General features: G+C 38.4%; 1 pseudogene; it reads right to left on the minus strand.

The window, feature by feature from the left end:
• Positions 1-29584: 29584 nt before the first annotated feature.
• On the minus strand, positions 29585-39090 carry LOC127688901 (L-lactate dehydrogenase A chain-like; annotated as a pseudogene).
• Between the last annotated feature and the right edge of the window lie 32999 nt (positions 39091-72089).

The following is a 72089-nucleotide window of genomic DNA, read 5'->3' on the forward strand; positions in this document are numbered from 1 at the left end:
TCACGCTAGAGAAGGCATGTGCTAAAAGCATGCCCACATCTTAATAGATCAGTGGCAGAAGAGAGGAATGCAGATTTCTCAACTAGCTTTCTCTTTTGGTGTTATTGCTTTTGTTTATGTTTTGTTTTGTTTGTTTGTTTGTTTGTTTGTTTTGTGACGTTTGAGATGCCAGACTGTGTGGTGGTGTTGCCCAAATCCAGGGTAATCTTTTCTCTCAGTTAATATTTCCTATACATGCCTTCCTATTCATATCCAAATAGATGTCTCACAAAAACCTGGATGCCCATTAATACAATCAAGGTGACAACCCAGATAATCAATCCTAGACCCATCTTCTAAAGCTAATAGCCACATTCTTTCTCTACCAATGTCTATGTGCCCTCGGGCATCAACTTGTCTTGGCTTCTCTATGGCAGGATATTCTGACTATATCATCTAGTGAGTACAAAAGGACATAAAGATTAATGATCAAAGGAATAATGAGAAAAGTTACATAATCTGTCTCGTCTTTATTACCCTTATTAATATTTGAATTATTACAGTGCTTTCTGTAAAGAAATGTGACCAAAGATTAAAGTTACTCAGATGTACAGAATGGCTCAGCAATTAACAGTACTAGCTTTTATTTTTACAGAGGGCCTGAGCACAGTTCTGAGAACCTATGTCAAACAGTTCAGAACTACCTTTCACTCAAGACAGGTGTGAAACAGCCCCAAACACTTTTCACTTATTTGTATAATCCTGACTCAACAGGCCCTCAAACAAGTCATTACTCAAGATAAATAATTTTCAGCCATTAAAAACAAAGCAACCCTGTATCAGTATAGAACTACACAAAAATGAGTGGCCCTAGCAGCACAGGTATTTGGCTGTGCATACTCAGCCAGATATCTTAAAAATGTTATTTTTAGATTTATTCATTTTATTCATGAGTGTTTAACCTACCTGTAAGTTCAGAGCATAAAGGGAAGTGCCCTTGGAGGCCAGAAGAGGCCATCTAAATCTTTTGAGTTGGAGATACAAACAGTTGACAGCTGTCCTGTGTATGCTGGAAATTCCAGATCCTCTGGAAGAACAGCAGTGTTCCATCTCAGTAATTTAATGAATAGCAATGTCAGTAACAGTATATTAAATGTTTCTTTTTATATGCTAAGTAAAACCAGTATTGTGTTATTAATATCACATAGAGATAGTAAATGTTCCCACTATCATGATCTCATAGTTAGCTTTAGCTGTTAACATGACACAAGCCTACATACAGTCTGTTACCTGAAAAGAGTGTATTTCAATTGAAGAATTTGCTTCATTACACATTTCCTCAGTCAGTAATTGATTTGTGAAGGCCCAGGTTGGCAAGTCCACCCTAGGGAGTTGGCCTTGAGCTGTATAAGAAAACTTGCTGAGCAAACCCACTAAAAATAAACCAGATATAAATATCTAGTATATGTTATCTATAACCTTGAAAGTATCCTGAAAATGTCCATTCTTTTACTAAGTGGAAACTTTAACCCCAAAGATTGATTTCCTGATGTTAGTGTACTTTAGAAGACCTGGAGTTCCTCAGAAGAGTAGCTGATTCCAAGTGTAAGGTTGAGGGCATATAAAGATTTCAAGAATGCTTTTTTAAATGAAAGTATATTCTCAAAACTTTTCATCTAGTCTCAAGAAATGAAAAAAGAACCTGACTGAATCTCTCTATACAAAAAAGTGACAAATTGAAAATTATATAATAATTGTAGTTAATACAAAATATGGTATCTATATTATTCTTTGTTGGGTTTGTAAAGTCCATTCATGTACAAGGACTCTGGGAGAGAGAATCGGAAGATACAGATATATAATGATTTGTCCAGAAATATAATGGATTTGTCTTAATTTTCTATGCCCACTTAGACACTTTTAGTCTCATGGACATTGCTCTTGTGCTTTGTCTTATCTCCAACACATCAGTGATTCTCCATGTGTTCACAGCCTACAGCAAGTTCATTTTTTCTATGCCTGTGTTATTTGTCCTCTGTCCTGCAGATTCTATTGTCAATGGAGTAATTAGACACAGTGGAACTGGATTTGTCTCATGTGAACCATGAGCTCAGTAATAAGAGAGAGAAGATTATGGATAAATTCTCCCTTGCTTCCATGGAACAATGATTTCAAGCCCAAGTAGTGTGTACGGCTTTTCAAACAAAACAAGCAAATTAACAGGCTGCCTGCTCACTTCTGGTAGCATCTACCCTTTCCTCACCCACATCCTCATCCCTATTGTAGTAAGAACAGCAGCGGGGCTGCCTCTGTGTAAACACTGGGGACCATGCAGCTGCAAAAGCATCTCTCACAGGAGGACATAATTGAGGACTGCCTGAGAGACCAAGGATTGATAGTGCAAATAATGTGAGCGAATCAGGAACTGCTGTTTAGAACAGATGCACTTCTCATATGCTCCCACAGTCTGTGTTGTTAAATCTGTACCAAATTATCCCCATCTGTGAAGGCCAGGTGGGTTCAGATGGAGAGCAGTCCAGTGCACAGGCAACACCCTAACACTGCTGTTTCTACAGGAGGCAGGCCTTCGTAAGGACCATATATGCTTTTGCCTTAATGACATGGTTTATGTTTTTCCTTTGAATCTGGGTAAATATACCATATGTAAATTCGGAATTTAATTTTGCAGTAGGGGACAAAAAACAAAACAAAACAACAAAAAACCATAAAATCCCCAACATTAATTTCATAACATTAACAATGTTTTTTTTATTTTTACTTTTGATTTATTTTATTTCTGTGTATATTACTGTTTTGCTCTAAATAATTTTCATGGTGCTTCATATGGATGCCTTATGCTGGAGAGTTCAGAATGAGGAATCACATCTCTTGAACTAGAGTTGTACACATTTGTAAGTCACCATATGTGTGCTGAGAATCAAAACTGCATCCTCTTCAAAAACGGGTTTTCTAAATTGCCTAGCCACCTCTCCAGCTCTATAACTGTATCTCTTCCTAATGGTTACGTTACTGAAGAAAAGTGCATCATGTGAAAACAAGACATGTAAATATAAAAAGTGATAGAATTAGCAAATGTTCTTAATGTATCCATGTGCAGTTGACATCATCACAGTTATCAACTGAACTGTTCATGGAGGATGAGAAACAACAATGTAACACTATCACCTTTATCCTGAGGAAAATTTATCTATGCAATGAAATGGTTTTATTAAAACTTTAATCCAAATGCCACTTTATAAATGCAAAATTTTATAAATCAGATGCAATATTTATTCAGATATAGGTAAATAAAACTGGTAATTTTAATATTAGCAGGTGTAAGATGTTAGAAAATTGAGTGGTTTAATGTTTCAAAGCTATTCACATTGACCTTCAAGACCATTCACAAAGATCTATCTTTATATAGATAGAACCAGCTGTGAGTAATATGAGAATGAATAGTCTTCTGTATTTGCAGAGAGGGGAGGGAGGAAAGAAAGGAAGGAGGGAGAGGAAGACAGAGAGTGAGAGGGAGAGATAGAATGTGTTTTAATGGATGTCTACCATGGCACTTCAAAACGTTCTGTTCAGAACTTAAGTTTAAATGTGTGGAAGATGGCTCAGGGGATTAAAGCAGGCCTAATTTCTGATCCACAACCACTCATAGAAAAGCTGAGTTTTGATGCATCCAACTGTAACCCTGGCTCTAAGGAAGCAGATATATGTAGTATCATGGGGCTTGCGGTCCAACAAGTCTAGCTGAAATTATAGGTTCCAGGTTCAGTCAGTGACTATGTCTCAAAATCATTAAGTTGGCAAATGGTAAAGTAAGATATCAGATATTGATCGTTGCCCTCCAGAAAGGCATTGTACACCCCAATGTCACAATACACACATAGTAAGTAAAATTTGTGGATATGTCTAGATATAGATTATTTTAATATAATTTCAGTTGAACATCCATTGTAGTTGAATTCAAGAACTACCATGGGTGAAAATGTTCCCATGTGGACGAGAAGATGTTCCCTCCCTTGCCTAGTTCACCTGCATGTGATCTGTGTATCCTCCTATTTAAGGAGCCCATATTTTGAGATGACTAAAACCCTAAGCCTATCTCCATCTAAGCATTCACTACATTGCATTATAGGGCTGGAGGAGCATTAACTGCTAGGTGGTGGTAGAGGACCCTTTCAGTCTATATGTCTTTAGGTGATCCCCAACCAAAGAAGGGTGAATTATATATTTCATAAAAATCTAATCCTTAAGTATCTAAAAATCTTTAGAACAAATATCAATAATGTTGCCAAATCCTTGGAGTGCATTTCCCATGTAAAATCTTGGTTATTTGTTTATTCAAAATTTTAGAAACAAATTTTATAATAATAATGATGATGATAATGATAATAATAATAATGAAAGTGTATTTTCTATTGCTTCAAATCTAAAGAATATATGTTGCTATAGTTTTTAAATGTATAATGGATTACAAAATGTATGATATTTTAATTTTTTTTGATTTGGTTTTTTTGAGATAGGGTTTCTCTGGTAAGTACACTGTAGTTGTCTTTAGACACTCTAGAAGAGGAAATTTTAAATATAGAAACAAAATAATGGAAGTATAAGAAAAGAATAAGATAAAGCAGATATGCATGTAAAATAGCAGTTTGGTCAATAAAATAACTGATCAATATAATGAAGAAAAGGAGAAGACTTAGTTACATATATAAACATGTGAGTCTTATTGATAGGTAGATATGGATAGATTATCAAAGGTAAAATTTAATTTTCGGTAACATTCCTCAATATTATTGTTCTGAGGTAAGTTAACTCTGAGTGGGAGTTTTGCTTCTAGGCCTAGGTTGCTTAATATCAACATTGAGAACATTTTAAAAGTTCTAAGATTTTAATATCAAATAATATAAATTAATATATACATAAATCCATGTTTTCTGAAATATTAACAAAAAACCATGCAAAAGATAACAACGACCTATTGAGCAAATGTTGATTAAAGTTGTGAGGGAATATACTGGTAAAAACATGGCCAGCATGCGTCGGGGTCCAGCCTCGACACAGGATCCAAGTGCTCAGCTGGAAGCAGGGATATCTGCAAGGCGCATAATAAATAAACACAGACTACTTTTTGGGTACAAGCTGACAGGAAATTTTTCAAAGCTTAAAGTTTCTCTTCTCTCTCATTCTCTGCTCTCTTTCTCTCTTGCTCAAGGCTGCACACACTGCATTCTCCTGTGCACTCTGCTTTTTTCCGTGCGCTTTTCTTTTCTTGCACTCTCTCGCTCATACACAGCTCTGTATGTGTTCCCCTTTCACTCATAAACACACTCTTCACACACATCTCACACACATACCACATGCACTCTCTTTTCACTCACACACACACTCTTCACACAACCTCACATTGGTGATCCCCAATTCTCACAATCTCTTTTTATTTCATGACTCATATATTCATAGTTTAAATAATATCCTCCATGCTGTGTTCAGGCCTGGACACATCTCAGACTCAGCTTTTTTTTTTTTTTATGTCATGCCTAAATGATTAATGGCCACATGCAAGAGACACATTTCATTTAGAAGTGAAATAGGTAAAAGCACCTTGGGAAGCAGCGGCTGAGTGGCAGGCCTGGGGAAAACTGCATTTGGGTTTTAAGTCATAAAGAAGAGCTACAAACAAAGATTCCAAGGATTAGCAGCACATTTGAATGTTCATAGATTCTCTGCTCACTGGGCACAGGACAGAAAAAGATACCAGATTAATTCTACAAAAATCTTATTGATATATGACTCATATAACTTTAATTTCAGACAATAAATTGCCGACTTAAAGGTTTCTATATATTCACATTTTTGAGTATCCACTCATCCATCATCAAATACAATTTTTATTTTATTCAAGCATACTGTCACTATCTCAAAATTAAAATTATTAAGTATATTGTATATACATTAATCAATATATCATCACAGTGCTGTTAAACATAGTGTGATGAATTTAATGAACAGATATTATTCAAAAATTTTGTGATGAAAAGAATGTGAATTAATTAAGTGGTTTTGTCTCCTGGGTCATGCGTGTTGTACCTGTCCAAGAGCTCTCAGCATTCGTGAATGGAAGACACACACATCAGCTACTTTTGATTTGCCTTGGCTATCTCAAATGTTGGTAAGTTCTAAATTTCCCTCTAACCAGCAAACATTCCCCTCTAGTATTCCTGATTTAAGGTCTTTTAAATTTTATATTTCTTTTAATTATTTATCGGATATTTTCGTTATTTGCTTTTCTTTTTTTCTTTTTTTTTTCTTTTTACTTTTTTATATATTCTTTGTTTACATTCCAAATGCTTTCCACTTTCCTGGTTCCTCCCTCTGCATTGGTCTCATAAGCCCTCTTACCTTCACCTATTTCCTAATCACCCCCTGCCCACTTCCCTGTCCTGGTACTCCCCTACCATGACAAATCAACTCTTTTCAGAGCCAGGGCCCTCTCTTTCCCTCTTCTTGGGAATCATTTGATATGCTAACTGTGTCTTTAGAATTCAGAGCTTCTGGGCTAATTAATATCCACCATTTGCCTAAGAATTTCATGAATTCATTGTTTTTAATTGCTGAGTAGTATTCCATTGTGTAAATATACCATATTTTCTGTATCCATTCCTCCATTGAGGGACATCTCAGTTCTGGCTATTATAAATAAGGCTACTATGAACATAATGGAGCATGTATCCTTATTGCATCCTGGGGAATCCTCTGGGTATATGCCCAAGAGAGGTATAGCAGGGTCCTCCAGAAGTGTCATGCCCAAATTTCTGATAAACTGCCAGACTGATTTCCAAAGTGGTTGTACCATCTTGCAATCCCACCAGCAGTGGAGAAATGATCCTCTTTCCCCACATCCGCACTAACACCTGCTGTCTCTTGAGTTCTTAATCTTACCCACTCTGACTGGTGTGCAGTGAAATCTCAGGACTGTTTTGATTGGCATTTCCCTAGTGATTAATGATGTTGAACATTTCTTATGGTGCTTCTCAGCCATCTGAAGTTCTTTATGTGAAAAATTTTTGTTTAGTTCTGTACCCCACTTTTTAATAGGGTTATTTGGTTCTCTGGGGTCTACCTTCTTGAGTACTTTGTATATATTATATATTAGCCCTCTGTCGGATTTAGGGTTAATGAAGATCCTTTCCCAATCTGTTGGTTGATGTTTTATCCTTCTGACAGTGTCCTTTCCTTACAGAAAATTTGTAATCTTGTGAGGTCCCATTTGTCAATTCTTGATCTTAGATTATAAGCTATTGGTGTTCTGTTCAGGACCTTTTCCCTGTGCCTATGTCCTCAAGGGTCTTCCCCAGTTTCTTTTCTATTAGTTTCAGTGTGTCAGGTTTTATGTGGAGGTCCTTGATCCACTTGGAGTTGAACTTAGTACAAGGAGATGAGAATGTATCAATTTGGATTCTTCTGCATGCTGACCTCCAATTGAACCAGCAACATTTGTTGAAAAGGCTATCTTTTTTCCAGTGGGTATTTTCAGCTTACTGTGGAAGATCAAGTGACCATAGGTGTGTGGGTTCATTTCTGGGTCTTCAATCCTATTCCAGTGATCAGATTGCCTGTCAGTGTACCAATACCATGCAGTTTTTATCACTATTGCTTTGTAGTAATGTTTGGGGTCTGGCATACTGATTTCCCCAGAAGTTATTTACTGTTTAGAACAGTTTTGACTATCCTGGATTTTTTGTTATTCCAGATGAATTTGAGAATTGCTTTTTTTCTAACTCTGTGAAGAACTGAATTGTGATTTTGATGGGGATTGCATTGAATCTGTAGATTGCTTTTGGCAAGATAGTCATTTTAACTATATTAATCCTGCCAATCTACGAGCATGGAAGATTTTTTCCATTTTCTGAGGTCTTCTTCGATTTCCTTCTTCAGAGATCTGAAGTTCTTGTCATATAGGTCTTTCACTTGTTTGGTTAGAGGCACCCCAAGATACTTTATGCTGTTTGTGGCTATTGTGAAGTGTGTCATTTCCCTAATTTCTTTCTCAGTCTGCTTATCCTATGAGTGTAGAAAGGCTTGATTTGCTTGAGTTGATTTTATAACCAGCTACTTTGCTGAAGTTGTTTATCAGCTGTAGGAGTTCTCTGGTAGAGTTTTTTGGGTCACTTAAGTATACTATGATATCACCTGCAAATAGTGATAGTTTGACTTCTTCCTTTCCAATTTGTATTCCTTTGACCTCCTTATGTTGTCTAATTGCTCTAGCTAGGACTTCAAGAACTATATTGAAAAGATATTGAGAGAGGAGGCAGACTTGTGTAGTCCCTGATTTTAGTGGGATTGCTTCAAGTTTCTCTCCATTTAGTTTGATGTTGGCTACCGGTTTGCTGTATATTGCTTTTACTATGTTTAGATATGAGCCTTGAATTCCTGTTCTTTCCAAGACTTTTATCATGAAAGGATGCTAAATTTTGTCAAATGCTTTTTCAACATCTGATGAAATGATCACGTGGGTTTTTTCTTTGAGTTTGTTTATGTAGTGCATAGCATTAATGGATTTCCTTATATTGAATTATCCCTGCATCCCTGGGATGAAGTCTACTTGATCATGGTGGATGATCGTTTTGATGTGTTCTTGGATTCAGTGGGCAAGAATTGTATTGAGTATTTTTGCATTGATATTCATAAGGGAAATTGGTCTGAAGTTTTCTTTCTTTGTTGGATATTTGTGTGGTTTTGGAATCAGCGTAATTGTGGCTTCATAGAATGAGCTGGGTAGTTTTCCTTCTGTTTCTACTTTGTGGAATAGTTTGAAGAGTATTGGTGTTAAGTCTTCTTTGAAGGTCTGAATGAATTCTGCACTAAAACCATCTGGCCCTGTGCTTTTTTGGTTGGAAGGCTTTCTATGACCCCTTCTATTTCTTTAGGGATTATGGGTCTGTTTAGATGACCTATTTGATCCTGATTTAATTTTGGTATTTGGTATCTCTCTAAGAAATTGTCCATTTCCTCCAGATTCTCCAGTTTTGTTGAATACAGACTTTTGTAGTAGGATCTGATAATTTTATGAATTTCCTCAGTTTCTGTTGTTATATCTCCCTTTTCATTTCTAATTTTGTTAATTTGGATAATGTCTCTGTACCCTTTTGTTAATCTTGCTAAGGGTTTATCTATCTTGGTGATTTTTTCAAAGAACCAGCTCCTGGTTTTGTTGATTTTTTGTATGCTTCTGTTAGTTTCTGCTTGATTGATTTCAGCCCTGAGTTTGATGATTTCCTGTCCTTTTCTCCTCCTAGGTGAATTAGCTTCTTTTTGTTCCAGGGCCTTTCAGTTGTGCAGTTAAGCCTCTAGTGTATGGTCTCTCCAATTTCTTTTTGGAGGCACTCAAAGCTATGAGTTTTCCTCTTAGCACTGATTTCATTGTGTCCCATAGATTTGGGTATGTTGTGTCTTTATTTTCATTAAATTCTAAAAAGTCTTCGATTTCTTTCTTTATTTCTTCCTTGACCAAGGTATCATTGAGTAGAGTATTGTTCTGTTTCCATGTTTATGTGGGCTTTCTGTTGTTTTTGTTGCTATTAAAGACCACTTTTACTCCATAGTGATCTGATAGGAGGCATGGGATTATTTCAATCTTCTTATATTTGTTGAGGTCTGTATTGTGACCAATTATATGATTGATTTTGGAGAAGGTATCATGAGGTGCTGAGAAAAAGGTATATTCTTTTGCTTTGGGATGAAAAGTTCTATATATATATCTTAAATCCAATTGGTGCAAAGCTTCAATTACTTTCAGTGTGTCCCTATTTAGTTTCTGTTTTCCTGATTGGTCCATTGAGGAGAGTGGGGTGTTGGAGTCACGCACAATTTTTGTGTTAGTTGCAATGTGTGCTTTGAGTTTTAGTAAAGTTTCTTTTATGAATGAGGGTGCCCTTGCATTTGGATCATAGATAAATGTTCAGGATTGAGAGTTCTTCTTGTTGGATTTTTCCTTTGACCAATAAGAAGTGTCCTTCCATGTCTCTTTTGATGACTTTAGGTTGAAAGTTAATTTTATCTGATATTAGAATGGCAACTCTGGCTTGTTTCCTGAGATCATTTGCTTGTAGAATCGTTTTCCAGCCTTTTACTCTAATGTACTTTTTGTCTTTGACACTGAGGTATGTTTCCTGTATGCAGCAAAATGTAGGGTACTGTTTATGTATCCAGTCTGTTAGTCTATGTCTTTTTATTGGAGAATTGAGTCCATTGAGATATTAAGGAATAGTGATTATTGCTTCCTATCATTTTTGATGTTAATTTTGTACTTGTATTTATCTTCTTTTGGGTTTGATGAAAGAACGTTATTATCCTGCCTTTTCCAGGGTATAATTTCCCTCCTTGTTTTGGTGTTTTCCTCCTATTGTCCTTTGTAGGGCTGGGTTTGTGGAAAGATATTGTGCAAATTTAGATCCCTGCTGAGTTTTGCTCCAAGCAATGTTATACTTGGGTTGTCTCAGCGAACCAGGTGCTCCCTGACTACTCTGTCATGGAGCAAAGATGGCGGCAGAGAGTCATTCCCTCTGCTGATCCCTATGTAGGGCCCAGGCCCCACAACAAGCTTGCTGGCAGACAAACCGCCTATGTGCCCAGGTCCTGGGTGCAAGCAGACCCCTGGTCTTAAGACCCCAGAGATCTTAAACTCGGGATATGTCAGTACCTGGTGCTGCCTTTCTCACCAGGCAGCAAGATGGTGGTGGGGAGTCACTCCCTCTGCTGATTCCCACATAGGACACAGGCCCCACACTGGCTGGCTGGCAGACAAACTGCCTATGTGCTCAGGTCCTGGGCACAGGCAGACCCCAGGCGGTTTGCACCCCCAGCGATCTTAAATTCAGGATATGTCAGTACCTGATGCTGCCTTTCTGCCCTGTTAGGCAGTGAAGATTTTATTTACTTTTCAAATGTTGTCCTCTTCCTGGTTTCTCCCTCTGAAAATACCCTATCCCATCCCCCACCCCCCTGCTCACCAACCTACCACTCCCATTTCCCTGTCCTGGTATTTCTCTATACTGAGGCATCAAGCCTTCTCAGGACCAAGATGTCCCTTTGATGTCCATCAAGGTTGTCCTCTGTTCCATATACAGCTGGAGCCATGGGTCCCTTCATTTGTACTCTTTAGTTGGTAGTTTAGTCCCTGGGAGCTCTGGGAGCTACTGTTTGGTTCATATTGCTGTTCCTCCTATAAATCTGAAAACTTCTTCAGCTCCTTGGGTCCTTTCTCTAGCTGCTCCACTGGGGACCTTGTACTGAGTCCAATGGTTGGCTGAGAGTACCCACCTCTGTATTTGTCAGGTACTGGCAGAGACTCTCAGGAGACAGTTATATCAGGCTTCTGTTACCACATGCTTGTTGGCACCCACAATAGTGTCTGGGTTTGAGATTGAGCCCCAGGTGGGGCATTTTCTGGATGGCTTTTCCTTCAGTCTCTGTTCTACACTTTGTCTCTGTATCACCTCCCATAGATATTTTGTTCCCTCTTCTAAGAAGGACCAAAGCATCCACACTTTGGCCTTCCATCTTCTTGAGCTTCCTTTTGTCTGTGAATTATATCTTGGGTATTCCAAGCTTCTGGGCTAATATCCACTAATTAGTGAGTGCATACTGTGTGTGTTCTTTGTTATTGGGTTACCTCATTCAGGAGGATATTTTTTAGCTCCATCCATTTGTCTAGGAATTTCATGAACTCATTGTTTTTAATAGATGAGTAGTATTCCACTGTGTAAATGTACCACATTTTCTGTATCCATTCCTCTTTTGGGGGACATTTGGGTTCTTTCCAGCTTCTGGCTATTATAAATGATGCTGCTATAAACATAGTGGAGCATGTGTCCTTATTACATGTTTATGAGCTAGAAAGAGCAACTTGCAAATCATCTGGAATAACAAAAAGCCCAGGATAGGAAAAACTATACTCAACAATAAAAGAACTTCTGGCAGAATCACTATCCCTGACATCAAGTCATACTACAGAGCAATTGTGATAAAAACTGCATGGTATTGTTACAATGACAGGCAAGTAGATTAATGGAATAGAATTGAAGATCCAGAACTGAACCTACCCAGCTATAATCACTTTATCTTTGACAAAGGAGATACAACCATCCAGTGGAAATAAGACAGCATTTTCAATAAATGGGGTTTGCTCAACTAGTGGTTAGAATCTAGAAGAATGCAAATTCATTCATTCTTATCCCCTTGTACAAAGGTCAAGTCAAACTGGATCAAGGACTTCCACATAAAAATAGGTACACTAAAACTAATAAAAAAGAAAGCCAGGAAGAGCCTAGAGCACATGAGCACAGGAGAAAAGTTCCTGAACTGAATATCAATAACTTATGCTCTAAGATCAAGAATTGACAAATGGGACCTCATAAAATTCCAATGTTTCTGTAAGGCAAAGGGCACTGTCAATAGGATAAAACAGCAACCAACATACTGGGAAAAGATCTTTACCAATCCTACATCCAATAGAGGACTAATATCCTATATATATATATATATATATATATATATATATTTGAGAAGTTACACTCCAGAGAACCAAATAACCCTAATAAAAATGGAGTACACAGCTATACAAAGAACTCTCAACTGAGTAATACTGAATGGCTGAGAAGCACCTAAAGAAATGTTCAACATCCTCAGTCATCAGCAAAATGCAAATCAAACCAACCTTGACATTCCACCTCACACAAGTCAGAATAGCTAAGATCAAAAACTCAGGTGACAGCAGATGCTGGTAAGGATGTGGAGAAAGAACAACACTCTTTCACTACTAGTGGGATTGCAAGCTGGGAAAACCACTCTGGAAATCAGTTTGGTGGTACATCAGAAAATTGGACACAGTATTGTCAGCGTACCCAGCTATACCACTCCAGGGCATATACCCAGAAGATTCTCCAACAAATACCAAAATTTATATTCCATCTCTGCTACCCTAGACCCAATTGGGAAAGCATCACTTCAGGCCACTTTCCAGGATCCTTACTTTCCAGCAGGCCTTTAGTTTCTTCTTTCTGCTTCTCTGAAATATGTGAGTTTCCTCTTCTCTCTATCCTGTCCCTTGCTTCACAATCTAAAAGTTCTACCTCTGTCTTTCTGCTCAGCCATTGGCTGTACTGCAATTCTTTATTATCGATTGAAGCCAGCTGGGGGCAGGTACTCTCAGGTCTTTGGAAGCTGAATTAAAACAAAGCATTAGAACACAGCCTCAACAAAAGAAGAGTGGTATTGCTCCCTCCCTGCCTCTAATGCCTTCTCTGGAACATATAAGCATGACACTCAACTAAGTTGACTGTGGGCATTTCGTCACATAGCACATGAACTGGAACACCTCTCCATTCCCATGGAGCCTCTCAATAGCCTTAGTCTTCAGCCAATGGCCTTCTCTCCTGGATATTCTCAAGCCTTTTCCCCTAATTATATAGTCCCTGGTTCACCCCTAATAATTCATATGCATTCATATCCACCCTCATTAAAAAAATACAAAAAAGCTAAGATCATCTCAGAGTGCTTCTTCATTCAAGATCGTCATAGGGAAGGTCTTCTTCTCAAAGAACTGCAACATTAAGTGTTCCAAATAAGGTCTTTTCTTGTCTTCCACCCCTTTTGTTCCTGGCACTAGCTCACAACTGCACTAGAATCCTGCTTACCTCAGGCTCCACTTTCTCCCTCTGGCCTGTGTGCTAGAATCTGACACCACAAAGGAAAGTGTGGAACATGAACTCCTGTTCCTGACTTACTTTCTGGGTGGGTATACAGGCTGTGTTCAGGTACTATGAGAGGAGACCTTGGAACTAAAACATTCATCCCACATCCCACCCTCCCCTTCCTGTTTGGCAAGCAGCAAAACTATGTCACCCCAAAAGGAAATGCAGATTTGGGATTTCCTGTTCTGGGTGTATTGGTTGTGTTCATATAACGCCAGAGGAGAACATGACACCAAACCTGTGTGACTATGTATTCCTTATGTATTACACACACACACACACACACACACTAGGGATGATTGATTACCACTAGGGATGGTTTATTGATTTCCCCTACCCAAGACTGATTGAGCAGGGCCATATTGCAAATCAAGATCTGAACTGCGACCACAAATTAAGGTCCTACAGGATTTTTAAAGCATGAGATCTATAAATATCAATGCTAAATTATTCTTCCAACCAAGATTTCATAGGAGTATTTCTTTAGGAACATGTCTTGGTTGTATACTTACCCTGCTCCCATTGGTTGGGGTTTTTAACTGTTGCAGGGGACTTGCCTTATCTAACATCCATGTCTTAACTTGCCAACAAGGATCTTAATTACCCTTGTACATGTTTCTTTCTGCCAAGTAAGATGACTGTTCCCAGGGTGGTCTTGTAAACTTAAATTTACTCCACATTTACTCAAATGAAAGTCTCATTCCATATAGTTTCTTATATTGGTGGATGTGTCCTCTTTGTTGGGGTCCATCCCAAGGGCAACTTATAAAAACAAATACCATAAAAGCTTATAAACAGGTACAGGAAGCACTGTTAGGTGGTTGGTTCAGGTTCAAGCTTGTTATGGATAACAATACAAAACAGTTCTCCTGCCTTCTATAATGATTAGTTTCCAGGGGCACAGAATGTAATAGAATATGTAATCAACTTGGGCATGAGAAAGTTTCCTTATAATGTCAGGCTAGCCAGGCAATGGTTGACTAAGCCCTAACATTTTATGTAGACCTTATCACATATTAGTGCTAGACATCCTCATTCAGACTCACCGCAGCTTTCCTCACCTCATATCATTCTCTTCAAACATAAATACATAAGTGGACCAGTCTATTTGTTAGATCGGGGCTTCATAAGTCAGTCCCCTCCCAGTGATTAAATACACCTTTCAGGGTCCAGTTTCTTAGTAAGTGAATCTTGGGAACACCCTCGATGGCTAAAGCATGGCAAGTGCCATAAAGGAGGGGAACGTGGCCACTATGCACTATGGCTACAAACAGTAATGCCTTGATGAATGAGACATCGGAAGACAATGACAGAAGATTGTTCAGAGATTACCTTTTCTCATTGTGCTTTTACTGTGACTTTCTAATAGTAGCATGGAAAATAATCCTACAGAAATAACGAAGGTTGAGACTTATTTTAATAGACTTCCAGTTTTTGGATGCAAATGTTTTTTCTTTTTGTTTTGTTTTGTTTTGTTTTGTTTTTGTTTTTCAAGACAGGGTTTCTCTGTGTAGCCCTGGCTGTCCTGGAACTTCATCTGTAGACCAAGCTGGCCTCGAACTCAGAAATCCACCTGCCTCTGCCTCCCAAGTGCTGAGATGACAGGCGTGCGCCACCACGCCCCGCTGGATGTAAATGTATTATGAGAATCATCATAAACCAACATCTTGTTGAGACCCTGACAATGGAGAAAACATAGGAATGAACAAACATTCATCCTCCCTAGAGCCTTGCAAAGGGTGAAGAACTGAGATGTCAATCATGTTCCTGACCAATTGAAAAGAGACATATTTCAAACAGGTGACAAAACATTAGAGCCCTTTACTTATATTGGCTATTCCCTCCATTTCTGACAGAGTGCCAAATATTTTAACATATTTTATTTCTTTTAAAGCTTACCAAAACCTCAAGTAAACACTGCAAGAGAGTTCATCCATAACTTGTTTTGGACCATAACTTGTTTCAATGTGCATTAAATTTAATCATCAGAGTTCAGTAAATAAAACTCTACTAAAGTATTTTCTAGGTCAAAAAGTCAATTCACGTATTAATTCCCTGTCTAATGGGTGCTAGAAACAAGGTGGAGATTAAACACTAAATGAAAGGGATGTTTACAAGGTCATACTTCTATAATAGCAAATAGTAAATGCATTTATATGAACCTGTAAAAACTTAAATGACTTACATTTATGTGTCAGGTATCATGTTAGCATTCACACCACAACCAGCTCTAAGAAGCTTACTCTAGATATCTGTGAATTATTGACCCCAAGGAAAACTGACACTAGCAACTTGACCCAAGATCATAGTAATTTATAGACGATTGAGGCTTTGATCTTGGGATGTTGCCTCTAAAAGCTCTTCCATATGCCAAACAATGTCTCAATGGGTTGTTCCTATTCTCTTTTAGTAAGTCTCAGTCACATGCTTATCCTGTGTGAGCCTATGTGGATGGGTGATCTATCCAGAACCTGTGTTCATCATGAAGGAAAACTGAGGCAGAGGACAGTTTGTGCCTACTGGTTACTTATAGAAAGGGACAGGACAGAAATCAGGGGTTGGATACAAGAACATGTTCTCAAAGGCCTGGAAATCAAAACAAATGGAGGTTGGAAAAAGCAGAATGTAGACCAGGCACATAACAAATAGCAAAGAACAGAACACAAGAACCAGGTTTCGCATGGGCTATCCTATGATCAGTTACAAATAATTTTAAATACACATACTCCAAATGTAAGTTTTTGTGTTTTGAGATTAGTCAGATGAGTCAGGAATAATTTCTTCAGGACAGGGGGTGAGACTCTGGCGTATCCCTGCAGTGAGAACTGAAAGAATGGGTGAAGAGGTTGGTAGATGTCTGATTAAGACAGAAGACATGGTTTGACAGAAGACATGGACTCAGTTCCTAGCATCCACATGGGTGGTAGATCATGTCTGTAACTTCAGTTTCAAGGATATAAAAATCTGATGCCCCTTCTGAACTCTATAGGTACCAGGCACATATGTGGTTTAAATGCACAATGTGCAGGCAAAGCATTAAGAAAGAGAAATCCCATGCTTGTTCTCATATGTGGAACACATATTTAAATGTACCTTAAAAACAAAAACTATGGTTAGGCATCCAGAACTCTTAGTCTTTCCACCTGTCAATGGAAAAGAAGAAAGAGAGAAATAAAGATGACCTGGTAATCAGTTCCAGAAATGAAAAAAAAAATAGAAATAATTATGAGAGCAGTTTCTTATCTTGAGACATAAAATTTGTCCATTTAATTAACGTTTCTCTTTCTTTCTTACATTGTCAATTTTCAGTCATTCAAAGTATTAAAACTAGTAAACCCTCGGTTATATTACTTACTTCATGAGATAGTACATGAGTAGATGTGGAAGTTGACAGGTAGAGGGGTGGACAGGAGGTTAAGTAGATGGTTTAGAAAATGGATTGATGACTGAATGGATGTATCCTTATATGAATGTGTGAGTAGATGAGTGGATGGTGTATGAGTGAATGGGTAGATAGAACATTGGATAGGTGGGTAGGTGGATGTATTGATTGATGGGCAGGTGGGTGGTTTGAATGGATGATTCATTAGAAGGATGGATGGGAATATATAAATAAATGAGTGGCTGAGTGGGTAATAATAAGGATAGGTAGATGGGTGGGGGCATGGGAGAATGCACGTGCAGATGAATGGATGGGTGGAGGGATCAATGGTGAACCTTATTTTGGAAGCATGGTTGCTCCAAGTCAGTTACTTTATAATTTACTTTTGCTTTAACATCAAAGTTATATTAGTTGTGATGAACAAGGTATACATAAATGTGGAGTTGGCAAAGTGGGAGTTGTAGTTGGGCTGTTTGTGTCCATGTCCAAATATAGAATTTCATTCTCCATAAACTAATTGGTAGTACAATTATTTTTTAACCTTATAAAGTTTTTTATTAATTTTCATTTTTAATAGAAGATTTTATTTTTTAAAGTTCAATGTCATCCCCATTCCTGGTTTCACCTCTGCAAACCCCTTATCCAATCCCCCCTGTTTCTATGAGGGTGCTCGACCACCCACCTACTCACTCCTGCCTCACTGCCATAGCATTCGTCTACACTGGGGCATCAAGCTTTCACAGGACCAAGGGCCTCTCCTCCCACTGATGCCAAATGAGGCCCCATCAGCTCCTTCAGTCCTTCCCCTAACTTCTCTATTGAGGTCCCTGTGCTCAGTCCAATGGTTGACTATGAGCATTCTCATCTGTATTGGTTAGGATCTGGCAGAGCCTCTCAGAAGACAGATATATCAGCATCCTGTCAGCAAGCACTACTTGGCAGCCACAATAGTGTCTGGGTTTGGTGTCTGCATGTGGGATCGATCCCCAAGTGGGGCAGTGTTTGGGTGCTTTTTCCTTCAGTCTCTGCTCCACTCTTTATTCCTATATTTCCTTTATACAGGAGCAATTCTGGGTTAAATTTTTGTAGATGGGTGGGTGGCTCTACCCCTCATCTGGATATGGTCTCCACAGGTTATATCTCCCCATTTTGGGGTATTGCAGTTAATGTCATCCCCATAGTAGTCCTGAGAGGCTCTTGCTTTCCTGGTGCCTGGGACTTTCCTGGCATCTGGGACTTTCTGGTTGATATCCTGAGTTCCTCAACCCCCATTGCTATATAACTCTGTTCAATTTCCTGACCCTCTGTACATGTCCTCCATTTTCTCCCATACCTGATTCTGCCCTTCCTTTTGCCCTCCCTCTCGTCTCTTCCTCCTAAGTCCCTCCAACCCTCCTCTTCCTTTGATTATTTTGTTCCTCCTTCTAAGTAAGACTGAAGCATCCATTCTTTGGTCTTTCTTCTTGATCTTCAAGTGGTGCCTGAATTGTATCATGGATATTCCATGCTCTTTGCCAATATACACTTACCATTCAGTTCATACTATGTGTGGTCTTTCATGACAGAGTTACCTCACTCAGGGTGATATCTTCTAGACTCATTCATTTGCCTGTGAATTTCATGAAGCCATTGTTTTTAATAGCTGAGTAATATTCCATTGTTTAAATGCACCACAATTTCTTTATCCATTCCTCATTTAAGGGATATATGGGTTGTTTCCAGCTTCTACCTGTTATAAATATGGCTCCACATAGTGGAGCATGTGTCCTTGTAATGTGTTAGAGAATCTTTTGGGTATATGCCCAGGAGTAGTATAGCTGGGTCCTCAGGTAAAATTAGGTACAATTTTCTGAGGAAATGCCAGACTGATTTCCAGAGTGGTTATACCAGCTTGCAATCCCGCCTGCAAGGAGGACTATTCCTTTCTCCACATCCTTGCCAGCATCTGTTGTCACCCGGATTTTTGATCTTAGTCATTCATTCTGACTGGTGTGAGGTAGAATCTCAGGGTTGTTCTGATTTGCATTTTCCTGATGATTAAGGATGTTGAACATTTCTTTAGGTGCTTCTTGGCCATTTGATATTCCTCAGGTGAGAATTCATTATTTAGCTCTATACCCCATTTTTTTTTAGGAAGTAGAAATATTTTATTATAGAATTGAAGATTTACATGTAAAATATTTTTGATAAAACTGTAGAAAAATATAGAATAACATGTTAAAATTGAAGATTATCATGGAAAATTACAGATAAAATGGTACATATAAAAATTTTCCTAAGTAGATTGAAAGTGGAATTATAAACATTTTTCTGATAAAACTGAAAATCTACAAGGAAAATATTTCTTTTTTTTTTCATTTCTTTTTTTTTATTCGATATATTTTTATTTGCATTTCAAATGATTTCCCCTTTTCTAGACCCCCACTCCCTGAAAGTCCCATAAGCCCCTTTCCCTCCCCCTGCTTTCCCACCCAACCCTTCCCACTTCCCTGTTCTGGTTTTGCCCTATACTGCTTCACTGAGACTTTCCAGAACAAAGGGCCACTACTCCGTTCTTCTTGTACCTCATTTGATGTGTATATTATGTTTTGGGTATTCCAGTTTTCTAGGTTAATATCCACTAGGGATATTTGGTTCCCTGGAGTCTACCTTCTAGAGTTCTTTGTATATATTCGATATTAGCCCTCTATTAGTTGTAGAATTGGTAAAGATCTTTTCCAAATCTGTTGTTGGCCATTTTGTCCTATTGACAGTGTCCTTTGCCTTACAGATCCTTTGCAATTTTATGAGGTCTCATTTGTCAATTCTTGATCATAGAGCATAAGCCACTGGTGTTTTATTAAGAAAATTTTCCTCTGTCCTACACTTTCCCCCTTTTTTTCCTCTGTTCTAGACTTTTCCCCACTGCCCATATTTTCTAGACTTTTCCTCACTTTCTCTTCTATTAGATTCAATGTATCTGGTTTTATATGCAAGTCCTCGATCCAGTTGGACTTGAGCTTTGTACAAGGAGATAAGAATGGATCAATTTGCATTCTTCTACATGCTAAGCACCAGTTGAACCAGCACCATTTGTTGGAAGATCTGTCATATTTCCACTAGATGGTTTTAGCATCTCTGGCAAAGATCAAGTGACCATATGTATGTGGGTTCATTTCTTGGTCTTCAATTCTATTCCCTTGATCTACCTGCTTGTCACTGTACCAGTACCATGCATTTTTTTTAAATCACTATTGCTCTGTAGTACATCCTGAGGACAGAAGTGGTGATTCCCCTAGAAGTTCTTTTACTACTGAGAATATTTTTCGCTATCTTGGGTTTTTCTTTTGTTATTACAAATGAATCTGAGAATTGCTCTAACACTATGAATAATTTAATTAGAATTGATGGGGTTTGCATTGAATGTGCAGATTACTTTCAGCAAGATGGGCATTTTTACTATATTATTCCAGCCAATTCATGAGCATGGGAGGTCTTTCCATATTCTGAGTTTTTCTTCAGTTTCTTTTATTAGAGACTTGAAGTTCTTGTCATACAGATTTTTCACACAGATTGGTTTAGAGTCACACCAAGATAGCTTATATTGTTTTTGATGATTGTGAAGGGTGTCACTTCACTAATTTCTTTCTCAGCCTGTTTATCCTTCGAGTTTAGGAAGACTACTTATTCATTTGTGTTAAATGTATAGCCAGCCACATTGCTGAAGTTTTTTTATCAGCTGTATGAGTTCTCTGGTAGAAGTTTTGAGGTTAATTAAGTATACCATCATATTATCTGCAAATAGTAATATTTTGACTTCTTCCTTTCCAATTTGTATTCCTTTGACCTCCTTTTGTTGTATGATTGCTCTGACTAGGACTTCAAGTACTATATTGAATAAATAGGGAGAGAGTGGGCAGCCTTGTCTGGTTCCTGATTTGAACAGAATTGCTTCAATTTTCTCTACATTTAGTCTGATGTTGGCTACTGGTTTGCCACATATTGCTTTTATTATGTTTAGGTATGCGCTTTGAATTCCTGATCTTCCCAAAACTTTTATCATGAAGGGGTGTTGGATTTTATGAAATGCTTTTTCTGCATCTACTGAAATTATCTTTTTTTCTCTGAGTTTGTTCATGTAGGGGATTACATTGATGGATTTCTGTATATTGCACCATTCTTGTATCACTGGGATGAAGCCTACTTGATTGTGATGCATGATCATTTTGGTGTGGTTTTGGATTTGGTTGGCAAGAATTTTATTGAATATTTTTGCATCAATATTCATAAGGAAAATTGGTCTGAAGTTCTCTTTCTTTCTTGGGTCTTTGTGTTTTTTGTATTAGTGTATCTATAGTTTCATATAATGAATTGGGTGGATTGGGTAATGTTCCTTCTGTTTCTATTTTGTGGAATAGTTTGCAAAGTATTGTATTGGTATTAAGTCTTCTTTGAAGATCTGATAGAACTCTGCACTAAATCAATCTGGTCCTTTGGGGGTAGCGGGGTTGGGAGACTTATAATGCCTACTTCTATTTCTTTAAAGTTTATGGGACTTTTCAGATGGTTTACTGATTCTGATTTAATTTGGCCCTTGGTATTTGTCTAGAAAATGGTCCATTTCATTCAGATTTTCCAGTTGTGTTGAGTATAGGCTTTTGTAGTAGGCTCTGATGATTTTTTAAAATTTCCTCAGTTTCTGTCATTATATCTACTTTTTAATTTAGGATTTTGTTAATTTGAATATTGTCTTTGTGCTCTCTAGTAAGGCAGGCTGAGTGTTTATCTGTCTTGTTAATTTTCTCAAGAACCAGCTCTTGGTTTTATGGATTCTTTATACTGGTTAATTTCAGGCCTGAGTTTGATTATTTCCTGTTTTCTACTCTTCTTGGATGTGTTTGCTTCTTTTTGTTCTAGAACTTTCAGGTGTGCTGTTAATCTGTGTACTGGCTGGTTTCGTGTGTCAACTTGACACAGGTTGGAGTTATCACAGAGAAACGAGTTTCAGTTGGTGAAGTGCCTCCATGAGATCCAACTGTGAGGCATTTTCTCAATTAGTGATCAAGAGGGAGGGCCCCTTGTGGGTGGTACCACCTTTGGGCTGGTGTTCTTGTGTTCTATAAGAGAGCAGGCTGAGCAAGCCAGCAGAAGCAAGCCAGTAAGAAACATCCCTCCATGGCCTCTGCATCAGTTCCTGCTTCCTGACCTGTTTGAGTTCCAGTCCTGACTTCCTTTAGTGATGAACTGAAATGTGGAATTGTAAACTCAATAAACCCTTTCCTCCCCAACTTGCTTCCTGGTCATGATGTTTGTACAGGAGTAGAAACCTTGACTAAGACAATCTGCTAGTTTATGATCTCTCCTGGTTGATTTTGTTTTGTTTTGTTTTGTTTTGTTTTGTCTTGTCTTGTTTTGTTTTGTTTTGTTTTGTTTTGTTTTGTTTGGCACTCAGATCTAAGAGTTTTCCTCTTAGCACTGCTTTCATTGTGTCCCATAAATTTGGCTATGTTGTGCCTTCTATTTCATTAAACTCTAAAAAGTCTTCAATTTATTTATTTCTTCTTTGACCAGGTTATCACTGAAGAGAGCATTGTTCAGCTTTTATGTGTATGTGGACTTTCTGTTGTTCTTGTTATTGAGGACCAGCCTTAGTTTATGGTACTCTTACAAGATGCTTATGATCATTTCAATCTTCTTGCATCTATTGGGCCATTTTTGTGACCAGTTATATGGTCTATTTTAAAGAAGGTATAATGAGGTGCTGAGAAGAAGGTTTATTTTTTTTTTGTTTTAGGATGAGATATCCTATAGACATCTTTTAAATTCATTTGGTTAGTTTATCTCTTAGTTTCATTCTGTTTCTCTTTATTTTCTGTTTCCATGATCTCTCCATTGATGAGAGTGGGCTGTTGAAGTCTCTCACTATTATTGTGTGGGGTGTAATGTGTGCTTTGAACTTTACACAATGGAATATTACTCGGCTATAAAAACAATGAATTTATGAAAGTCTTAGGCAAATGGATGCAACTAGAGAATATCATCCTCAGTGAGGTAACCCAATCACAAAAGAACACACATGGTATGCACTCCCTGATAAGTGGTGGTTTTTCCAAAAGCTCAAAATAAACAAGTTACAATTTTCAGACCATAGGACACTCTAGAAGAGTGCTTTGGTTCCTCTGAGAATGGGAACAAAATACTCACAGGAGCAATAATGGAGACAAAGTGTGGAGCAGAGACTGAAGGAAAGTCCACCAAGAGACTGACCTACATGGGGATTTAACCTATAAACAGTCACCAAACCCTGACACAGTTACGGATGACAAGAAGTGCATACCAAAAGGAGCATGCCATGGTTGTCTCCAGAGGAGCCCTGCTGGAGCCTTACACATACAGAGGCAGATGCTAGCAGCCAACCATTGGTCTGGGTGTGGGGTCCCCAATAGAAGACTTGTAGGGAGGTCCAGCGGTACTGAAGGGGTTTACAGCCCCATGGGAAGAAAAAACAATGTTGGACATCCAGAAGCCCCAGGACTCCCAGGGACTAAACCATCAACCAAGGGTACAAATGGTTCCAGCCAAAAATGTGACAGAGGAATGCCTTGTTGGGCTTCAGTGGGAGGAGAGGCTCTGGGTGAGTCCCTCTTTGGCAAGGAATTTTAGCTGAAGTGGAGTTCTCACCTTTGCTCTCTGGTGTATCAGCACTTCTGGGAGTCCTGCTCTCTCCTGGCGTGATCTGTGTATGGAGAGCACAGGGTTAGCTCCAGGCACAGATCCAAATTACAATTCTTGTAGGCATAAGCAGATACTGTTCTTGCAGACACTGAATGACTTCAGGGAAATCTCTCCACATACTTCCTGTGGCCATGAAGCCAAAGCAGGTGCCAAGGCCTGAGTCAGGTTTCATGTACCATCCCTTACTTTCCAGATCCCTATACTCCTGTGAATATTTGGACTGCAGTAGCCTTAATTTTTGGCATACACCATGGGGATGGTGTTTTTTTCTTCCTTTAGCTAAGCACATGGCCTTCTTCTATGAGACAACTGTACCATGGAACCATGGATGTGAGATTCATAGATATTTGTCTGCCTACATGGATTCACATTTCACAATTATCTGCCAGTGTTCACTTTCCCAAATCTGCCCACATACACTTCTTTTCTAGTAATTCACCTGACTTTAGGCAACAGGATCTAACTGAGAATAGACAACTTTTCCTGTATTTAACATCATCAAAAACTATAAGATAAAATTGATGTCCATTGAAGAAATAAACTTCTGTGACTACAAATGTTAGTGGCTGACACAAGAGCCTCTTTTTAGCAAAGTGTTCTTTTGTAATCAGGGACACCTGACATATTTATATCTGCATCTGATTATACTTAGCTTATAATAATATATTCTTATGTATTATCATACACTAGTAATTATGCTCACTCAAGTACACAATTATTCTCTACACACTGTCTTGTCAGTTAAGTCAGCAAAATACCATGAATTTTGTAATATCTAATTGTATGTGATGCTTACACTGCTGTGAAAATCAGATTTTCCTACAATCCCAGATAGCCGATGACATTGCTGAAACCAGGTTTTTCTTTGCCATTAAAAAAATGTAACAGCAACCATTAAAAATTCTTTGAAATATTTATTTTGTAATTATATGTCTGTATGTCTGTCTCTTTGTGGGATTGTGCACAAGAGTGTGGTTATTTATTTAAGTCATGGGACTCATGGGACTAGAATTACAGACAGTTGCCCAACATGGGCTCTTGGAACTTAACTCAGGTCCTTTGCAAAATCACTCCCTACTCTAAACCACTGAGCCATCTCCTAGTCGTAAGAGTAAGCATTTATAAATATTTCATGCATGATCAACTTTTAAATTAAAACTTTTCTAATTTGAAATTTGGTTCAGTCTTTAAATTCTTCAGTTTTTGTTTGTATACCAGTCTTGTTATAATTCCCCCGACATGTTTATAGAATGGTTAATATCTGAAGACTCTACCTTGACTCTAGTAAGTCTTCCAATAAAAAATGTAGATTTATTTGCCCTTTGTCAGCCTATCACTCAGAGTATAAGTGTTATCACTGAGATAATTAGGACATAAGAGGAAAAATATGGAGTCTGGCACTGTTATTGGCTATCTTTTCCAGCCGAGATTCTTTTCCCATTCAAATATGTGTTTAAGTGTGAACAGATGGACAGCCAGCCTGTCCTGGGTGTGCTACTGTATTTGTTATCACATAAAGTCTGGTGAACTCATATATATTTTAATTTGATGCTTCAAAGCAGAGGCTGAACTCTGTATGCTTTAAAATAATTTGTTACATTGAGTTACAAAAATTTTAAAGTAAATATAAAAATTATAAAGGCAGGCACAAGTATGGTGATCTATTATAAAAGACAAAGTCATGTTAACATATTACATAGAAAATAATAATTTACAGGAAGTAAAAGATATGTTTTAGATAACTGATCTGGTACCATCCTATATAGTCGCCAATATATGTTGTGTATATATATTGAGCAAATTGAATATTTTGCATGTTAAGAATCAGACATAGCTTCTACTTGCTAATCACAACTCTCCTCATCTTTCCTTCCATAGTCAGAATATCATGTGGCTAATCAATGTCTAAATTAGAACTAAATATTTTTTAAATCAACAGTTTCTTTTCTGATCAGAATACACTTTCCATAGTTAGTTGTACTTTTTTAATAAGTCAGACCACCAGCTATTGTGTACCACATGATAGTGATGTAGATTTACAAAACAGTGCTTCATATTAACTTTAATCATTGTATAATTGCTCAAAAATGCCTTTTGAATAAATACATACAGTTTAAGCGAATACCATTACTCCTTTAACACTAGAGAAAATGAACTACAGTATCTTTAATGCTTAAAAAAATTTCATGTATTTCATAATTCAATTGTATTTCTTTTCTTTTTTATTAGGGTTTCTTTTTTTACTTCCATGCTTATCTTTGACAATTTAACTCCCAGTACTTCTCAGTGGAAGGTGTCTGGGACTCCTTTGATAACAGCTTGACAGAAGAATTGCTTGGATAAAGGAAAGCAAGTGTGTTACTTATTTTTCTCATTGCTATTATAAAACACATGGCCAAAGTAACTGAAAAGGAAGAGAAATTGATTCCCTTAGCTATATCGAGATAGTGCAAAAGGAAACCAGTAGATGTTGATTAATGCACAGCCAATGATATACCAATAGAACACTAAATAGGACAGCTGTCTCAAAGCTGACATTCAGGAAACTATGCAAAAAAAGGTATGAGCAAGCTTGTAAGAGCTAAGACTGTAAGGAAGAGCAACTACAACAATAAAATCTGGATGAAATATAGTCATGTAGACATGTTCTCATGAAATCATTGCAAATGAACTCTGCATAAGAGCAGCATAGGATTGGGCTTATAAACATTCATCATAGATGGGGTGGGTCTTAGGAAGGCAGCTATTTCCTTTTAAGGGTTGCTCAGGAATGGGTGGTACAGCCACAGAAAAACTGCGCTTCTCCCAGTATATAACATTTTACCAACACTTGAAGAAGTCACTCTAACTAAACTCAGCAAGTCATACATGGCAAAAGACATGAAGGTAGGAGAGGGCAATGGTGGGGAAAACTAAAATTTATTACATAAAGTCTAAAACTGTCAAACAAACAAAAAATAATTAAATAAAACTATTTTGGGGCATGGGTACTCTTCCATATACAAAGGGTATGGATTACTTGCTGATGAAGATAGGCAGGCCAACCAGGCACAGAAGTTGAATACTGGATACTGATGATATCTAAAAGACCAATGATAGTCGTATGTATCAGGAAGGTAAATATATAGAACTGTTCAGTAAAGAAGAATCATCCGAGATAATTTCCTTCAAGTAACATAGATTTCTAATATTCACTACTTTAGTTGAGACTCATCTCCCAAAGGAATCAGTGACTTCATCTTTGGTTATTATTTTATGTTATTGTTTCTTCACTTCTGTAGGTAGGAATCAGTTATGTTCTGATTGGATAAGAGCCACCCAATAAGTTGTTTACTACTTGATTAACTGACTGCTCAACTTAATATTTTCATTTTTCTGTTTCTTTTATACTTCTTTTAATCTGGAATGTCTCCAGACTCATGATCTTCATTCCCCAGCCTCACCACATGCTGGCACTGAATATCTGTACATATGTGATTGTAAAAGAGAAGGTCTGAGAGAGGACAATGATGGCCAGAACTAAAATTAATTGTATAAAATCTGTGACATGTATATATGCAACATGACTGAATCTTTCAGCCCTGTTTAAGATTTGGTATTTTTCTCTATTAAATTCCAGTTAAACAATCTATGATGAATCTTCTAGTGACAGTTTTAAAGACAAATTGTAGGGGACTACCAGGACAGGGAAGCAGGGGTCTTGATTGGGGAACAGGGGGAGGGGAGAGTGCTTATCGACTTTCAGGGAGTAGGGAACCAGGAAAGGGGAAATCATTTGAAATGTAAATAAAGAATATATCTAATAAAAAATAAGAAAATAGAAAGTACTTTAAATTTTTTTTTTTTTAGTCTTGTTATTTTTCAGGGGAAGGGAGTAGGAGGAGATGAGGAATCACATAGTCCAGCCCACATATGTCCTATGAATTGGCTGAGAAAATACCAGAAACCCCAGAAATTGTGCTTAAGTTTGAAATCAGCATATCTAAAATATGTGTCTTAAGAACCTGCAGATACTCAGCAAGGTACTGCTTCTTGTGTATCCAATCCTGGAAGATGATGGATTGACTTTAGATGTAAAAATGGCTTCAGTTGACTAAATACTCTTTAGTCTAATCCTGACTAATTTTCAGGGAATTACTGTGTCTATGTGCCCAGGCACTACTGTGAAAAGCTATATCCACAGAATGCACACACAAAGACAGGAACAAGGTGAACCACAAGAGGACAGACCACTGTGAACTGTATGGAACTCAAAACCCAGAGAGAACTCCAAGGTAGAAGAAACCACTAGCAGAAAAATGCCTACCTGGGCTAGGAAATGAGGTTGATGTCAGTTTCTTGACTGGAGATGCTAGTAATCCGGCCCCTTGGCCACTGTGGGGCTCACAGTAATTTCACTGATCTTTAGTTAATAAGTTTAGTAGAAGAATAAGTCAATAAGATAAACATTGTAAAAGAAAACAAAGAAAAACAATACCTAATAAAATGCATGGGCCAGTGTCCTCCAACCCTTCACACTTCCTAGGAAGTGAGTGCACCCCTTTTGAAAACAGTATTTCTGTGATCCAAGTCATTCCCATCCTTCTTTCTGACATGATGTTCAACAGTTTAGAATACTTCAGATGCTTAAACCATGGTCAATTCTCCTATGACTCTTATTCAGCGAGGAAATAGAGAGTTCTAAGAAGTTGTGCACTGAATTTAAATGTGTTCTTTTGCATTAAAGATAGTCTGCCATCTTAGCTACAGTGTGCTTCCTTTATTTTACATAAAGACAAGAAAAGGAGCCAAGTAACAGCAGGAGTAGATAACAAATTTAGGGTCTCAGAGACTCAGCTTTGAATCTAGCATCTGCTCATACAATGAACTCCATTCCAGTAATCTGTCATAGCCATGCCTGAGCCCAGCAAAGACCACAGCAGACCTCTGGTGCTAGAGGAATGTGTGATGTGCTCGATGACATCTTTAATTGCAATACAGTGCAGAGTGCTGCCATGAAGTAGTTTTTTCTTTCTTGTCCATTAACAAAATACCCACTGACTGCTTCCTGTGGGTCCTCCTTTCAGCTCTCAGGTAAGGCAGGCATCTAAGAAATCTATTGCAAACTTGCTTTCTGCTTCTCAGAGGACAACAAATCCGACTACTGAGTTTTTATTTTTTGTTTTTGTTTATTTTTGTTTTTGTTGTTCATTTGTTTTGTTTTGTTGTTTTATTATTTTGGTTTTTTTTTTTTTTTTTTTTTTTTTGCTTTCACTGTTCAATGTTTATTTGGTGTTTTCATTGGCATGACACTTGAGTGGTTGGTTCTATCATCCATACACAGATCTTACATTTCACATAATATTGCAATGTATACTACCAATACAAATAATACATCAAATATCCTGTAGAACGGTTATGCACAAAATATGCAAAATGGACTTACATACTGGAGCCAGGTTATCATTAACTGGGAACTTGTTGGCCAAGGCATGAATGATGAGGTTGTGCAGCCCAGCAATGCAGCAGGGTCACAGGGTAATTAAAGCTTGCACACAGTTGGCAGTGTGTCTTGTTACACTAACAAGGTTTCCACTACACAAGTACTACTTAGCAGCAAGGCAATTCTATGGGAACTGAGAATTTTCCCCAGACCATCTCAACGCAATTGATCTAACCATCACTCAGATGTGAAGTGTGTGGTCTCCATAGAAACCCAGCTGCAGCATAGACAGTGAGGTGCCAGGATACTGGGAAGACATTAGAATTGCAGCTCCTTTTGGAATTCCCAGAGGGTATCCGCACTCTTCCCCAGGTGGGCCTCTTCCTCAGGAGTCAGTGTCACCGTCATAACATCCAAGATTCCATTTTGTCCCAGGATACATAGGACACTGAGGAGGACATTATCATTTATTCCACAGAGTCCCTTAATCATTGTGGAGATCATGCACCTTCCTAAGGTTCTTTGTTTTAGTTTTTTTATATATTCTTTATTTACATTTCAAATGATTTTGCCTTTCCTGGTTCTGTTCCCTGAAAGTCCCATAAGCCATCTCCCCTCCCTTTGTTCACCAATTAAACCCCTCCCACATCCCTGTGCTGGTATTCCCCTACACTGCTGCTTGGAGCCTTTCCAGGACCAGGGGCCTCTCTTCCCTTTGATGCCCAACAAGGCCATCCTCTGCTGCATCTGAAGCCATGGGTAACACCATGTGTACTATCTGGTTGATGTTTTTGTGCCTGGGAGCTCTAGGAGTACTGAGTGGCTCATATTATAGGCCTGTGATTAGAATGGCTAAGATCAAAAACTCAGGAGACAGCAGGTGCTGGTGATGATGTGGAAAAAGAGGAACACTCCTCCACTGCTGGTGGGGTTGCAAGCTGGTACAACCACTGTGGAAATCAGTCTGGTGGTTCCTCACAAAACAGGGCCTGACACTTCCGGAGGACCCTGTTATACCACTCCTGGGCATAAATGCAGAAGATTCCCTAGCATGTAATAAGGACATATGCTCCACTACATTCATAGCAGCCTTATTTATAATAGCCAGAAGCTGGAAAGAACCCAGATGCCCCTCAATGGAGGAATGGATACAGAAAATGTGGTATATTTAAGGTTCTTAATTATGCTGTCTTGGCCAAGTCTGCCACAGAAGGCCAATGTCCCAGAATATGTGACCTTTCAGCTTGACCACCTCATACACACTGTCAAACACCTGCTTTTGAACCTCCTTCCACTGCTCCTTATCTGCATCAGTGCCCAGTTCTGGATTCAGAGACTTCAGGGACATGCCAGCAATGTGTACACCATTCCACACAGGCACACTGGAGTCACCATGTTCTCCCAGGACCCACCCATGACAGCTCATTGGGTGAACTCCCAGCCTTTCTCTCATCAGTTAACAGAACAGAACTGAATCCAGATTGCAACCACTTCCAATAGTGACTTTGGGGAAAGTCACTGATCTTCCAAGCCACGTAGGTCAAGATATCCACTGGATTTGAGACAATGAGCAGCTGTTTGGTTTTTAAATACAGGCTTCACACTGACCTTGGCAGTTTTTGCTTTTCTTTTAGTAAACTGTCCAGTGAATCCAACTTAACTTCTCAAAGTCAAACAAAAAATAAAGACAATAAAAACTTGACACAATATTGTATTAGCTGTGCTATAGATACAACTGTGCTGTCTGTAGATGTGAGACATTTTTACTTTTTAATTATTAAATTATCCAATCTCAGAAACAAATACCTTAGGATATGCAACACTACAATTCGGTTTCCATTGTGATGGAATCATTTTAACATTTCATTGGCTCCCAGGTTCCTTACAACTATGAGCACTTTTTCCACTAACTTTTGTGTACATTTAGATGTCAGAACTAAGGGCTAGAATTGAAATGTTATTCACAATCATCCGTGACCTTCTGAAATCACTTGAGTACTTGTGCCTCCCCTCCATACTGCTGACACTCATTGATCTTTGACAGAGTTCAGGGTTCTTTGAAAGTGGAGTCTGAAGATAACTCATGAAAATCAGTGTGTTGTGATCTCAGCCTCTCAGTTGCATGGATGCCTGGAGCCTCCTGCAACTAACTCCTCCACTTACCCAGCTGATGTTTGTGTGGAAAGAATAAGAGATAGAGATACACACATACATATACACATACATGTGCTTGCATGCATGAGTGCACACATACACAGAGAGTAGGGAGGGGGAGAGGGAGAAGGAGAGGGAGGGGGAGCAGGAGAGGGACTGGAAGTGGGAGGGGGTGGGGGACAGTGAGAAAATGTTTGTAGTTTCCTAGTCCTTGCAGAAGCATGGCTGGTTGTAAGCTTGACTTCTTGTTTTTTCTCTCCTTAAATCTCACCAAGTTGAAATTCTTTACATACAATACAGGGTTTATACCAGTGTTCATAAAGCAATCCTCTCTCTCCATTAAGGAGAAGAAACCCTCCTACTTACTCTTGAAAAAAAGGAGAATATACAGAGAGAGTAGAAGATTGCAATCAACAAGAGTTAGCAAGCCTAGAGTGGGAGCAGCATCTGTGGGGCAGGAGAATAGAGTTGGGGCCTAGAGTGGCTGCATTTGTGGCAATTGAGAAAAACTCAGAAACACCTGGAGAAGCTTCAGGACTGGGGAACTCAGAAGTAATTCCCTCTAGGAGAGTGAAAATGCAGATGAGCCTGAAAAGCCAAAGGAAAATGGCAGGATATTTGAAGGATAGATCACAAGCATTGCTAGCACCAACAGCTTGAAATATAAGAGAAAAAGGTGCCTAAACCCTGAGAATCCCAGTAGCTTCCCTGAATCCCTTAAGCACCAAAGTATTCGCCATCCCATCTGACCTGAGTGACCTAGGCTCTTTCTAGAGACTTTATTAGTCAGTGAAGGAAATGAAGAGAGCCAGGTCAGGTGTGGAAACACCCAAATGATTTTCTACTTGTCTGTATCACTCTGACTGAACAGAAACTAAACATATGTCATTACTCAAGATAAAGGATTCTCTGCAATTAAAAAACAGGCAACCCTACAGCAATATAGAATCAACTACAGAAGAATGAGTACCACTAGCAGCACCAGTGTTTGGCTGTGCATACTCATCCAGATATCTTTAAAATTCTTTTAGATTTATTCATTTTATGCATGTGAGTGTTTACTCTACCTGAAAGTGCAGGACATGCACTACAGTGCCCTTGAAAGCCAAAAGAGGGCATCTGATTCCTTTGAATTGGAGTTGCAATCAGTTGATAGCAATGTGTGTGCTGGAAATACCAGAACCTCTAGAAGAAGAGCAGTGCTCTGATGTCCTAACTCTTCAGCCCCCTGAATCAAATGTATCAAAGTACAATAACCAATAAAAAGAAATTCTTAATAATTCAATAAATAACAATGTCAGTAACAGTATATTAAATGTTTCCTTTTATATGTTAAATAAAACCAATATGTGTGCTATTAATATCACATAGAGATGTAAATGTTACCAGTGCCATGATTATCATAGTTAACTTTAGCTGTTAACTTGACACAGACCCAGAGTCAGTTACTTGGAAAGAGGGTGCTTCACCTCACTGATTATCTCCACTACACATTTTCCTAGTTACTAATTGATGTGTGAGAGCACCAGTGGGCAGGTTCCTCCCTAGGCCAGTGGCCTTGAGCAGTATAAGAAAAGTTGCTGAGCAAACCACATAGATCAAGCTAATAAATACCATCCCTTCACAGTTTCTACTTTAGTTCCTGCCTTTAGGCCCCTATCTTAAATTCCTGCCATGGTTTCCCCAGGTGATGGAGTATAACCTATAAGTCAAATCATTTTTTCCTCCCTCAAGTTGCATTTGACCAGAATGTTTTATCATAGCAGCAGATATATGATAAAAATGATATATTGACATATAGACCTATGCTACACAGATATATACATATTTGATATCCCTTAATCTATATAACCTAGAAAATATCGAGAAAATTGGCATTCTTGTAACAACCAGCAATTTTAATCCCCAAAATTGGTTTTCTGATGTCGATATACATTACAAGACATGGAGTTTCTCAGATGATTAGCTTATTCTACATGTGAAGTTTGAGGGCATGGAAGGATTTCCAGTATTCTTATTCATGAAAGCATATCCTCAAAACTTATGATGTAGTCTCAAGAAATAAGAAAAAAACATATTACCAAACATGTTTGTACTGAAAACAAATTGCAAAAATTTGAAATTTAATTATTAATTTTAGTTAATATAGAACATGGAATCTATATTATGCTTTACTGGGTGTGTAATGTGCATTAGTCTATAAGTTCTTCTGTAGGTCTCTAGGGGAAAGAATGGCCTGAGAAAGATAATGAATTATCCAGATATTTAATGAGCTGGTATTAGTCTTATATTCCCGCTTTGACATTTTTATCTTCATGCAACTTGGAGTTTCTTGTGCCTTGTTTTATCATCAACACCAGTGACTCTCCATATGTTCAAAGCCTACAATGAGTCCATTTTTCTACACCTTTGTTTCTTGTCTCCTGTCCTGGAGATTCTTTTGGCCATGGAGTAATTAGGCATGGTGGAACTGGATTAGTCTCATGTGAGCAGTAAGCTTCTTAGTAATTGGATGGAAAAGCTGAATGATAAATTATCCCTTCTTTCTCTGAATTAGTGATTTCAAGCCCAAGAATCAAGTAAGGCTACTCAAATGCCAAACAAATTAGCAGGCTGCCTGTTCATTTCTGGCAGAATCCAGAGGGTAATGAATGCAGCTGTGTTCTCTTTCCCCACCTACACCCTCATCCCTTATCAGGAGCCATAATGGGATAGTATACTAGCAGATGATCATCCTGAAATGCCTGCCTTGGAATATTATATAATCTCTGACAGGTAAGCCCCCATTCAGCAAGGCTGTGGGGGACTAATTTAAGGAAAGATTCCTGCTATTTATATGTTTTTCCTGTTATTATTATTATACATTTATAATAATCAATAAGTAATAGCACACCCCTTTGGAGCAGATCTCTGCAGATCCATGAAGATGTACTGTCTTATAGTGATGCTATGTATAGACAAATAGATGACTTAAGTTTTAATGATGATCCTATAAGAATTCCTAAAATTATATCTGTGATTATTAAGTTCTTTTATAATGGGACTCCTCCTAGGTCCTTTTCTAAAAGCCAAATTGCAAGGAGAACTCTGCCAGTCTCCCAAGTATCACAAGTTAATATCTCTAAGATGGCAGACAGACGTTCTTCTACTCAGAGCACATTCCAAGAGGTTGTAAAACAATTAACCAAAGGTCATAAAAAGAGAACTAACAATTTATTATAGGTACTAAGAGAGAAGATAAAATATTGACTGGGTTTATCTATACAAAACTTCACTTATAACTTAGTTATGGTTTTAAACTTTCTATGAATCTGTAGAGAAGGCATGTGATAGATGTTACTATCTATATAATTACTCCTAATGCATATGCATGTAAACATTCTCTGTTGTAAACTTCTATTTCAATTTATGACTTGGCATTTTGTGTGAACTTGTAATGAACTTTGTAACATGTGATCATGCATTCTGAAAGATGTAGAAGTACTGAAGACAAAAGAGAGACTACTATGACTACCACTATGACTACTACTACTATCTCCCTCTGTCTCTCTCTCTCTCCCTCTCTCTTATGTGTGTACCTTTTTCTCCTCTCTCTTCTGCTCTCTCTCACTTTTCTCCAATTAGAAGAGCTTTTCCCTTTGCCCACTTAGGATCTTTCCACTTTTCCCTCTAAGATAGCTTTATATAGGAAACATTTTACAACATAATAATAAACTCATTAACCACTTCCGTTAAGTGTCCTATTTTTCTTCCTGTGAAGACTTCTGACTAGCAAGCTTGAGAGTTAGAGCCCAGCAGTTCCTGCTGAGATAGAACAAAGACCACATTGCTTAATCCTCTGCTGTTAGGCTACAGGTGTTAATCACCTAAGCCAGCAGTTTTTCACCCACAGAAAGAGCAAGAAAGTTTCTAGGACATTTTAGAAGTTATCATCAGCATTATAGTATAGTTAGAAAGCCCTGAGACCCTCAGACTTCAAAGCAATCATCACCAGAATCCTACTCCGTGTCTCCACAACTACCCTCACCGCCGGCCGCTGGCAATAACACTGCTGGCTATGCAGGAGGCAGGCCTAGATGAAGACCATATAAACTTCTGCCTTAATCACATGTTTTATTTTTCCTTTGAATCTGAGTTAATACATTTTATCCAAATTCCAGTCATGTAATTTTGCAATTAGGCAAGGAAAAAACCATCACTTTCATAACATTAATCATGTCCCTTCTTAAATTTTTTAGATTGATTATATTCTCTGTGTAGAAGAAGTGTTTTACTCTCATATGTTCTGGGACACTACATGTATTCCTTTTAATGGAATGCTGAGTGGAGGGAGACATAACACCTGTACTAGAGGTATATGTAGTTGTGAGGCACCATGTGCATGTTGAGAATCAAATCTGCCTCCTTTTCAAGAACAAGTATTCTAAATTGCCTAGCCATCTCTCCAGCCCTGTAACTATATTTCATATAAATGGTTCAATTTATGAATGAAGGTACATCATGAGAAAACAATAAAAAGTTATAAAATTAGGAAACCATCCTGATGCAACCCACGTACAATTGAAATGTCACAATAAAGTTAAAGACCGTCACTATTACCAACTTAACTGTTGATGGAGGAGTGAAGAAACAAAATGTAACACCATGACTTTTTCCACAGAAAAAACAAATATATATCTATGCTTAAAAATATTTTATTAACAATTTAACCCAGTGGCCAACTTTATAAATACAAAAATTTATAAATCAGATGTAATATTTATACATATATAGAGAGAACTGATAGAATTTTAATAATAGCATGGTGTTAGATTTTAGAGATTGATAGTTTTAATGTTTCAAAGCTATGCATATTGACCTTCAAGCCTACTCACAAAGATTTACTTACCTAGTAACCAGTACCACCTGTGATTGGAATCAAAGCAAGTGGTCTTTGGTAGTTTCAGACATATATGCAAACAGAGAGAGAGAGAGGGACAGAGACAGAGAGAGAGAGAGAGAGAGAGAGAGAGACAGAGACAGAGAGACAGAGAGAGAGAGACAGAGAGAGACAGAGAGACAGAGAGAGAGACAGAGAGAGACAGAGAGAGAGAGATTATTATGTCTATCATGGCATTTCAAAACCTTCTGTTGAGAAAGTATTAAGGGTGGGAAGAGACAGGTGCAGTCTGATGGCTTACTGATGGACCAACTATATAGCTGAAATTGTAAGCCCCTGATTCAGTCAGAAACCACATCTTGAAATCAATAATTTCAAAAGTGATAGAGCAAGAAATCAGAAATTGACCTCTGACATCCACATAACTATGAATGGTCATGATGTGTCTATCCTGAAATGCAAAGCACACACACAGTAAAAAAAATATGTAGGTTTTGTGTAGACATAGATGATTTTAATATCATTTCAGTTGAGTATCCATTGTTATTTGAATTTAAGAACTACCATGTCTAAAAAATTTTTGTGCGGAAATCATTATGTTGAACCCAAAGCCTAGTCTACCAGCATATGATGTGTATGTCCTGCTATTTAAGGATATGGCATAAATTCCATATTTCATGAGAACTAGCACCAATTCCACCCCCACATCATCCCCTGCAATCTGCTTGCCTCTGAACACTCACTGCATTGAATGGTAGGGCTGGAGGAGCATTCAATATTTGTCCTTTTTTGAGGATACTTTTTAATCTATATATTTTAGGGGTTTCTCTGAACCAAAAGACTGCATTATGTATTGTCATAATCTTTAGGTATCTAAAAGTCTTTAGAACAACTCTCATTAACATTAACAAATCCTTAGAGAGTTGGTTGCCTAGGTTAAATCTTGGTTATTTGTTTATTGGAGGTTTTAAGAAGCAAACTTCTCCATCTTCAATTTTTAATGAACATTAGTGAAACATGTTCCATATTGCTTCAGATCTAAAGAATGTTTGCTCCTTTGGCATTTAAATGTGCTTCATGGCTTGCAAAAGCTATGTAATTTTAAGTATAGAGACAAAGTATTGGAGGTATAAGAAAAGAATAAGATGGAAGACATATACATATAAAATTGCCTGTTTTGGCAAATAAAATGATTAATGAGCAATATAATGAAGAAAAGGAAATTTAGTTACTGTTATAAACACATGAGTGTAATATGTGGGTATATGTGGGTAGATTATCAAAAATTAAAATTCAATTTTCTCTGACAGTTGACATCATACTGCATGCTGCTGAACAAAATTAGCCAGCCAGACATTATTTTTTTCCAATGCAAGAGCAAGAGGTTTAGAGTCTGGCGTATCGGGGTCTACCTTCAATTAGTCCCTCAAGGCAGGTGACTAGAAGGCAACCTATGGCTATTAAAAGCAGTTTTTATACTTTTTAGGGTCACAGGTTACATCAGCAAGGTTGCAGTTCAAACTTATTAGCTAGGTATATTGTCCTTTAAATCTATTGCCTAGCAAGCATGACATGCATTTGAACTCTCCCTGGGATTAATCAGAGGGTCAGGTGATTGTTAGTCAGGACATTCTGAAAAGATTTTTACTCAAGAATATGGTCCTGTGAGTAGAACATGATACTTGGCCTAGCTTTGACCCCAGGGGTAGGGGGAAGCTGTAAGGAGAGTGTGAGACGGGAAAACCCCTTAGGGTCTGTCATTCTCCCCTTTTTCTTGTACAAGCTCCAATTATGGAGTTACACTCAGGGTTCTCTGGTAACTAATTCATATTTTCCATGTCCTATCTTCAGGGTCTCATATTGATGCAATACCATCAACAGTACTGCTTCTATTCTCTTTTATGAAGGCTATAAGTTTGTTCAATATGCAGGGCTTAAAGGTCAACAATAGCAGGAGAACAATTAGGAATCCTAAAAAGGTGGATATGAGGATGGTTAACCAATAGAAGGAGTTAAACCAAAACTCAAACCAGCCCTGACTGTTCTCTTTTTCTCTTCTGCTTAAACAGCGCTTCTCTCACCTTGGCCACTGAATCTTTAACAATCCAAGAATGGTCTGTATAGAAAGAAAACTACTCAGCTAAGGCAGAATATTGCCCTCTTTGTGGGAGGAAAAGTTAAGTCTAATTTCGCTCCTACTACAGATTCTTGAAGAAGACGGATGGAAGTTTCTATTCTTTCTATATCTAAATCAATGGCTATTCTCGGACCGTCATATTTTTTCTCTCATAAGACCAAAGCTGAGGTCCCAGTAGCTGTCCTGGACACCCCAATCCCAACAGAAGGGAGACAGTGAATGTTGTAACAGGTTTGGTAGGCAGGATTGTAAGATGTAAGGAACCAGAATCCAAAGGTACCACCAGGTGGTCATGAGAGTGATCTTAAGTTTGAGCAGATTGTCCTTCTTCTGGACTACCCAGCAGGGGTGCCTGAGGAGCAGGGTGTCTGCAGGTTTCACACGGGAATCATCCATCCAGGCCACAATACTGTCTACTTTGAGGGCTGTAGAAGAGGTTAGCAGCACCAAGAAAGGTCCATTCCACCAGAGTTCCACTGACTGTGCCTGATGCCTCCTTACATAGTCCCTGTCACCAGTCGGGAAGCAGTGAAGGGTTTCTGGCATATCTGGAGGATTTAAGGCAGACAGTTTGGGCCAAACCTCATGTTGTATTGACTGAAGGGCTGGGAGCCTCAAAGAGAGGTTCCTTTCAGTGAGTTTGGATACCTCCATGGAGGGTCCAGTGAACACCAAGGAAGTTGGGATACCAAATAGGATCTCAAAAGGGGTCAGGTTAAAATGGTAGGTGGTGTTTTGGGCTCAGAACAGGCCCAGGGAAGGAACACCATCTAGTCAGTGCCATTCTCCAAGCACAATTTAGTTAAGGTCCTTTTCAGAGTTTTGTTCATTCTTTCTACCTCTCCTGAGCTCTGGGGATGGTATGCACAATGGAGCTTCCAATTAGTCTCCAATATCTCTGCCAATCACTGACTTACCTTAGAGACAAAAGCGGGACCATTTTCTGATCCAATTACCTTGGGCTCTAGGAACCTAAAGAAATTTTCCTCTAATATCTTCTTGGCTACCACGGTAGCTGTTTCCTGATTGGTGGGGAAAGCCTCAACCCATCCACAGAAAGCATACACAAACACTAGAAGGTATTTTCCTGGCTTAACCATATTTTCCTGGCTTAACTTCTATAAAATTGACTTCCCAATATACTCCAGGCTACTCTCCCCTAGGTGTCTTGCCCTATTTATTCTTGGCTGCATAAGCATATACTTGTTGGCATACCTTACACTGTTCTATCTCTCTGGCCCAAAACCTGAGGTCCGTTATATATACTTTAGATCTCTTAACTGATTGGACAAGATTTTATCTACTAAATGAGTCCCATCTGTGCATTTGGCCTTATAAGTCATTTGCTTGCTTTCTGGGGAGTACAGTTTTTTTTCCTCTTGTGTGGCATTGCCTCTCCTTCTCTAGGTAATAGTTGGAAGGTTGGCTGGCAATCTGAGACCTTTCTTCTTCTGTATATTTTAAGTGAGGCCATCCCTTAGACCAGTCTTATTCCTGTGTGGGTGTCTCTTGCAGGCCCGTAACTGGGATAAACTCCTACATAGCCACTTCTCAAGCACTTAATATGCCTTGTTATTGCCCTAGCCACTGAGTCTCTTCCCATCTGATGTCTTGCACAATGAATAATACTCACAGTTGTCAGCTTCATCAGATCCAAGATTTATTGCTTGTTTTTATTATTATTATTATTATTTCTTTCCCCTCTGATGTGAGCAATCCTTTCTCTTGATATATAACCCTGTGGAAGTGGCTGTGGCAAAGGCATGCCTGCTATCCATGTACATGTTAATTTTCTTGTTGGGCCAAGTTCCAAGGCTTTGATAAGGGCAATTTGCTCTACTGTCTGCGCTGACTTGCCCGGAGGGTAGAAGTTCAGCCCAGATGACATTTGTGCCATCCACCACAGCAGCACCCACTTGTCTCTGACCTTCATGAAAAAAACTGCTCCCATCTGCAAATCATGTAGCCTCAGCTCCCAGCAGGGGTCAATCAGAGAGGTCTTTCCTCCACCCATGGGCTGTCCTTTTGGGCCAATTAGTTGCAGCCCATTGGGCAGGAGACTTGATGTGCCCAATCTTGGAGACTAAGTCTTGTTCCAACAGGGTGTTAAGGACAGTCTGGGGTGACCATAAATGAATGGGTTACCCATCCCTTACCTAGGTCCACTGTTCCTCAGGCAGTCCATGAATACATTTTGGTGTTGGTGGCTCCTCAGACCCAAGATTTTTTATTGGAAAATGGGGCCATATGTTTGGAGGCAGACTGAATGTAGAGTCCCTGTGACCACCAAGTATTGAGTGGGTTTCCCATCCACTCCAAATTATTCTGGGTTCAGAGAAGTGGTCCAAACCCTGTCCTCCCTAGTCACTGTCTTCTTCTAACACCTTCAATGTTTGGGGGCACTTTTCCCAAGGTCTGGAAATTCCTGCCCCCAGCATCTGTTTGTTAGGGTACTCTCAGGCCCAGTAGTCCCTCTCTTTGCAATATGTGCACTGGTCCTTTTCAAGGGGTTTTCTGTCTCTCTTTGGTTGGAGTTTCTCTTCTCTGCTTTCCCTAATTACTGTAGCCAAGATTCTCTGTAAATTCTTTTCCAGTTGCTTTTCTTTTTTCAGCTTCCTTTCAGCTTCTTTCTTTCACTTTTTTGTTCTTCCTCCTCTTCTGTCTCCCTGTTATGGTAGACTTTCTTAGCAACCTACACTAAATCCCTGAATGATTTATCCTGTATTCCCTCTAGCCTCTGAAGGGTTTTCCTGAAGTCACTACTAGCTTGGTCTATAAAAGCCATAGTCACAGTAGCTTTGTGCTCCTCGCTGCTAGGATCATAGGGTGCAATGACAAAAGATCTCCAAGAATCATCTGAAAGGCAGCAGGCAACTCATCTGGTCCCTCACATAACCTCACATACCTTGGTCAAATTGGTGGGTTGTTGTGTGGACCCCTTAGACCTGCTAATGGACCCTGGAGGTAGACCTTTAAGGGCCCCTTACTTTCTGATGTATGTAAGTCACAGTCAAGTCTAGTCAGGGGAAACCCACTGTTGACGACAGCCTAGTCAATTGATAATGCTCCTGTGTCTGAGGGGATATTTTTTCTAGTTTCCTGAATTATAATCTCTTAATCTTTGGTCATGAAGATCGCTCTCAAGAGTTGGTGGATATCATCTCAGGTGGACAGGTGAGTAAATAAAACAGTCTCAAAGAGATTAATATGCCCCTTGGGGTTATCTGAAAGGGGAAGGGGTTCAGTCTTCCAGTTGTACAAGTCAGCAGAAGGGCCAATATCGCATAGCCTGATTGCCCTTATGTAGAGACTCATGCCCTCAGCAGGAGAACAACCATGGTATCTGGGGAGGTGGTGCTCAGACTTCAGGTCCCCATGTTGGTACTGGGAAATTGGGAGTCTCCTCCCACTTCTCCTCTGGTAAAGGGGGATTTATGGCCTGGTCTTGTATGGGCTGATGATCCTGGGGATCTAGTAGGGGCATGAGGGCAAGGGTAGGGGGATATGGAGGAGGAGGGTCTTGGAACAACAGGTCTACTGTTGAAGGGTCTTGGAGGAGCAACTTCTTAGGTCCAAATTCCTACTCCCATGTTTCCTTTTTGGAAACATGGCCAGAAGCTACAAGGTGGGCATTGGGGAAATAAAGGCTTTTTATCCATGGGGTATGGAGGGGGGTGTCCTCCTCTAGATTCTTCCAGGTAACTATATAGGGCACTTGGCCTGGGTATCTGAGGGATCCAGGCATTAAGACTATTTCCTCTACTACATTGATCTCCTGCAAGTCAAAGGCCCCTACGGTTGGCCGCTCTAATCCAAAGGTGGGCCATTTAGAGAAGCAGAGAGTAACTAACTTGTCCTTGTTTATTACTGCTGACAAGTTTTCTCCTCTTTCCCTAAATTCCCTCCAGTGTTTAACTAGGATGTTTAATGAGGTAGATTCTGTCTGTCCCAAGTCCAAAACAAAACAAAACAATAAGAAAAGCAAACAAACAAAAAACATCAGCCCAAGTCCAAGAACACAGAAAAAGACTATCAAGATACAATCAGGCACCCCTGCCATGGGCACAGAAACCAGATTATATCAAGACTCTGCTCCTGTTGATACTGTGTCTTGCAATGTCCTAAAGGAACAGAGTCCTCTTTATTCCCTCCAGGGAACTGAAACATCCTCCAGACTCCCCATGTTCTTGGTGTTAAAGCATATCTGCCTGCCTCAGTTTGACACACCAGACCAGAAGCTTTCCAGATGACACCCTGCTCGAGAGCCAAAAGTGAATGCAAAAGACAGAGATAAACACTTAGACAACTCTTGCCATTGCTGAACTCATTCATTTTCCCTCCAATCATTGGTGGTCACTCAGGGGTCTCCTGGAATCCTGGATGAAGCCTCCAAATGTAAGACCCTGATCCTTGGTCAGTGTACTTATTTTGAGGAGCCCCTGAGTGAGACCTGAGATGCAGATTGATGTAAAAGCAAGAGGCTTATTTTCTAGCTCAGCAGGGTCTACCTTCAGTTAGTCCTTCAGGCAGATGACTGGACGTGACCGCCAGCCATTTTTTGTAAGGATAGTTTTGTCAGAATGTTGCTAAGAATTTCTATGTGGTCTACAGACATCTCTCTATAGAAGAGCTGTTTAACTGAACCAAGGCTGTAAATATGAAAATCTAAGACATTTATTATCTGATTGTTTCTAGAAAAGAATTGCCTACTCCTGTTTTAATGTAAAGTGGTTTTTGACTCTGTAACATGCAAAACAACCAAATTCTTAGAAGAAACAGAGCTCTTCGGGGTAAGGCTTTACTATAACTCTCTGTGTTCCTCATATACTTCACATGAATGATAGAGTGAACAACCCCAATCCTTGGGACTTTCACATTCTCAGATGCTTCCTTAGAATGAGAAGATGTCAGGGCAGAAAGTTGTAGAATATGTAGTACTGAAAACATTGCAGTCAGAGTATGTAGTAGGGTTTCTGCCATAAGGCAAGTCCCAGTAGAGTGAACAATGTAGCACTCACTGGAAAACTTCACAGGCACTTTGTGTTGCACAAGATAGAGTCTGCAGTTGCCTACCACCTGGTGATGGAAGGATCTAGAGCAGAGGGTATACTGGGTTGATGTGTGAGAGTTGTATAAAAGGGTGTAAAATTTAAAGTCTCAAAATGGATGATCTGCTTTGATGCAGACTTCTTCATTGCTATGTATTGCATTGGGTTTTGGGTCCAATTCTCAAACTCTGATCCCAGGCTGCTTCTGATTAAACAAGTTCAAACCTCTATGCACAATGGGTAGTGGGGATTTTTTCATTAGGAACTGAGCTGCAAAGTTATAGATTGAAAATTAAAAAAACAAAACAAAACAAAACAAAAACAAACAAAAAAAAAAAACAGGAGTAGAAAAACATGATGTCAAAGCAATTAGAACCCAAATGTTATGGGCATGAGATTAGAAAAAAATAAACTGTCCCACAGTTACTGTCTTAGTTGGGGTTCACTAGAAGGACAAAACTGATAGGATGGACACTAATTAGGTTGGCTCACAGAGCCAGTGTCTAGTCCCACAATGGCTCTCAAATTAAATTGGTGGAGAACTTGGTATCTACCTACTGTAGGAGGCTGGAAATATCAGCACTCACTGTTCAGATGTTGATACCCTTTAGGATTCCTTCATGGGCACTGCATGTAGTGGTTTGAATATGCTTGGCCTAGAGAGTGGCACTATTAGGAAGTGAGGCCTTATTGAAAGAAGTGTGTCATAGTGGGGGTGAGCTTTGAGATCTTCCTCCTAACCACACTGTTGTCAGCCTTCTCCTAGCAGATTTCAGATCAAGATGTAGAATTCTCATTTCCTCCCTTGCCATACCTACCAGGATGCTGTCATGCTCCTGTCTGACAGGAATAGGAACTGGAACTTTGAGCCTGTAAACCAGCTGCAATTAAATGTTGTCTGTTGTAAGAGGTGACTTGGTCCTGATGTCTGTTTACAGCAGTAAGACTATAACTCTGACACTGTTCTTTAGTCTGCCTGTGAAGGCGATACTAGCAAAGGATAGTAGCATCAGGGGCAGCAACAGGATGGGTGAACTCTTATTAAGATATTAAAAGGGTGGATGAACTTGCCAGCATGATTTGAAGCATATGCAAGGAAGGTGGGCAAAACACAAAGTTGTTATCTGGCTGCCACCACAGGGCACAATCACATTTAGAATGGATCGTTCCACTTCCTATAGCACAATCAAGTACATCACTCAGCAGGTGCACAGAAGGTTATCTCTTTGTCCATATTTCTTTGTCAATGCAGTCCACTTGACAGCTAAGACCAACCATCACATTGAGCACGGAGTGTTTTCAAATTAGTGAAAGTGATGTTTAGGATAAATCTTAGTGTCATAATATAGAACAGAAAACCTGAAAATCTTAGGGGGGGTGCATATAGTGTGACTGCCAATGATTAAAACATAAATCCAAAAAAGGGAATAAAACTAGACTAGTAAATATTTTTTAAAATGTTTTAGAAAAGTAGCTAGAGAACTATGAGCACCATTTTGTAGGGAAATTAGAAAGACCAGGAAGGATTCAGAAGAGAGTGAAGTAATCAATAGTAATCTAGGCTCAATTTGTGTTCATGTATTAAACAAAATCAATTAAGGCCCAGAAAAAGGCAAAGATAAAAATGAAAACAATGTTGTGTTCTTGGTTCTGAATAGTCACAGTGTTTTTCTTAACTGATACTGTTATTGAATGAACAATTTGCTTCCAAATTAGGAAAAATATAGCCCAAATGTTATGTTTATATTTTACAGCCCAATAAAATATTACCATGCAAACCAAGTATTAACCTGAAAATATGTGGTAAAACAAATTTTCTGATCCCCTGGTCTCTCCTGAAACCATTAAAATATGGAAAATAAGTGTGATGAATGCACCTCTCATTTTCTGCATCACTGAAATAATGAACATGTGAAAATTATCTGTATTTTGATCTCTCCATTGAATATAATTAACGTTAACTATCTAAATAGTAATTTTATGTTAGCTTTTCCCTGTATCAATTAAATTGTCATAACATATTCACATTCATAAATACACACACACATAAGCCATTTTATCAAAAATACATTAATGCTCACAGTATCATATTTAGGTCAAATAAACTTCTAATTATATAACTATCCTTATAGCTAGTGTTCATGATAAGCAGCTAGACTGTTCAACAAAGAAAAAGAGTTTGTCATATGAAAAGAATTAGTAAACACAATCGAAGTAAAGTTGGCAAATTAAATTGTGCATTTTCTCATGTTCACTCTATACACCTTTTACACGAGAAAAAATGTAATAGTGTTACAGCTATGAAGAGTAAGAGGGAAAAACAAAGGGCAGATTATTGGGACACCAGGTGAGTTTTAGAGAAAGACTCCATTGATGCTACAGGAGTTGAGACATCATTACATCAGCACATTTGCAGGCAGGGTGAAGGAAGAAAGAACAACTCTAAAGAGTTCTAGCCACAGAATCATGTTTCATGGGGTAGACAGAGACCCGGTCTTCCACTTTATTGTATTAAACTGCTGGAAGCTGTATTATCTGGAGCAAGGTAAACATAAGGCCTATAAACAAGATGCACCAGCAATACTTTAGAATGTACTCATCAGGGGATGCAGATGGTCCAGTGGTTAAGAGCTTTGGTTGCTAATTTTGAGGATCCAAATTCTATTCCCAGTACCCATGTGGTGACTTCGAACTGTCCTTATTTCCAGTTCCAGGGGATCTGATATCCTCTTCTGACCTCTGTGGACACCAGGCATATATGTGGTGCACAAAAATACATGAAGGCCAAATGCACATATACATAAAATGATGTGGGGCAAAAAGGTTTTAAAAAGCTAAGAAGATAGACTTTGCAGTGTATCCAAAGCTTTTATTACATTTTATTCTGGAAACCCCCCCAAATAGTTATTAAAGGCATTGTTTTGTATAGCAAGTTAAGTTTAATAAAAAAGTGGTAGTACAGAAAAAATGAGGAATTTGGGAGGCACTCATGAATTCAGTGACTGTGAGTTAATGCCAACAAGCTGGGATGTTTACTGGGAAGCATCACAGGGCTCTGCAGTATTCACCACCTTCTCAGCTTGCTGGTTTACTAGGTATGAGAGGTCTCAGAGTTCCAGTCAAAGTCATGCATGATTCTTGAAGAACTGATGCAGAATGCAGGAGTCACCTGACCGAGGGGTGTGAGTAACTGACGGAAAGCCACTCACAATGGAGTAAAGGTGTGGACCTAGGATGGATGGATGTCCGAGTCTGTCATGGCTGCTGATTTCTGCTTCAGTGAGCCTCTGGAGACTTTAAATCAATTCCACAACAAGCCTAGGGAATACATTGTATGTCAGGAAAATTACTGAATTTTACATAGTTTTTAAGAAGATCATCACCTCTTTAATTTGAGGTAATTTATCTGGATCATGCTTTTTCATAGGTGGTTAAATATAAGGAAGGCTAATGGAGAGAAAGTTTTATGAAGAAATTTTAGAGTAAATTAACTACCACACAAATCTTACATGCTACTGATTCTTTTAGAAATTGTCACTATGCCTTTTATTTAGGGAAAAATATAATCATCACTCTGGATACTTTGTATAGATTTTAAAGCATAAGACACTTTGAATAATTTACTGCTTTTGACTTTCCTTTTGAGATTTGAGAGGTATGTATTTACTATTCTACATAATGGCAACAAATTATGCTTTCATGGGCCAACATTTGAAAATGTGAGACAATTTAAGATTGAAATTTGTGAATTAAACATAAGAGATATTGTATACACTGTTTGCAATTAAACCATTCATTTCTGCAAAGCTCTGTGATTAAAAAGCAAGCATACATATCTAAAGTCACAAATTTTCACTTTCTATTTTTAAAAAATTGTGTGTGTGTGTGTGTGTGTGTGTACATAAGTGTATGCAAAGGTACATGAAGAGGCCAGAAGAAAGTGTCATATCTCTTGGAGCTGGAGTTATAAAGAAGGCTGCTAGCTACCCAATATGCATGCTGGGAAGTTAATTTGGATCTTTTCAAAGAGCAGGGCATTTTCTTAAATGCTGAGTTTTCCATGCAGCCCAATAGGTTACTTACTGATCATTCAACAATGCAAACCCACACTCAAATGGGGGAATGCACATTGGAGATTCTCTCTGCCCTGCACTCAATAAACTATCAGTATTTATTTGACCTAGGCTTGTCATGATGCCAGTCATGGCAAGTTCTAGCAATGTTCACAAACGTTCTAGCAAATGGAACAAAAGAAGGAAGAGACAGTGAGGGAAAACAACGCATGATGCAGTTTTTAGTTCGAGAAGGAAGACAAAAATCACCTTTCCTATCTTGGGTTTCACTGTGCAAGCCACATGGCAACAGCATTTAATGATTGTAATTCCGTGGAATCACATTCTTCAAATTAAAGATAAAGGGCCCATGGCATTTTCCCAGACTGAGTAGGGTTGCATGTGTGGAAAAAAAATACCTTTCAGAGTTAATTCGTGTTATGAGTTACCTTGGTTGTCAATTTGACATACTTCGGAAGAGGAAATCACAACTAACAAATTTTCTTCATGGTCTTGTCTCATAGACATGCATGTGCGACATTTTCTTGATTTCTGATTAATAGTAGAGGACTCAGTCCATGTGGACATTGCTGTGCTTGGACAGGTGAGCCTGAACTGTCCAAAGAAAAGCCATCTAAACCAGCCACTAAGTAGGATTTGTGTAATGTTTAATGCAAGACAGGAAATAAATCTTATGCTTTCATACTAGGCTCTTCACCTTCCAGGGAACTGAGACTAAAACTCACAAACATTTGCAATTTAGCTGATCAGGAGCTTCGGTGGGGAGAGACAGAATCCACATCACATGGAAGAAGGTGTAGCAGCCTGAATATTTATTAAACTAAAAAATCAACATTGTCTATCTGTAGCTTAAGGAGAACAGATTTATCTTTACATAACTAACAAACCTTTATATTTGTTTTGGCTCCAAAATACAGTGTGTCCCTGAGGCTCTCATTAAAGCTTAATTCTCAGATACTTAGAAGGTGGAAAAAGTTTAAGGAGTAAAGCTTACTGCAGGATGTAGCAATTAGACTTCGAAGGTTGTGTTGTCCCTGGCACTTTGCCCTCTCTTTGCTTCCTAAACACCTCAAGGGAGCAGTCTCTTCTGCAAGCTCTCAGTCATGAAATTCTGTCCTCAGGTGCACAACATGGGTTGTTCCCTTAAGATCCTGAAAGTTGTGAGTTAATATAAACCATTTTATGAACTGGATTGATGGCTCAGTTGTTAAGAACTAGCGCTGCTCTTGCAGAAGAACCACAGTGGTTCTCAGTACCCATATCGTGGCTCGCAGCTGACCCTAACTCCCAACCTAATGAATCCAAGGCTATCTTCATTTCATAATTTGCTTTTTAGAATTATTTGTTTCATTTTATGTGAGTAACTGTTTTGTTTGCATGTTTGAGCACCTCTTGTGTGCTTGGAGCATTTGGAGGTCAAAAGAAGACATTGGATGCCTTCATTTACTCTTTCATTGCTGTGATCAAAGTCTTTTTAAGACTTTTGCCTTAAACACATGATAGCTAATTGAACTCAGACTCCGTAAAGCTATTGTTGCAAATGCATTGGATCACAATGAATCTTTAAACAAATCTTTAACAGTGATTTACTGCCACAATTACTTTCCCTGGAAAGTGAAATTAACAGGAGCTTGCTAAGTAGATTTACAGTTATCTGCTCTGACCCCCTCACTTAAATAGGAAAAGAGAATTCTCCTGGCTAAACCAGCTCTAGGAGCAATTCCTAACTTGACTTCTTAAGCCCAGTTTATATTTTCTCTTACAGTCTGAGATTACTCTTTCTGAAGATACATATACAATTTCCTAAGTCCAGGACTCAAGATGACTGGGTTCAAAATATGCACAGTTAGTCAGTCTACAGAGTTTAACTTATGAGTGTGTGGTTGAGTTATGTCAAGTTTATAAAAGCCTAGACATATCTTGGAAGAGGAAATACTTTTTTTGTTTTAATTTATTTTTTCTTTTGAAATAAAATATAATTAATTATATCAATTGTCCCATTCCCTTTTCTCCCTCCAATCTTTCCTATAAATCTCCTATCTCAAATTAATGGGACATATATATATATATATATATATATATATATATATATATATATATATATAAGCATATATATATATATAGCTTAGTCTATTCAATGTTACTTACATGTATATAATTTCAAGGCTGATCAATCGATACTGGATAATTAGATTATTCCTGAGGAAGTATATTCCTCCCACTTTCAGCATTCTTTAGTTGCCTATATTTCTTTGTTTAGGTGAGTGACCCCAAGATAATTCCCACTTTTATGTTAGCAAGCCCATTTGTATAGTCCTTGTTTGAGTCTTGTTTGGGAAAGTATATTGTAGAGGTCCTGGTATCATTTCTGAGATACATTGTATCACAGTTGGATTTCTGATTCTGGCGCTCAAAATCTTTTTGTTCCCTCTTCTGTGATGTTTCTTGAGGCTTAGATAAAAGAGTTGGATTACAGATATCATAACTGGAGCTGACCACCATACAGTAGATTGTTTTCTCTATCTTGATCAGTTCTTGTTTCTTGTAATGTTCTCTCTCTGTTATAGTAATAATTTTCTTTGATGAGGACTATCCTTACCATTTTGTATAAGAAAATGTATTTAGAATACAGTTATAAATTATGCTTCTTTAGTATGATGGTGGTTATAGGTTCTCTATAGATCCATGACTTCACTACCCCCTAGTAGTTACCTAAGTTTCCAGTACCAGGCATTTTCCCTCCTGTTGAATAGGCCTTAAGTCCAATTACACAGATGTTAGTTTCCACCAAGATCTAAATATCACAGTTGTACACTTGGATATCTTGATAGGTGGCTCATTGTTGTTGGTCATAGGTATCACAGCTGAGCAGGACTATTGATGGCTTCCCTCTATTAGAAACTTGCATATCACTTACTGGTGCCCCCCAAACCAGTCCTCATGGAGAAGCTTTCAGGTCAGTTCCACCTCAGATACTTTGAATCTTCTAAAGTACAGCATATCTCCAGCAATAGGCATGTACCCTCAACCTGAAAGAGATTATCTAAATTGAGAAAATATTCCCAGAAAATGGGCCTGTAGGCAAATCCATTAGGACATTTTCTTGATTAACAATTGAAGTAGAGGGCCAATTATGTTGTGAATGTTCACACCTGAAAAAAATAAATGGTCCAAGACCTTGACTGTCAAGATGGCTCACCAGTTAAAAATGGTCCTGGACTTTATAGAAATCAAGCTGAGCAAGCCACAGAATGGAAAGCAATACTCAGCATCCCTCCATGATCTTGGTCTTGGTTTTTACCTACATATTCATGCATTGAATTTCTTCCCTGACTTCCCTTTACAAAGGACTATAATTGTAGGATTCAAAAGCCCCTTTTCTTTTCAAGTTGCTCTTTGTCACAGTGTTTATCACAAAAGAAGAAATCAAATTAGGACCCAGATTATGCTTCAAGAGTATTTGTTTGATTCACATATTTATGGTTAAATTTTTTATTTTTTTAAAAATAATTTTTTATTTTATATGTATGAATTTTGCCCACCATAGGCATATATTGAACAGACAGGCATATGGGAGGTGGGAATCAAACCTAGGTCCCCAGGACCAGTCATCCAATGTTCTTAACATCTGAGCTCTCCATCTAGCCCCAATGTCTTGTTCATATTTGCCTATATGTACCCTTCTAGAATAGGAAGGGGTTTGTTTCTGTGTGGGACTAAAATTGATGCAAGTTGATACAATTAGTATGTTTCAGAGTTATCACTACGTGAGAAATGAGGTGAAGACTGAGTTCCCATGATGTTCTCTGGTGCATACTGTATGTCACACCCTTGATATTCATACAGTGTGTTTGCCAGTAACCACAGAGAAGGCTTGAGGTATGCAAAAGAGGAGCCATGTATGATTACAATATGGTGGGTTAGAAATCTCAACTAAAGTCACCATTAACTGAAAATGTGGCTTTAACAGACTCCATGCATCTCCTGCATATGACACACACAGGAGTCCTGAGTGTATACCTGCTGCAGCACTGACAGGAGCCCCGAAGATCTTCAAATTTCTCATGAGTGACAAAGAGAGTACTGAGGGGTACTTAGTAGATACATTTTCTTTTTTACTTTTATGTAAGGAAATATTCTGTATGAAATAATACTCTATTAAAATGGTTTAATATAGTTTTAAGCAGAAGGAGAAAGGAGAAATAGTGAAGTTACAAAACACCTTCACATAGAACAAAGATTTAAAAATACACCTTTTCTGAATAAGTTGGTGTGAACAGTTTATTCATTCACTATATGTATATGATTGCTACTGCTCTAATGGGCAGTAGGATTTAAAAGAAAATTCAAATCATATAGTCATTGGATTCTTTGGATTCCTTTGAAATACAAAATGGTTCTTGCTACTTCATTACATGGTCGGATTCATGTATCTGTCACAAGTAAACAAACAATGACTGTTGAAAGCAGAAAAAATTAGCTTTCTTATATTGTCATTCATGACACACACATACATCCTTTTGTTTATACTCCATCCTTTCTCCTCAACTAATTTTAACCTAATTTATTACCCTACCCAATTTTTTCTAAAGTTTAAGGCTTCTTCCACATTTGATACACACTTGATACACTTTTGACATAAATTTATATAAATATGTATGTGTATGAGTTTGTGTCTAAATAAATGCATTATATATGCTACATATATTTTTCCAATGTTTATTATTTAATTTTAGGTATGTATTTGTGGTGTAAGTGTGTGTCATATGAGCACATATTCTATGAAAGACTGGAAGCGGGCATCACATCCCCTGGGGCTGAAATTAATGATGACTGTGAACCACCTAATGTGTATGAGTGCTTTGCAAGAACAAGCAATACTGTTAAACACTGAGCCAACCTTCAATCTCATTATTTTTAAAAAATGACAAAAATTAAAGAGTGAAACAATTATCTGAAACATGTAGCCTTGATGATTCTTCTAATAATGAATGGAAGAGGGGGTGTGAATACCTTCTATTATCATTACTATTATACTGCTGTTCCTTGTAATGCAAATCTCCTGAAACCCTAATTATCACTACTCTATCACTACTCTGGCAGTTCATTAAGCCTTGATGGCTAGAAGGCTCACAATGAACTTCTCAACTGTGGAAATTTGATTCATTCACTCCTCAGGCATAACCCCAAAGAAGCTGATTTAGTGTCAATAGGATAGTTGAATGATACCTTTCACATCCATGAAATACTTGGATTTTACCATACTGTGATCATTTGCTATTTCTTTACTATATTTTACACAAATAAACTAAAATTTCAAACTCTCCGTGAAGTGAACTTAAAGATTTCCAGGGTTCAGTATAGAAGTGTGTCTACATGTTTGTAGACAGATATCTGTTAGTCTAAAAAGATTGTGCTTGTAACCTTTTTTAGCAATTACAAAAAGCAATTTTTAAAATGTCATAAGGATTACAAGCTAAAGAAAGAAAAGCCACGCATTCTGTCCATAGAGTTGTGTTCCCACTCTGTCAGATCACACTCTGTGCTGTGCAGAGGATGTAAATCCCTTTGTTTCAATGATTTTCAACTTACACCTTCTAATCTGAAATAGGCTGTGATCAGGTATGGCTGTGCTGGTAATGTCTTAGATGCAAAGGGCTTCCCAGGAGCAAAGGCAATATCAATATCGGTGTGTGATGCTTTAATGATATTCAAAGTCTACTGGATCAAGAGAGGAAGTGAGGACCAAACTGTCTCTTGACCAGTGTTGAGGTGTTCACTGTAATAAAGGGAAAAAGAAGTTCAGAAAACCCCACAAGCCACTGAAGTGCAAGTAGTGTCTTAGTATGGGAACTCCATCCATTTTCAAACAAAGAACACAGGCAAACCATGTTTTCATCCTTCCCTTTATAAGGGGCCACTTGCTTCAGTCCTGACTGGTAAAGCCACTGAAGTCAGAGTGGCAGGCTCTGAGCTTACACAGGACTGGGTGTCCTCAAAGAACTGTAAAGAGAGCCTTGATGATATCAATCATATGCATTCAGAACTTGTATGTGAACAAAAATAAATTAATTCAATATTAAAACATCAATACTAAAAGTGACAGTTTTGGCCACTTAAATATATAACTAACTGCAACAAAGACAAAAAAAATATTTAAAAAAAGTAATAAAAACCAAAGACTGGGATATGATTACTCACCCCTGTCATCCCATCACTAATGGGTACAACATCTCTGAGACAGAGTGATTCCTGTGAGAAGAAAGAGAGCGAGAGACAGAGAGAGAGGGAGAAAGAGAGAGACAGAGACAGAAAGACACACACACACACACACAGACAGAGAGAGAGAGAGAGAGAGAGAGAGAGGTCACCATGAGATTGGTCTATTGCCAACATGTGAAGCATTTTCTTGATTGATGATTAATATTGGTGAGCCTATACCACAGGGAATAGTTCTATACTTGAGCTGGTACTATTCCTGTGTACTATAAGAAAGCAGGCTGAGCCAGACATAAAGATCAAGCCAGTAAGCAGCATTTCTCCATAGCTTCTACATCAGCTCCTGCCTTAGCTTCCCTCAATGATGGCCTTTGTATTACAAAATACAACAAATTTGTTCCTCAATTTGTTTTTGTTCCAAGTTTTATCGTAGCAATCGGAATGAGAGCTAAGACAGTGCTCTTACTGATAGGATTCCATGTGCCTTTCATCCCATGTGAGCTCAGATTCTTAGCCTGGGTCCTTCCTCCCTTGTTTTGCTGTTTTCATGTTTGTTCATTTTATTTCATTATCATTTGGGCGTTACTATACCTCTTCCTTCTTTTACTTAAGCCTTGCCATGTATAAACCCCAATGAAATGCTCCCTGCATTCTTGGTACTTTGGTGACCAGTAGTAACTACTCTGTTTATGGAAGTATAGATGATAAGCCTGTTCATTTAGTCAAACCCTATGAGAAAACACTTTGACTCTGCATTCATGCACTGTTCTGAGACTCAGGAAGAAACTTGGTGGCTGTAGGACTCTGTGAGGCTTCAGAAGCAGAGGGTAGAAATATGTCTGCTATTGCTCCTGACTGTTAGCTAAACCACTGTCTACAGCACTGCCTTCATCACTCCTGCAAACAGCAAATGCAGGAAAATTCACAGAGAAGCTTTCTCAAAAACATGCATATATTTTAACTTTAAATGTATCAAACCCCTAAAGGTTAGTGAAATCTTGTCTGTGTGCATGTTCTGTGACTGCCACTCACTATGACAGTGCTCAGCAATTAGGCAATAGAAGAAAATACACTTGAGAAGTTTACAGCATTGCATTCGAACACACTTGATGGAAATCTACATTGCATTCGCAATCTGCAGAGCCTACTTTTCAGTCAGCAGGCATGGTGGTTTGACCCCAGGGTTTCTGTGTAATCTGCCTCAACTGTGGGGAAAGGTGTGTGTTCTTGGGAGCTGAAAGAGGCCTGTGAGACATTTAGGAATACTGGCATGTATAATTCATGAAAACAGCCAATTTGAGAATGAATAAAGCATGATAATACTATTGTGAATTACAGGTCTCAGACTTGCTTGTTAAAATAAAACTTGCTTTTTTAGGGAAAAATGTATAGATATGTGAAACATATTTCAGTGTTCCTGGCTTAAATTATATAGCTTGAATCTAGTGAATATGTATCAAGAAAGAAATTATATTGCTGATATCCCTCACTAGAAGCTATTTTTTAATGTGTGAGCAGATTTTACTCTGTCTTTCCCAAGCAGAGCAGTTTTAAATTTACTTACTTACACAAGAACATAATTATACTGAAAAATAAGTACTGTGAATTAATACAGAAAACATTTGTCATTGAATACATTAGCATAAGCTGATTTCAAAAATAACGTAAATGTGTAAGTAACTGTAAGAAAGACAAAGAGATTATGAAAAAACAGTAATAAAAACCAAAGACTGGGATATGATGATGCACCACTGTCATCCCAGCACTTATGGGTATGTGACTGAGACAGAATGATTCCTGTGATGGTGAGACAATTCTGGGTTATATATTGAGTTGTAGCCAGCCTGAGATATATGGGAAACCTTGTCTCAGAAAATATATGGACATAGAACAGGAAAAATAAAGGGAGATTATGATAATTTGGATGAAAATGGAGCCCATAGACCCAGAGGGAGTGGCCTTATTAGGAGGTATGTCTTTGTTGGAATAGGTATGGCTTTTTTGAAGAATGTGTGTGCCATGTACTTCTTGCTGCCTGTGGATCCAGATATAAAATTCCCAGCTACCTCTCTAGCACTATATCTGGCTCCCTACCACCACGCTTCCTACCATGATGATGATGGACAAAGCCTCTGATATGTAAGCTAAACTCAATTTAGTGTGGTCATGGTATCTATTGTTTAGAGGAATGTGGACTTTGGAATTTTGAAGTAGAAAATCAAGTGAATTCTTTTAGTGGGGCCTTGTGTGCCATACTAGTAGAAGCATCTAAGACAGTATTACTGAAGGAGATTCAAACTGTGGGGGCCTGGCTCAGGAGGTTTCAAAAAAGAATAATATTACTATGTTGGCTAGAGATCACTCTTATGTTATTTTGATGAAGAATGTGGCTCTTTTGCCTTTCTAAGAAAGTTCTGCCAGAACTCCTAAACCTGATAAACAACTTCAGCAAAGTGGCTGGATATAAAATTAACTCAAATAAATCAGTAGCCTTCTTATACTGTAAGGATAAAGAAGCTGAGAAAGAAATTAGGGAAATGACATCCTTCACAATAGCCACAAATAATATAAAATACCTTGGTGTGATTCTATCCAAGCAAGTGAAATATCTGTATGACAAGAACTTCAAGTCTCTGAAGAAAGAAATTGAAGAAGATCTCAGAAGATGGAAAGATATCCTATGCTCATGGACTGGCAGGGTTACTATAGTAAAAATGGCCATCTTGCCTAAAGCAATCTACAGATTCAATGCAATCCCCATCACAATTGCAACTCAATTCTTCATAGAGTTAGAAAGGACAATTTCCAAATTTATCTGGAATAACAAAAAACCCAGGATAGCTAAAACTATTCTCAACAATGAAAGAACTTCTGGCAGAATCACCATCCCTGACCTCAAATTCTACTACAGAGCAATAGTGACAAAAAAAACAAACAAACAAACCCTGTATGATATTGGTACAGAGACAAGCAGAACACTCAATGGGATAGAATTGAAAACCCAGAAATGAACCCACATACCTATGGTCACTTGATCTCTGACAAAGGAACTAAAACCATCCAGTGGAAAAAAGACAGCATTTTCCACAAATGGTGCTGGGTCAATTGGCGCTGGGTCAATTGGCAGTCAACATGTAGAAAGATGCAAACTGATCCATTCTTATCTCCCTGTACAAAGTTCAAGTCCAAGTGGATAAAGGACTACATTTAAAATCAGGCACATTGCATCTAGTAGAAGAGAAAGTGGGGAAGAACCTGGAGCACATGGACACAGGGGAAAATTTGCTGAATAGAATACCAGTAGTTCATGCTCTATGATCAAGAATTGACAAATTGATAAAATTTCAAAGCTTCTGTAAGGCAAAGGACACTGTCAATAGGACAAAATAGCAACCAAGAGATTGGGAAAAAGATCTTTACCAATCCTGCATCCCATCAGACAGAGGGCTAATATCCAATATTTACAATGAACTCAAGAAGTTAGACTCCAGAGAACCAAATAACCTTGCTAAAAAAATGGGATACAGAACTAAACAAAGAATTCTCAAGTGAAGAATACCAGATGGATGAGAAACACCTAAAGAAATGTTCAACATCCTTAATCATCAGGGAAATGCAAATCAAAACAATCCTGAGATTCCACCTCACAAAGTCAGAATGGCCAGGATAAAAAACTCAGGGGACAGCAAATGCTGGAGAGGATGTGGAGAAAGAGGAATACTCCTCCATGACTGGTGGGACTGAAAGTTGGTAAAACCACTCTGGAAAGAAGTTTGGTGGTTCCTCAGAAAATTGGACATAGCACTAACAGAGGACCCATCTATACCACTCCTGGCCATACCCAGAAGATACTCCAACATGTAATAAGGACACATGCTCCACTATGTTCATAGCAACCTTATTTATAATTGTCAGAAGCTGCAAAGAACACAGATATCCTTCAACAGAGGAATAAATACAGAAAATGTGGTGCATTTACACAATGAATGGTACATTTACACACTACTCACCTATTAAAAACAATGAATTTATGAAATTCTTAGGCAAAGGGATGAAGCTAGAAAACAACATCCTGAGTGAGGTAACCCAATCACAAAAGAACACATATGGTATGCAGTCTCTGATAAGTGGATATTAGCCCAAAAGCTTTGAACACCAAAGATACAGCTCACAGACCACATGAAGCAATACCAAATTATGGATACTTTGATCCTTATTGGAAAGTGGATCAAAATACCCATGGCTCACAGCCAACTAATAGAATGAACATAAGGTCCCCCAATGGACCAGCTAAAGAAAGATCAGAAGGAGCTGAAGAGGTTTGCAGTCCTGCAGGAGGAATAATAATATATAACCAGTACCCCCAGAGCTCCCAGGGGCTAAAACAGCAACCATGGCTCCAGCTACATGTGTAGCAGGAGATGACCATTTCAGACATCAATGAGAGGAGAGACAATAGGTGCTGTGAAGGCTTGATTCCCCAGAATAGGGTAATACAAGTCAGAAAATCAGGGGTGGGGGGAAGTTAGCAGAGGGAGGGGTGATTGGATAGGGGATTTTCAGAGAGGTAATGCAGAAAGAGGACACCATTTGAAATGTAAATAAAGCAAATATCTAATTAAGAAATTCTGCAGGAAGATAATTTGAAGACTTTTGGATTAATTGCTTTGGTAGTGGAAATTTCAAACAGCCCAATATAGACTCTATCGTATGGTTATTAGTGTTCACTCTCATGAAGATCTTTATTGAAAAGGAGCAAGCTGGGCAAGAAAAAATAGAGAGTTCAAAGAGAAATGGGGCACCAGGAAATAGAATAACACGAAATCCTGTGTTTAATGAAATAAACACATTAAAGGAAGGACCAATGCTAGATGGAATAAAGGGAGTAGGGACCTAAGGGCAAGTCCCCATGCATCTAAGCTTCCAGTTTGCGGAAAAAAGAATTGATGAAAAGCTTAGGGTGAGGTATGGTGCACAACTCTAAACCCAGAACTCTGGAGGCAAATGCAAGTGGGTAGGTCTCTAAGTTTGAGGCCAGTCAACTTTACAGAATGAGTTCTAGGACAGCCACACAGAGGCAGTGAGGAAATCATTGTAAACAACTGGTGAAGATGTATTTGAATTTAAGGGCCATATTCTTGTGCCGGCAAGCAACAGAATTTGCCAGTTTAGGCCACTTGGTTCTGGCTTCAGAATCAAGAATAGAAGAAAGAGGTTATGAAATCTCCCTCCATGGATAAGGAACGTCTCTAAGGTCAGGCTTGTGTCAGGTGTGATTCTCTATGGAAGCCTATAGAGGCTATTGTATGAAGCCTTGAAGACCCCAAGATGTGGGGAATGTCAGAGACCTGCAATATCTGGCAAGGAAAACTGCTCACAGGTTGTCGAACCAGTACAGGAGAATGAAGTGTGTTGTAGTCAACAAAGATGAAAGGATTTGGATACCTGAAGAGTGTTTTGTCATCAGACATAAAGATGTAGGGTGTGGAGTTTGTCCAGCTGATTTTCAGTCATGCTTTTTTTCTAGTATTTTCTCTCTATGCTACACTTTGAAATTGTGTATTCTGTGCCATTGCAGGTTGGAAATATGTGATCTATGCTTTCCATTTTGATTTTACAGGGGATTACAGTTAAGATATTGCCAAGTCTCAGAAGAGACTTTTACTTGTAACAATTTTTGAGATTTTTTTATAGCCTAGAAGGACTTTTGAGGTTGAACTCAATGCCCTTTTCAATATTATATAGCTATTACCTTATGGAAGTCAGGGAGTGGAATGAGGTACTTTGAGTGGAAATGGCCCGTATAGTCCCACAGGGACAGGCTTTATTAGGAGGTATGGCCTTGTTGGAGTAGTTGTATCATTGTTGGGGAAAGTATACCCTACTCACTTCCTTCTGCCTGTAGAGTCAGATGTAGAACTCTCAGCTGCTACTCCAACCATCTCTGCCTGCATGCTGCCATGTTCCCTGCCATGATGAAAACATCCTAAACCTCTTAACTGAAAGCCAGCCCCAATGAAATGTTTCCTTTACAAGAGTGGCCTTCATCATGGCTTTTTTTTTTCACAGCAGTAGAAATCCTCAGACTAGGAGAGGAGAAGAAAAATAAAGAAAATAAAGAAGGAGCAGAAGGTAGAAGAGAAAGAGAAGGGGATGGAGAGAAAAATAAATAAGAAAAGAAAGAAAAGAAGGAAAATGAGAAGGAGAAGAGGAGGAGGAAAAGGAGGAGGAAGATTCAAACAGCAAAATCAGCACAGTAAATTTGATGAGAACTTAGCCTAAAAGAAGAATAGGTCAGTAGGTGTATTCTTTTGTAGAGAAATGACAAAGCCTCATTTATCTAATGCTACATCAAGTTGTTTTAAAGATTCATGTAAGGTTTACAATGACTGCGGCAGAGGAATAGATGCTGCAAAATATCCCCAAATAACAGGCATTTTCTTTAACTGAAATCACACTATTTGCTATTTTCAGTCTCCCATGAAGGGAGCTGATTTCTTCTGTATCTTTTGCTAGTCGCCTTTATGACATGGATTTATATCCATCTGGAAGACAGTGCCTGGGAGATGCAGTTAATTGATATGAATAGAAACTGAAGAAAGAATAAGAGAACAGACAGGGAAAGAAGCAACTGTAAAGTTACTCTCCTTGCTAGCATGGGAAAACCCACCTATTAAATCAAATCAGTTATTCTTAGGAATTGCTGTTACAGAGAAATTTTGACTGTGAATTTGTGGTCCATCATGATAAATCATCTAGTGACAGTTATTTGGGAAATCCTTAGCATGTCTGTGCTGGAGAAGACATTTAATATATTCTGATGTTAATTTCCTATAGCTAAGACCCCCCTCCCCCAGCATTTCAATGCCTACTGATCTCTTTGATCCAACTTTATTCTGAGAAAATATTTTTTTCTTAAAATTTCTTCAAGAAGCAAACTGATAATTAGTGTAATTCACTAAAAATTACCCTGAAAATTCTCAAAGGTATTAATAGCAATGTTAAGTTGAGAACTGACACCAGTAGAATATGAAGCCTGAAAGGATCACCTGAGAGAACAGGATTTTGTAGCATCTGACACTATTAGTACAAATATGCTTATAATAATATGTAAATTTTATTCTGTTATTTAAGAAATAAGCTCCAACATGTACAGTCATCTCATCTCTTCATGAATGGCAATGTGGTGGTTTGTGTAAATTTCCAAACTCACTTGGGAGAGCTTAGCAGTCACACTTCAGAGGGGGTGTCTGAGAAGTCTTCACCCTAGGTATGCCTGTGGGGGGCGCATTAGGTATTTTTATTATGTTAACTGGTGTAAGAAGACCCATCCTAATGTAGGTGAGACTATTCTCTGAACAGGAAATCATGGCCTGCATAAAATGGTAAGGGCAATCTCTAGGAATCAGGTAACCTTTCCCTGCTCTCTTCTGACTGCAGCCATTGTATTGTGACCTCCTCTTCCAGCCCATTCTCTCCTGACTTGCTCTGCATGAAGAATGAATGACAGTGTCTACTGTCAGCTAAAATGAGTCCTTTCGCCCTTAGGTTGCTTTCTCAGGGCATTTTGTTACAGCTGTGGGCATAAGAATTTAAGAAAGATAGTAAGGACACATTTTTATTTTAATTTTGATTTACTTTCTTATTTATTTGCATAGGATTATAAGTGTTATAATGGATGAAATTATTAGCCCTTTCATTTTCTTATTAACAGTCTAGGAAAATCTTTGTAAATCTGACTCTACTACACTTGAGCTGCCCAATGTTCTGCTTATTTATGTGTATAAGCAACTACCCATAGTAAATGATTTATTACTTTGATTTGTGCTGTGAGAAATAGTATTCCCATTCTGAAATAATTGGACTTTAAAGAATTCCACACCTTCAAAAACGTCAGCAATACAATTATTTCCATTATATTATACTTTGTGCACATTTTCTTTTCATGATCCATTGATCTTGTCAGGAATTTCACAGCCACTACACTGGAGTTGATGGAGTATCAGATAGAGATGCCTACTGATGTCATTACAATGGGAAGACTGATTTCCCTTCAGGGCAAAGGTGGAGTTGATATGTGAACACAGATGTTCTATTAGTTCCATCTTGCCTTGTGACTTCCTGGATGGGTGGTGGCAATCTGTCTTATGCTGAAGTTAGTTTCATTCATCTCTACAGTTGCTGAATGGTGAAAGTTTCATGTTGAGCATCATTAGTACAGAAGAGGGGCCAAGAGGCTGTGAGCACTGCTCAGTGTAATCAATGGCAGCTGTGTAGTTATCACTACATTCCCTGAAATTTTGTGGTTATTATACATACTTACAAAAGTGTGCAGGTGTGCACATGTGCACACAATGCACATGTACACACACAAACACACAAAAATATACACAAAATTAACCTATGATCTGAACCAGACTTAAGACATAGGCTTCATTCAACTACTGACTTGGGCAATAATCATGGAAATAGTTAACTCAAAGTGACATGGGAAAGGCAGTTTAGGGAGCTTTTCACACAAATACTTCCAAGTGTAAAAACAGATTATATCATCTCATCTTGATCTTTTGATACAAAGTGACATTTTAATTTTTTTCCTCTAATTTAATTTTTAGTCACTTTACATCCTGATTATAGCTCACTGTCTCCTCCCAGTACACCCCCCCCACACACACACACACAGCCGTCCTTCCATCCTCTTCTGAGAAGTGCCCTCTAGATACCAATTCATCATGACATATCAAATCACTGCAGGATTAGGCACAGCATCTCCCACTGAGGCCAAAGGAGGCAGCCCAGTAAAGGGGGAGCAGAATCCACAGACAGTTAATAGGGTCAAGAATAGTGTCTACTCCATTTGTTTTCATTCTCCTGTATTTCTATTATTTATTGAACACTTACTCTAGAGGACTTTATTCTCTAGAATTCTAAGATTTGCTGCATCTACAGGTGGCCTAGGTCCATCCTGTGCTTGCTTTTTGGTTGGTGGTTCGGTTCAGTCTTTGGGATCCCTTGAGCATCCAGGTTAGGTGACTCTGTTGGTCTTCTTGTAGAGTACATATCCCCTCCTGGTTCCTCAATCCTTCTCCCAACTCTTCCATAAGACTTTCCAAGGTCCATTTACTGTTGATCCGGCATCTGTTTCGGTCAGCTGGTAGGTGGAGCCTTTCAGAGGACCCTTATACTGGGCTCCTGTCTGCAAGCATCACAGAGTATCAGGGATTGATTCTCGTCCAGGGAATGGGTCTCAAATTGGTTCTGTCACTGGTTGGCCACTCCCTCAGTTTCTGGGACATCTTTGTCCCTGAACTTCTTTTAGGCAGGCAGGGTGGAAGGTTTTATGGGTAGGATGGTGTCCTGATTCCTCCATTGTATGTCCTACCTGGCTACAAGAGGTGGTGGCTTTAGGCTCCATAATCCCACCCTGGAGCCTTCCCCATCCTAGGTCTCTGGCAAGTCCTAGAGATCCCCTACACACACACACACACACACACACACACACACACACACACACCACTGCCTCCTGCTGATTTCTTTTCACTCTCCTTGCTGTCTCTTCCAGGCACTCCCTACACCTGATAGACCCCCATCTTTTCCACAATTAATTTCCTCCCTCAGACCACCTCCAATGTCTATTGCATTCTCCCCTTCTGAGTGAGATTCAAGCATCATCCTTTGGGCCCTCATATAATCCAATTTTCCTTCTTTCATATTTCTATTATTTGTTCAACATTTACTCTGTTGCAACATATTTCCTATCCATTCACATTGAGACAGTGAGAGGCCAGTGATTGGAGGAGAGAGAGGAGGAGGAGCTAAGAGAAGTGAGGGGGAGGAGAGAGAAGGGTGCTCAGTAGGCCAGATGAGACCAGCAGAGCAGGCAAGGAGAAATGGATATCCAAATGTCTTCAGACATATTTCTGGTATTTTGGAGAAGTTAGAAATATTGGAGTAAGATCTTATCATTGTAAATTGGCTTTATGAAATTAGGAGTTCTTATACATAAATACATTTGGTTAACTATTCAAGTTTAAGAGTCATGCTTTACTGAATACTTGGAGGGAGAGGTGCAGAGGCCTGGTGGGGAGGTACTCTTTCTTAATTATTAACCACTGCCTACTCTACAGGACTCTCTTCTATAGAATAAATAAATGTATAATTTTATTCCACTCCAAATTCTGTAAGAAATAAATATCATTATTCTTTTATAAGCTTAATTGGCATTTTTTTTAAAAAGAAAGAATTAATAGTACAATATAAACAACTAATTTTGAGAGTCAAAATTGGGGAATATCTTTGCCTTTTCTGATATAAACATCTTCCCCAATTGTGCAGGTACTTCTAACACCTCTGTAGTATGAGCTGTAGCACCTACCAGGCATTTATTTTCATTATTGTCCTCCAATTTGTTATCTCTTGATATTGTACAGGACAGAAACGGTGCTCTCAAACATGTATGTTTACTAAGGAAGAGATAATTTAACACATGTGAAAATAGACCCAACCTATCTTTTCTTATTTTACCAGCTACAAGCATAACGGACTGTCCTCTGCCAACTCTCTCAAAATGCCCTTAACCTAACCCTATGCTTAATAATTCTGTTTTTAAATAAAAACATTATTATAAAAGCAGGGTTAAGGTGCTGGCCTAATCCAACCTAAAACATTGCGTATGCAAGTTTCTCAAAATAGTTTTCTTATTATTGATGTATTAATACATACTCATTTAATTAACCCTCAGCCTTTCAGTCAGTAATGATAGGAGCTTTCAGTCTCAGATGTCCTCTCCTTCATTGTGCTTTTGTGACTTACAATCCCTAGATCTAGTGTTTTCTGGAACTTGAGATTCCCCTAGATGCCCAGACTTCACAATCTCTAATTGCCCTCAGGTTCTGTGACATTAGCACAACTGTACCCAAAATAAAAAAAAAATAAATAAAATCATATCTTTGCCTTCTCTTCACTACTATAATGAGCCCATAGATCCATCCCCTCTCCTAGACAGCTCGAGCTCAAAACATGTATGCAAAGTGGCAGTTAGCAAATACATGGCAATGTCATAGACACTAAAGTGAATTACTGAGAGTCTTAGCTTTTATATCTCCTTCTTCTTCCTTCCTTCTTCCCTCACCCTCATGCTTCCTTTCTCCATCTAGCCATCACTCCCCATCTCATTCCTTCTCTATCCCCTTTCCTTGCTCTGTCTCTTTCTTTTTAGCCAAATGAACTCTGTGTTACTAGAGATTCTAATTTCACTTGGCAAAATAACTTATAGAGTCCAGCTCATACATTCTAACAGCAAGTTCCCTGGAAGGAGAGATGGGTATAGGAACGGGGGCAAGAGAAAACACATGGAGAGACATGGCTTCTGGTTCAAGTCTCCATCTTTAATGCTTTCTTTCTCAAGCAACAAGGGCAGGCCAAGCCCCTCCCCTGAAGGCTGTAAACTGGTTCTTCTTGTTCTTCAATGAGGCAGGTGGATCAGGTTGCTGGCTGCTATTCTATTAGAACAGTGGGCAGGAAGATGTCACAATAACTGAATACCCTAGAGAGGTCACACATATGGAAAAAGATAATAATAAGTATATAATTCTGTAATAGTATTATAATGAATAATAATAGCAGATGTTAAAAATTATTTTCTTGAATTTACTTAATTTTTAATATAGGGGAGTAGCATAGAAGAATCTTTTTTCAAAGATGAGAATGTACACCTATTGCACATTCAGCCTTCCTCAGTCCTCATTTGAAACTCCTGGCCTGTGCAGGCCACACTCAGTTCCTGTGTATTTCCTCACAGCAATTAGTTCTGCATCTCACTTGGACTCTGTGATATAAAAAGTAATTTTTGTGTCATAGAAGAATTTCATTTGCTGAGTGGCCAGTAGTAGGACCAGTGTATAAGGATTTGATGTTCCTGTTTGTTTTAATAACAATGAATCCCTCAACAGTACCATTGCATGAGTGTTAAGATCATGCATTCCAGCTGACACCTTTTACTATGTTTCTGCTATTACTTGGAAAGTGATGGAATAGGACACGGGGATCAGTATTTCAGTATTAAGTACTAACTTGAGAATTCCTTGTCACCTATGTGTATACAACAAAGGAAGTAAAGACTGATTATGTCAGAAACTCAAAAACACCTTAGCAAATATACGAAATTATCTAGTGTTTTCTGGAACTTGAGATTTCTTGGAATTTATCAAGAAATATAAGGATTATGATCAATTCTCCTAAAAATAGTAGTAAAAGGAATTTTAAATTACAGACATACATTTTTACGTATGTCAGCACAATTAAAATTTCAATAAGAGATACTTAAATAAAAATCATATATGATGATGTGTGCTTCTGTGATGAACTGAACGCAGGGTCCTATTCTTCATAAGATGGAATATATTTTGGAAGCTGTTTAGGTAAAGAAAAGAGGCCGTAAATCATAACATTTACCAGATACAACTGGTAATTTTCAACTCATAAATGAAGTCTCTCACAAAGAGTTAAAGGTATTGAATATTGAATATACTCTTAGCATTTATTGTAAACCAATAAATGGGCTAGTGTTGAACTTTGCTGTCCCTTTAAAGTTTTGTAAATATTAGTAGCATAATTGCCATGAAGGCAGATGGTTGAGAGAGAACCAATGAGGAATGGAGTTTCTATGCACTGCTTTCTTTTTACTGTGACTGGAAAGTGACTTAAATAAAGATTGTTATTATCAGTATTACATAGCAACACATAGGTAGCATATAAAGCCTATTGATTTTCAAAAATTCCCAAGTTAGCTAAAGAGAGAAAAGAGAGTCTTTTGAAACTGACTGTAAAAATTAGCTGTAATCATGAGCATTGAATGCTGCCTTACGAACAGCACTCTCGTAATATGCAAAAATGCTACAACTGAACACTTAAAAGAAAGTGATGCTTTTGTAGGTTTATGCTAACAAAATACAACTTTTGATAGCTGCCATACAATACTTTTGAACAAGTGAAAGTGGATGAATAAGAATTAGCAAATATGAGAAGCCTCACATCAAATGTTAATATAAAGACAAGATTTTTTACACACACACACACACACACACAGAGAGAGAGACAGAGAGAGAGAGAGAGAGAGAGAGAGAGAGAGAGACAGAGACAGAGACAGAGACAGAGACAGAAAAGATATTGGTAATCACATTTTGAACAAAAGACCTATTTTCAATATACAGGCTGAAATTGTCTCACTAAAAGTGTTTAAAAGACTTTTGCTGAAACACATTCTTATTACTTAATTCTAGCTTGACTCATAAGTATTCCCAGTCCACTTCTCCAGGTGCTTTTTCTTGCTTATTTCTTCACTCATCTTAGATGTAGATATTTTTTCCTGGATTTAATTACCCAAAGGCATATTTTTCATTAAGCAAACATCAAGTATTGCTGCAGACAAATCAGCTCCCTGAGTACATTGAGATCTTTATGAATATTAAACATTGAGCAGTTGTGACTGTTACACCATCCATACCAAGGAAGAGGAAGTGAAAAAAAGAGAAATGATGTTGAGATTGAACAGAAATTCACACTTCCTTTACTACTCAAAAGATCCTCTACACATGGTAAAAGAAAGTCTTATAGATTAGATGATTTTCCCATTCCAATAAAAATAATGATCAATAATTCAATATCTGTTCACTCAAGTAGAATGGATTCAAAGTACAACAGGGCTGATGGAAGAATAAAAGCATGCCCTGTTCTTCCTTAATTCACTGGAATAAATAAAGTGTGACTGAAGGAGAAAGAGTGCCATCTGAAAGGTCTGTAGGCCATCACAGGGACATCTGGGAAAACCTGCACATGGCAAATGTTGTATACAACTTCAATCATTTGATCTTTGCAATCACTTTGCCAGGTGTCTGCAGTTATGTTGCAAAACACAAATAAGAATGTAATAGTTGTTCAGGAACTTTTCCCCTGTGCCCATGTCCTCACAGGTTTACCCCAGTTTCTTTTCTATTAGTTTCAGTGTGTCTGGTTTTACGTGGAGGTCCTTGATCCACTTGGAATTGAGCTTAGTACAAGGAGATAAGAATGGATTAATTTGCATTCTTCTGCATGCTGACCTCTAGTTGAACCAGCACCATTTGTTGAAAAGGCTATCTTTTTCCCACTGGATGTTTTCTGCTCCTTTGTCGAAGATCAAGTGACCATAGGTGTGTGGGTTCATTTCTAGGTCTTCAATTCTATTCCATTGGTCTGTTGCTGTGCCAATACCTTGCAGTTTTTAACTCTATTGCTCTGTAGTTTGCTTGAGGTCTCGGATATAGCTTATGCTCTAAGATCAAGAATTGACAAATGGGACCTCATAAAATTACAAAGTTTCTGTAAGGCAAAGGATACTGTCAAAAGGACAAAACAGCAACCAACAAACTGGGAAAAGATCTTCACCAACCCTACATCTGATAGAGGGCTAATATCCAATATATACAAGGAACTCAAGAAGTTAGACCCCAGGGAACCAAATAACCCTATTAAAAATGGGGTGCAGATCTAAACAAAGATTTTTCACATAAGAAATTTGGATGGCTGAGAAGCATCTTAAGAAATGCTCATCATCATTAGTCATTAGGGAAATGCAAATCAAAACAACCCTAAGATTTCACCTCACACCAGTCAGAATGGCTAAGTTTAAAAACTCAGGAGACAACAGGTATTGGCCAGGATGTGGTGAAAAAGGAACACTCCTCCACTGCTGATGGGATTGCAAGAAGGTACAACCACTCTGGAAATCAGTCTGGAGGTTCCTCAGAAAACTGAAGGGGACACTACCGGAGGACCCTTCTATACCACTCCTGGGCATATACCCCATTTCCCGGCATATAATAAGGACACATGCTCCACTATGTTCATTGCACCCTTATTTATAATAGCCAGAAGCTGGAAAGAACCCAGAAGTCCCTCAATGGAGGAATGGATACAGAAAATATGGTATATTTACACAATGGAATACTACTCAGTAATTAAAAACAATGAATTCATGAATGTAGGCAAATGGTTGGAACTGGAAAATATCATCCTAAGTGAGGTAACCCAATCACAAAAGAATATGCATGGAATACAATCACTGATAAGTGGATATTAACAAGCCCTGATGCTCTGAATACCCAAGACACAAGTAGCATATCAAATGACTCCCATGAAGAAGTAAGGAGAGGGCCCTGATCCTGGGAAGGCCTGAGCCAGCATTGTAGGGGTGTACCAGGACAGAGAAAAATGAGGGAGGTGATTGGAGTATGGGTGTAGAGAAGGCTTATGGGACATATGGGGGGAGGGGAACTGGGAAAGGGGAAAGCGTTTTGGAATGAAAACAAAGAATTTAGAAAAAAAAAGAATGTAATAGTTGGGGTCTGCCTTGACTTTGCCCAAATCACAGAGCAGGTCAGGTCCAGAACTGGAATTGTAATTTGATGGCAAGTACTATGACATTTTGCATTTTGAATCTCTAAAACCAAAGGAATAAGTACAGATGAGCTTTATATTGGCTGATAATGGCAGAAATCACCTTAATAAGCAACTATTAGTGAACCATTATTGAAAACTTTTTTCTTCAATCACAGGTATTGCAAGCTTGTGTATATGACACGATTCCCTTTTTTCTCATTCAATCGATGTTATACATAGAATCATCCACTATTCACCAGTATAAAAGTGCACCAGCATGGGTATTAGCATAGGAAAATGACTTTTAAAAGCTTAAATATTCTATCCTTGATTCCCTTCATACCATATCAGAGGTACACTACCAAGCAATTTTTATCCTTTTTTCTGCTATGATCAGCAAAAGTGTACTCTATGGTAATTTTACTTATCATAAATAATAGAGTAAACTAAAATAATATTTATTGACATATCTGCTTAGTTAGCCAAGCAGGTAGATTTCTAAAGCAACATTGCTTAACCTTTGATTAAGTCATTTATCATTGGCCAAGAATTTCTAGTACTCTGCCTTCTCATGGGAATGTAGATAAATTTTTCTACATATAAAGTGACATTCTAATGCTTCAGTTGGTCTTAAAGTACATGCCACATTCTCAAAATATCTCAGGATTCCCACTATCCTTTTTTAACTCCATGTTTGCAAATCCTTTCAACAGCCTGACTTTTTAAACAGTTGCATTATCACTCATTTCATTCTCACATCTCAGAAGTCCATTCCATACCTTTCAACCCTGTGCTCCATGTCAGCTCTTCCTATGTCAATGCCTTTTACATATAGATTTCAAACACTGTTCTTGTAAAAGATGCTACCTTATTTATATAATTTTATTCAGGGTTCTTACATGCAGACAGAAAAATCACTTTATCCATTACTCATGTATATATGTAGAAAGAGAAATAGGATATTAAAGATCCAGCATTCAACACCTAATCAACACAACTTTTTTTCTATAAGAATATAAACAGTTAGGCAAACTGATTCCATGTGGTTTCAGTAAAATTGAATTGTCATATCCTATTAAAAAGTTATAAAAATAGGAAGCAAAGCAGGAAGACACCAATCCCAGGTGCATATTTCACTGCAGGAAATAGTTTCCTATGACCTCAGTTTCCTCTTCCAGCACAAACTGATTTTAGTGACTTTGTGATTTGTGCTTAATTAGCTCTATCGGAGTTTGGAGAACATGAGAACATAGAGATCAAAATGACCATTTATATGGAAAGTTGACCAGTTCTGAACACTAGTCTCCTAGCTGAAATGTTTGAAAAGACCCAGAATACGGGCACCTGTTGTCTCTTATGGAGAAAAGGACAGGTAACAAAGAAAGGAATTGTAGAAAAATTCACCATAAAGACAGGGTCAGAGAAGAGTAGGGTACCTGAGAGAATGAGAGCTGTGTAATCGGTACCTGTGGAGAGAGATCTCAGAAAGAGGAGTTGCCATTATAATAGAAGAACCACATCCTTCTGCCTCCCCACAAGAATGCTGTAACAGTAGACTGCTTTGTGAGGCATGAGGTTCCAAAGCAACTGTGAATGAACACAGGCAGTATCCAAATAATTATTCTGCACTCAATTAGTTCAGAATTTTATGCAGTCTCTTATTATCTAATGGTTGTATCTGTATTTGATGAAATTTTGCATTATCTGGAGATTTGTGCCTATTTGTGAAACTGGGATTATAAAACAAGATTTTTGTCGGATTAATGAGAAAAGCTAAATTAATGATGCTAATGATGTATAAACATTTCTTCCTCACACAGGGGTTAGGGGAAATTACTATTCAATACCAGTTCTACTCATAATTAAATGAGGATGCTGTCTAGAGAATGTAGCCACAGGAAATCTGCTATAGGAGGAACAAGACAGAGCCTGACTGCTGTCATCTGAACAAAGTAGGATAAGTAATCATATCACTGTTTCTTATGCAGTCTGTGGCAAGGCGGAGAGAACCAAGCTTGAGTATTTTCTTACTGATACTAACATTTCAAGAGCATTCTGGCAGGGATGAGTCTAGAATTTTATATATTACATGTTTCATGTAACTCAAGGTAGCATTTCCTTATTATAGATGAAGAAAGTAATGAATGGAGAGATTAAGAGTTGGTAGAGAGTCACAGAAATAGGCAGTGAAGATAGAGATGAAGGATGTATTTGGCTCCTCCTAAGCTTTTTAAAAGCCTCCTATACAATGCAGGGGAGATGGAGAGTACAGGGCAGTAAATCAAATGATCTGAAACTAGTTAGAAGAATGAGTTTCTAATTTCCCAGCAAAAATTTTGGCACTGGTTGCTGTGTTATCTAAATCTGACTGGGTTAGTTTTTGGTTTGTCCAAAAGGGACTCCATTGTGCACCTGGTTGGTAAAGTTTGTTTCTAGGAGTTATACATAATTCTTTCTTTGCATTGCTTCTCTCTCTGCCTTCCAATCTAACAATAAATCCTTGGGACTCTGCCTGGAATCACACCACAGTCCATCTCTTTTTCCATGATTACCACTATGATCACTGAGATTAAGTCACCTCCTTTTGTTCTTCTTGATCAAGAGCATAACTTCCTCCATTGTGTTCTGTCCACGGAACTTCTTACAACATGCTGAGTCCCAGCCTCTCTGTAGCATCCATTGCCTTTGTTTTCTATGCTACTCCTTAGGCTTCCATTACAGGCATGCTGTCTGCTTATAAGCTGTGAAGTTAAGATCATCACCATTGATCAGTCTGAGATTTACCTAAGTGCCCCCTTCCTTACAAGTCTGTTTTCCTGGAAAGGAATCTCATAGCTACTCAGCTTGAAATAAAGCATAATAAATGTAGTCTTCATTACAAAATTGTCCTGATACT

This window comes from Apodemus sylvaticus, chromosome 1 (genome assembly GCF_947179515.1).
Source record: "Apodemus sylvaticus chromosome 1, mApoSyl1.1, whole genome shotgun sequence".
Lineage (NCBI taxonomy): Eukaryota > Metazoa > Chordata > Mammalia > Rodentia > Muridae > Apodemus > Apodemus sylvaticus.